The sequence below is a fragment of the Musca vetustissima genome, unplaced genomic scaffold, assembly GCF_032173495.1.
Source record: "Musca vetustissima isolate MV318-11 ecotype Yass unplaced genomic scaffold, APGP_CSIRO_Mvet_v1 utg54483, whole genome shotgun sequence".
NCBI classification, from domain to species: Eukaryota; Metazoa; Arthropoda; class Insecta; order Diptera; family Muscidae; genus Musca; species Musca vetustissima.
This window is the reverse complement of record NW_026888138.1, coordinates 2,832-74,920: the sequence shown is the minus strand read 5'-3', so window position 1 is coordinate 74,920 and position 72,089 is coordinate 2,832. Positions and strand designations below refer to the sequence as shown.

The window sequence follows — 72,089 nt, the reverse complement described above, 5'->3', positions numbered from 1 at the left end:
ATGTGATCCATTTCTCATCTCCAGTAAGAATTGGATCTATCTCATCCAATCCATCCTAATTTCATCTGTTAATTGGTGTGGCACACAAAAATAAAGCTTCTTTTTGAATCCAGCTTCATGTAACTGTTTACTGGGCGATGTTACGACTGCTAACATGCCGGTCAACTTAGACCATTTCTCCGATTTTATCGACATTTTCGACGAAAAAAATACTGGATATCTTTTTCCCCAACCTAATATATAACTCAAAAAATTAATAAATCCACGGTATACATTCTTTCAACAAAATCAAATGTCTCTTCTTATCTAATGCCGTACCATAAAACATAATTTGGTTGCATTATATATCTGCCATATAATCTCATTTCAAAAAATAAAATATTTGCTAGTCCCAGAAACAATAAAAGAGGGAAACGAATGCCTTAGCCAACCCACTCATAACCACCCCCCCAATTATGATGAATTTTCCACAAATAAATTGATCCCAGCCTCCGCTTTATTGTTTCTCATATTTGTCAATAAATTTCGCACTTTCAACAAATCCCTTATAATTATTGATAATTTGCAATAATTTTTATTGCGGAGTGGTCATAACCAATGTTTATGACAACAAATATAAATATGAATAAAATCTAACAAGGGGTGACAAATTTCTCTCCCTCTTGCCAAAAACAAAAAAAATAATAAAACTCCAAATATCCTCTTCAAAAATATGTTTATTTGCAAGGCAATATATATTTTTTAAATATAAACCAAGACAGTATTTGTTTCCATATTTTTTTTACAACCTATAAATAAAATAGAATAAATTATCACAATTTTTGTTGGCCATTTTGTTTATTGCCAAAAAAGCAAAGGCGGGCGCATATACATCCTTTAGCGATTTCTAACGTTTCGGGTTTGGGATGACAAAGGCCAATGGCCATAATCATAAACAAAAGGGCCACAGCTATCATCGTCAAAATGAAATTTATATTTTTCTCCAGTTTTGTTGTTGTGAAAACAAAGGAAATCCGCCACCCAACATCAACGTTATATCATGGTAAATGTAATAAAAAATACAAATATCACCCCTTCTCGTGCACAGTAGCGTTAATAACCAGTAATTTTTATGTGAATTCTATAAGTGGGGATGAACAAAGGATTTTTATGTTTTTTGTTTTATTTTTTACAGAATCCTCTTTTTTTGATATTTTTTTTGGCGTGTTTCTCAAGTATATGCTTGACTGATTACTTTGAATAAAGTTAATATCTGTGAAATAGTTACAAGAAAAAGGGTTTTTACTTTGTTTTGTTTCTTTTCGGTGCCCTCAACCGTAATAACCGGCATCATCAAATGGGAATTTAAAATCTGCTTTTCGGAGGGGTAATTTTGTATTTTCTGTTGTTGTTGTCTATTTTTTTATGTTATCATTGTGTAATCTTGTTTTCCAACTGATGTATAAAATGATACAGTGTACAAGTTGTGTGTTTAATTCGTTTTGAACATATTCAATTGAGATATGAACATATTTGAACATATTCAATCAAATGAGAATGAGGCACAGCTCATTATATTTTTGTGTGAATTCAAAAATGTTATAGAATTTTATATAGCTTCTATATATATTTTTGTGTGAATTCACAATAGTTCCGATTGAGACAAAATTGTTCTCAGCGTACCAGATTGAGCCTAGAATGGCCTGCATTAAGTTTTGTCGAAATCGGTTCGGATAGCTCCCATATATATTTTCAGCAGATTTGATATAAATGGTGAAACAAGCAACCAAAATTTGTCCGATTTAGACGACATACAGAATCGACCATAAAATGAAATGTACACATTTTTGTTGATTTCTCTAGGACTTTTGTCCTATTGATATTTTGCACAGTATATCAAATCGAATGAAGTGTCCTTGCTTTTGTTGAAGACGGGATATATTTAGATTTCAATGAAATCGTAACACGGAGGCATCCATGATTATTTTTTGTCATCAGTATACATTCAGTGTTGCCGTATTGACCTTCAATATTGGATGTTGTTGTAGGATTCCGCACAGACTTATAGTCACTGAAAAACAGTCTCGTGTCGATGTAAGCTCGGAACAAGGCAGCAGTCGACCATGTCAGTGTTTCAGTACGACTCTAATCCAATGAATGTTGTTGGTTGATGATGAACTTCGCAGCAAATTGTCGCTTGTTTTATCTGCAAAACGATTATGAGTAGTCAACCACAAGTTGTCTGCCTGAAGTTTTCGCACTATGAATTAGCGTTTCACCGTTCAATTATTGGGTCATCCGCCGTTCAGCCCTCAGGCTTATGGCTTTGATACGCAAAAATGTGCCTAATCGAAATATACGTTTTACAACCCATGTTTCTTTGGAGTCAATTTATAAAGGTCCACGCATAACAACTCTCGAAGGGAGTAACCGATTTTATTTTTTTGGAATATCGGTCCACATCTTCTGGTAGCTCACCCAAAAAATTGTCAAAATTGTGCAAAAAATATAATTTATAAAATCATGCGAACGGACTATTCGATTTGAATCAAACTTTGCGCAACCTATTATCTCTACCAAACCTAGATAAAGTCGGAAGATGGACACAGTGGTCCTGTCCTTTTTTTTCATTTTTTCATCACAAATGGTAAAGCTGGTTGATTGATTTGAACCAAACTTTGCACAACAAGTCCAAAGATGGGACCCATTGGCCCACTTGTACCTTCTCCACAAATATTCAAAATTTTAAAAATTTATAAATCCAAACTTTGCACAACATATTATTTATACCAAGCCTCGATTAAGTCCGAAGGTAGGAACCGGCGGCCCTCTCCTTCAGGCATCTCTCCCGCGAAGGGTTAATATTTTATAAAATTGTAAATTTTATTTGAAGCAAATTGAATAGCCGATTTGATCAACATTAAATCAAAAGGCTCTTTATTAAATATATACCTTCTATAAATCCGCAAACCATAGGCTGAGGGTATATATCTGACCGACAATGAGACTAGAAAATTGGGCGTGAAATTTAACCATAGCAGAAATTAAGCGGGACGCTTATATGGGGTATTTTTAATAAAACTTGGATATTATCTGGAAGACGATTTTATCAGCAGCAAAAAGAAATTCCGAATTCTGATTAATTATTCAACATATTCTGCAAATATGTTCCGCACTCTCGAATAATCCGTAATGCCAGTTTACAGTCACTTTGGTGGTGAAATGTAGCTCAAACCTTCAAATTACTGAAAAAGGGGCAAATCTGTTATATTTGGGTTATGTCAAAACATAGACCACTTATTCCGATGAATATGACGAGGTGTCGCAAATGGATTAACAAATTTAATATACACTTCACCTTATAGTGAAGGTTATAATAATATACTGAGATCACATATTTTATATAAAATAATTGCTGGTACAGTTGACACTGCCCAACATTGGGGCCTAAATTTTTTTCATTTTTTCTCATGGTGATGTAAATTAAGGATCCACTATAAAAACACTGCCCAGGATACTATCCTAAAATATTCTTGCTGTGTCGATTTCCAATCATGATTTTTGATATCCCGTAGTTACCTAATCTCAATGAAGGCTAAGTTTCTTCGGTGTTTTTAGAAATTTTATTCGATTATATTTCTCCATCGAATTTTCATATTTAATTATCGATCTAATTTGTCTCTCTCTTTCTTAATAACATATTTTCCTTATATCCCCAATATCATTCATCTGATTTTTGTTGAAACATGTGTTTTTAATTAATTTATTTAAATATACATTGTTGTTTTTTCCTCTTGAACTATTTCCATTTAGGACAAGGGTAAATTTGTTTTTGATGTTCTACATTTTTTGCAGCTGTCGATCGTTGGTGTAAACTTGAAAACATCACAAAAAAAAAAACTGTGGTTAATTCCAGCATCTATCAATTCACATTATTGTGTTTTTTTTTATTCGCTGTGCTTCATTCATCCATTTTGGTTTTTGTTTTGTAAACTTATTGCTTTTTAATGACGACATGTATATCCACTTTGTACGAGACCATTTAATTATAAAAATGTATACCAATACCATCATACCACAAATACCACACCAAACAAACAACGACACAAACACACCCACACTCAGCGAGAGCAAGCAAATCATTGACCACTTTTAATTAAAGGACATTTACAGGGCAGGCAATGCAAATTGAACAACAACAAAACAAACAAAAAAGAAACAGAATCCCAGCCAACACAATGGTAAAAAAACAACATTCTGCGTCGTCTTTTCGCTTTTTTTCAAATTCTAATCAAATAAATTTAAATAAAATTAAATTGTCACTTTATATTTGCAATAAATTAACAAGTTAACCCCGACATAATAGTGATTACAACCTCCTAAGTGTCGCAATAAAACAAAAGAATAATATCTTTGGCCGCAAAATAGAAAATAATGAGACAACTAGGACACTCAGACACACATACCCAAATGCACACATACATATATATTCACCCCGAACCTTACACATTTGCACTAGAAAAAACCTTAGTTTTAATACCTCATCGCTAAAAATAAAATCTGAAAAAATCCCTCACCCACTCACAGCACAAAAGCAGCTGATAGAGATGTATAGCATAGTAAGAAGAAGAAGAAATAAGTGAAGAAACATTAACTTTAAGAAGACTCGCTGACTGCTTGACCGGCTAAATGGTTGCAGCCAGAGGAAAAAAAAATCCAACAAAACTGTATATGGCTTCAAGCACGTACTTTAATTAGCTTAATTAATTAAAACAGAGGGCAGCAGAATGGATGGAAAAAAATAAATAAAACAATACAATTTAATAGCACAGGGATTATGTTTGGGTAAAATGAAGGACCAGTGAAATGTCCACTTTACCATAACCCCTATGGCCATGACAATAAAGGATGATGCCGTTGCTGCTGATAATGTCGAAAGAGGAAACCACAAAAACGACAAAAAGAATTCACTTAAAAATAAATTTGTGAAAAATAATTGCAACAAGAAAAATTAAACACAACAAGATATGATCGCAATTCTCAAAATTTCAATATTGTCAAATCGTGAAATCCTATAATGTTGAAATAATTTATCTATGGCTTAGACTAAATAATGTGGATCTTTTGGCCTAAGAATGAAAAAGCTGTTTACAACGATTTAATATTGCTAGAACACTTATATTTGGAATGAGGGTCACTGATAGGATAGATGTACCAAAGGTTTTTTGGAAATTCGAACTAAAAGTATCCGAAAAGTACTAAGGGACGGATAGAGTTAAAAACTTTAAATCAAGAATGCGAATCAAGGTTGAGAAGTAGGATTCATCTAAGTAGGCGTTTTCCGAAGTGTGTTGTCATGTATACGAAAATTGTTCTGTCCGTGTTAAATTGTAAACAAAAAACAGTTCGAATTTATGATCAATATTGTATGAAATTTGGCACAGATCACTTATTTCGCCCAAGGACGATCCCTATTGAAAATGGGAAAAGCGGTTCAGATTTAGATATAGATCCCATATATATTTTAGTCCGATTAATGGTAAATGGTGCACCAAAGACCCTATATATATTTCGATTTGCTCGAAACTTGGCACAGCGTAATGCATTAGGTATAGAATGATGTGTGTTAAGTTTCTTGAAAATCGGTTCAGATTTAGATATAGATCCCATATATATATTTTAGTCCGATTTAATGTAAATGGTACACCAACGTCCCTATATATCTTTAGCGTACTAAATTGATTATGTGTGCCAAGTTTCGTAAAAATCGGTTCAGATTTAAATATAGTCCCCATATATACTTTTATCCGACTTAATGTAAAATGTCCCTATATATTTTTCGATTAGCACGAAACGACGTACTGAATTAAGTCCACAATGATGTATGTGAAATTTCGAGAAAATCGTTTCAGATTTAGATGTAGCTCCCATATATATTTTCGTCCGATTTTATGTAAATGATGTACTAAAGCCCCTATATATTTTTCGAATTGCACAAAATTTGGCATGACGTACTGAATTGAGCCTAGAATGATGTGTGTTACGTTTCGAGAAAATCGTTTTAGATATAGCTCCCATATATATTTTCGTCCGATTTTATGTAAACTGTGCACCAAAGACCCAATGTTTGTCAGATTGGCACACTATTTTGTACAATGTCCTGAAGTAAATATAAACTGATCTCTGGCAAGTTTCATTGAAATCGGTTCAGATTTAGAAACGATCTTAAACCATGAATTGTTATTTTATAAAAAGGACCAGTAAGGAAAGTAGTAAAGTCGGGCGGGGCCGACTATTGATACCATTCACCACTTTGGGTATATTCAACAGATGAATGCTAACAGACGTCGAATTCTGCAACCTATACTAAATTTTTCATTTTTTTAGATATAGGGTTGCTTACAACGGGACAAAATGACCTAAAATCGGGTGAAAATATATGTAGAAGCTCTATCCAAATCTGAACCGATTTCAATGAGAATGACAGAGATTAACTTATATTAACCACAGTTTATTGTACAAAATCGTGTGGCAATCGGACAAACTTTGGGTCTTTAGTGCACAATTTACATAAAATCGGAAGAAAAAATATATAGGTGCTACGTATAAATCTGAACCGATTTTCAGGAAACTTTACACACGTCACTCCAGACTCATTTCAGTTCACTATGCCAAATTTTGTGCCAATCGAAATATGTATAGGGACTTTGGTACACCATTTACACTAAATCGGACGAAAATTTATATAGGAGCTATATGTAAATCCAAACCGATTTTCACGAAACTTAACGTGCACTATTCTAGACTTAATTAAGTACGATATGCCAAATTTCGTGCAAATCGAAAGATATATAGGGACTTTGGTACATCATTTACCTTAAATCGGACGAAAATTTATATAGGAGCTATATGTAAATCCAAACCGATTTTCACGAAACTTAACACACATCATTCTAGACCTAATCAATTTCGCTATGTCAAATTTGGGCAAATCGAACGATATATAGGGACTTTAGTACACCATTTACCTTAAATCGGACGAAGCTATATATGGGAGCTACATCTAAATCTGAATCGATTTTCAGGAAACTTAACACACATCATTCTAGACCTAATTCAGTACGCTATACCAAATTTCGTGTAAATCTAAAGATATATAGGGTCTTTGGTATACTATTTACTTTAACCTGTGCCAAATATCATCCAAATCGGATCATAAATGCGACCTGTACTATGTTAACAAAAATACACGGACGGACGGACATGCATAAATCTATGCATATTCTCAAAAGCAACCATGGGTCTATCTCGATTATTTTTGCCGTTTACAAACATATGCACAAAGACATAATACCATGTACCACAGTGTGGTGAAGGGTATAAAATTGTCTTCTATTACCCAAACCCAAACTAACCCAAACATGAACATGTTTCCCGATGAGTACAACCGTGTAACATAAAGCGTCACGCCAAACGTTACATGCCAGCAAGTCCTATAAAGGCAACTGTCAACATTGTGGAAACCCTTCTCAGATATTTCTGTTCACTAAAATTAAATATCATTCCTTAAGTAAAACAAAAATCATTTAGTCATTTGTTTTTTTTTTTTCGTTGTGCATATTCAATTTTATTGTGTATCCCCTCACCATAAAAGTCTGGTAAATTGACGACCAAATGGTATGAAAAAATATTAATAAACTTGTAATATTTTTTTCTTCTTTTTTTAAATAAACATTTGACAATGATGACGAGACATTGAAAATTAAACGAGCAAGAATGGCTGGTACATTTAGCAAACAGCGGGAAACATTATCAAACCATTTGTTCAAAATCAGAGCGAAGAAAAAAAACACGAAAAAATAACACAAAATGTGCCATAAAAATGTAACAACAAAAAATAATGTTCGAATAAGTTCATACCTCAAAATTGTGAAAAAACACACGTATAAAAGGGAAGGTAGTTACAAAAAATAATATTAAATTTACCCTCAGCTGGAGGTTTTCTCGTTGTTGCCTGGTGTGTTTTCCCCGAAAATGGCTATCTCACCCTCCGACAATATTTCAAGGACATCATTACCCATACATTTTTGCTTTCAACGATTTGTTAGAATAACAATATGGTGGGTATGTCGTCTGTGCGATATCAACGAGAACCTCCTCACAATGGAAAAAGAGAACACATTACAAACTGATAAGAATTATTAATGAGCGAATAATAGCAAATAATCTTCAACTTCAATGCATTTGCTTCTTTTCTTTACAAAAACCCCCATAAGAAAAGGAAAAGAGGGACACCAGTCAAAGAGAAAAAGAAATGTGCTACCCAAAATGACTTGCGATTTGGCAATCAGGCCCGTTTTGACTTGTCTCCCATTGTCAACTAACTGCTGCTGAGACTGTCTGTCGTTGACGTCCTTAGCGAATATTTTGCATGTCACGTGACCTCGCAATTTTTTATGCTATCTAACAGACAGTAGCTAAATATAAAAGATTCCCTTTGCCCAGCAGAAGTAATTTTTTCTATATTATTTTTCTTTTACTCATCCACTCACTTGAACATTTCCTATGCAAACTTTCTGTCTTGTGAAGATTTGTGGACGGAAAAAAATGGAGAATAGGAAGAAAAAAGTAATATCTTGTCGCATTTGTTTTTCTTTAAGCTTTTCTTTATTGTTAGTTTGCTAATGTCAGCGAACAATGTACGATGACAAAAAGGTTTTCGTTTTTTGGAGGAGGGTGGAGGAACTTATGGGATTTTTATTGTTAAATGTGTATGTCGCCTTAAACATATTCATTCGAATTTTTAGTAAACAAATTTATCATTAGTTTCGAAGGACTTGGAAATTATTGCGGTATCAGAAAGTGTACACAGTCAGACATTTTGGAATAAACAAATAAGAAATCTATGTAGATTTAGCATCTATATTGCAACAACATCTACGATCTTTGGCATTGAAAATGCGATGTGTAGATCCTCATTTTGGGTATAATCCCCTAATTACAGTATCACCATTATTCGGTATTTTGTGGGCTGAAGCACGCTTTTCTAACCTAATTAGCTGCAATTTAACACATTGGATTTTTATATGTCGGGAAACCAAAATTACCATAATTTTATATTTACTATTCGAAGTGGGTAAAAAACCCCCCTAATAAACTGATTAGTATTGGCTCAATATTCTGGGTAGCTCTTATAGAACGGTATCTCAAATATTTGTTAAATCTTCCTACCAGAAATCATAAATATCGATCCAAGTTTTGTTCCCTTAATTTTCGAAATTTTGAGGATTTTCTCCAGGCTCCAATGCCCACTATTTCATGAAATTTTGAAACCCGGGACTTTGTTAGATAAAGAACTTCTTCTCAGAAGATTTCCAATATAAGACCATGTTTCCCCATATGAAGTATAAAATTTCTTTGGACCATTTCCGTTTGAGGTTTTAGTTATAGGTTCCAACCTGAGCGCCGGAAGACGGTATTTAATATTTCTCCTGGCATCAACTAACCATGGCATAGTCCCGATATAACATTTTATTAATTTTTATACCCTACACAACTATGTTGTCAGGGTATTATATCTTTGTGCAGCCCCAAAAGTTTCTAACGCCGCCAAATATTGGTCCTAGACCCACCTCTAAGTATACCGATCGTCTTATCTCGACTAGCTGAGTCGATCTAGACATGTGTGTCCGTCCGTCCGTTTGTCCATTATAATTTGTATTATTTTGATGAAGATCGGTCAATATTTAGCGGGTCAAATGGACCCTGACTTTTGTGTGAAAAATGACAAAATTTGTATTCTATAGCGTATATATTTACACATGAAGGACATAGACCCGAGACGTTGATAATATATCCAAGAGGAGTGGTTGACCTTTAAATTAAAACCAATTATTTATACCCTTCACCACACTGTGGTACAGGGTATTATGTCTTTGTGCATATGTTTGTAACAGGCAAAAATAATCGAGATAGGCCCATGGTTCCTTTTGAGAATATGCATAGAATCACTTTCTGAATCGATTTATGCATGTCCGTCCGTCCGTCCGTCCGTCTGTCCGTCTGTCCATGTTAAATTGTAAACAAAGTACAGGTCGCATTTATGATCCGATTTGGATGAAATTTGGCACAGCTCATTTGTTTGGCCCAAGGACGAACCCTATTGAAATTGGGAAAAATCGGTTCAGATTTAGATATAGCTCCCATATATATTTTTGCCCGATTTACGGACTTTAGACCATGAAAATCTTTCGATTTGCACGAAATTTGGCATAGCGTACTGAATTGAGCCACGAAAGATGTGTGCCAAGTTTCGTGAAAATCGGTTCAGATTTATATATAGCTCCCATATATAGTTTCGCCCGATTTACGGACTTTAGACCCTGAAAATCTTTCGATTTGCACGAAATTTGGCATAGCGCACTGAATTAAGTCTAGAATGATGTGTGCAAAGTTTCGTGAAAATCGGTTCAGATTTAGATATAGCTCCCGTATATATCTTCCTCCGATTTAAGGTAAATGGTGTACCAAAGTCCTTATATATCTTTCGATTTGCATGAAATTTGGCATAACGTACTGAATTGAGGCTAGAATGATGTCTGCCCAGTTTCGCGAAAATCGGTCCAGATTTAGATATAGCTCCCATATATAGTTTCGTCCGATTTCATGTTAATGGTGCCCCAAAGTCCCTATATATCTTTCGATTTGCAGGAAATTTGGCATAACGTACTGAATTGAGCCTAGAATGATGTCTGCCCAGTTTCGAGAAAATCGGCCCAGATTCAGATATAGTTTCGTCCGATTTCATGTAAATGGTGCAACAAAGTCCCTATATATCCTTCGATATATTTGGATAGAGCTTCCATATATATTTTCGCCCGATTTTAAGTAAATTGGACATCAAACTCTTCATGCTAGTCAGGTTGACATCAAATTTTGCACAACGTACAAAATTGAGCATAGAATTACGTAGTTGCGTTTTCTAGAAGTACAGACATAGCCCAACAGATAACCTATTTATATTTGATTGAAGTCGATTTATATAACTTATGGATATATAGGTAGATTCACATTTAGATAAATATCACATATTTTATTTCATCCAATTTCATGTTAATAGTCCTGTTTAATATATCCATAGTGGTGAAGGGTATCATATAGTCGGCCCCGTCCGACTTTACTACTTTCCTTACTGGTTTTATATGTGTTTGGATGTGGGAGTTACACCTAAATATTTACAGGTATCTTCGTATTCGTATATTATTTAGTAACCCATTATCACTCTAGAGAGCGGAACTATAGCGCTGATCGCTTTGAAATGTTCCATGTTCCAGTTATGGTCAAGGACAACGCTTATAATTTTCGGTGATGATCAGATAATAATTTTGGAATGAAGTGGACCGAAAAGTTAATTTTTTTGTGTTATTTTCGAGTCGATCTATAGACCACAAATAATAGCCGAACATCACAACACAACCCACGATGAAGGGAATCTGGAAAATAGGTGTACTGAATACTCGTGATATTCGGAAAATATGTCAGTGTGAGGAAGATGACGAAATATTGCAGAGGCTCGGAATAAACATCCGCAGAAAATTTGAGTTTCGTGGTAGTTGTGTAGGGTATCGTATGGTCGGCTCCGTCCGACTATACAGCTCCGCTCACTGGTTTATTATTTTATTAATTAAACTAGCATATTCCCGCTACTTTGTTAGAGAATTTAGGAAAGAATTAAATGTTTAAACAGAAAACAGAGCTAACAGAAATATCTGAGAAAGGTATCCACAATGTTGACATTTGCCTTTCTAGGACTTTCTGTCATGTAATGTTTGGCGTGGCGTTTTATGTTGCATGGTTTTACTAATCGATAAATATGTACATATGGTACCACATTTAGTACTTTTCGTGCCGTTCTTGTACGAATTTCCAAAACCGCAGCCTTATCTGACACCTTACGACGAATAGTGAACCTCACCCAAATTTCATGATTCTAGCTTTAGCCGTTTCGTCTGGGCGTTGATGAATCGCTAAATAAGTCAATAAGTTAGTCAACCACTTTACTCTTTTATTAGCATAGATTGTCCATCATTTTATATTATTAATTATATATTATTTATGAAATATTATTTATTATTTGCAGTTTTGTACTTATAGTTTATTATATAATATTTTTATTTTCTATTTGTCATTTTCTATTATTTATTCTTATTATTTTTTATTTATTTATTATTTTTTTGTGAACCCCTGTAATTTCCTTTCATTTCTTTAGATTGCCGCTGTCCTCTTTTTCCGTCGTAATTTTTATTCTAGTCTCTGCCATCAATGTCGTTTATTGTTGTTGTGTCGCTGACTCCGTTGCGGGTGCCTTCAAAAATGTCTTGATAATATTTTCTCCCGCTCAACTCCAGAAAACAGGACAGCAATCCTTCCCAACACAACACCAATACTTCCTTCTGTCTCTCCTACTAAACATTAGCCTTTCCTACTCAAAGTATTCTCCGAAAGGATGAATGTTGTTCGTGGTTTTTGCGTTAAGAGCGCGTGATTTTATTTTTGTTTTGCCGCTGACACAATTTATATCCTGTGTGCATATATTTTTCTTATGCTTATCACAAATGTAAAAATGTCGTCATTTGTGGTTTGTGTGCTGTGCGGCGCGCACATTTTTCAAGGAAACCACCAGTCGTGTTAGAAGACAGGCAGGCCATCAGGGCATAGTTGTGCCACACACTGTGCACAGTACGTTTAGAGACATTTTTCTTTCATTCTTGTGATGTCTGTATTCTCAGTTTTTCTTTCTTTCAAAATATCTCCCGCTGTATGGTTAGACAGCGGTGTTTTGTAAGGTAGTCAAAGATTGGAGTTGGGTAGGAGTAGTAGTCGTAGTTTTTGTATAAAGGGAAATAAATTAAAATATTTGTAAACAGATGTAAAAATTGCATAGAGGTGAACATTTCAATTTAGATTTTTAAATTTCGGACAAGTAGATCATTTGGAGTTCTATAAGAATACATTCTTCTATATGAAGAAATTTTAGTTTTTAGAAAAAGTTATATTCTTCTAAAATTCTATAAAAAGGTACTTTGTGAGTAGACCATTTAATCTACTAAATGAAGGACATTTGGTCTTCCAAAAGAAAACCCTCTGAAATTTTATAAATAGACTCTCTGGTCTTCTATAAAATGATTCTGTGGCTATTGGTTTTCTATAAGCAGGTCCTTTGGTAATAAGAAGACCCTTTGGTCTTCTATAACAATACCCTTTGTTCTTCTATAAGAAAAAACATTTGTCTTTTAAGAATATTCTTTGATCTTCTATATGAATACTCTTTTGTCTCCTATAAAAAGACACTTTTCTAAAAAGACTCTATGGTCTTCTATAAGAAACGCCATTCATTTCCTATAAGAAGACCATAAGTTCTTCTTTAACAAAACTCTTTGTCTTTCTATAAGAAACCCCTTTGGTCTTCTTATGGAAACCTGTTGGTATTCACATTTTGGTCTTCTATAATAAGACCATCTTATCTTCAATAAAAATACTCTTCTGCTTTTAATAAAAAGATCATTTTAATGCTTTTAATAAGAAGAGACCATTTGGTATTTTATAAAAATATCCATTCTATAAGAAGATCCATCTGTCTTCCACTGGAAAACCTTTTGTCTCCCATAAGAAGACCTTTTAGCCTTCTATAAGAAAATGCTATGTTCTTCTATGGGAAGGCCCTTTGAAAAGCATTTTTGGTCTTTTAAAAGAAACCCCTTTGGAAGATTTTTAGAGTCTCCTGTGGGAAGAATGTTTGGAACTTATTTTGGGTTTTCTATAGGAGGACCCTTTTGGTTTTCCGTAAGAAGTCCTTTTGGTCTTCTAAAGGAAACCCCTCTTCAAGACCTTCGGAGTCTTCTGAATCTACTGGTAGACCCTCTGCAAGACATTTTTGGTCTTCTATAGGAAACCCCTCTTCAAGACCTTCGGAGTCTTCTGTTGGAAGATTTTTTAGAACTTCTATTGAAGATCTTTTGGGTTTTCTCTAGGAAAGCCATTTTTGTTACTCCGTAAGATGTTCTTCTGGGTCCTATACATGAAGGTCGTTTGTGTATTCTAAAGGAAGATCTTTTGGCCCTTATACCAATATAATGACCCTTTTAGTCTTCTATAGAAAATCTTTTTGGAGTCTCTGTTGGAAGACTTTTCTAAACTTCGATTGGAGGATCTGTTCTTTTAGATATTCTGTAAGAAATCATTTTTATATGAAGGGCTTTTGTGTATTCCAAAGGAAGATTTTTGGACCTTCTATTGGTAGACCTTTCCGGTCTTCTACAAGAAGATATTTTGTGTCTTCTATTTCGGTCTTCTTAAGGAAGAAATATAATTTTTCTGTAGGAGGACCCTTTCGATATTCTATTGGAAAATCTGTTGAGTCTTTTATAGGGCAACCACTTGGGTCTTTTATAGGATCTTCTGTAGGAATACCTTTTGGGTCTTCAATATGAATGTCTATTAGGTCTTCTACAATCATACTAGTTCCTTCTTCTATTGTTTTGACATCTATAAGGAAGACATTTAGGTATTATATCGGATGTTCTTTGAGAAGGACTGAAAGACTTTAGGAGTTTATCTTAATCTTCTATACAAATTTCCTTTTTAAAAAACCTTCCAATCTTTTATTAGAATACCATTCCAAACTATTTATTAATTTCAATACAAGTACTTTCATATGAAGGGAAGATCTTTGGGTCTTCTATTGGAAAACCTTTCCGGTCTTCTAACAGAAGTTCAAGTTAAATTCATCTGCGGATATACCTATTCGGTCTTCCTAAGGAAGATCTATAAGTTTTCGGTTGGTAGTCCTTTTGGGTCTTCTATAGGAGGACCCTTTCGATATTCTATAGAAAAATCTGTTAGGTATTTTATAGGGCAAACTCTTGGGTATTTTATAGGAAAACCTCCTAGTTTTTTTATAGGAAGAACTTTTAGATCTTCTATAGGAATACCCTTTGGATCTTCAATTTGAATGCCTATTAGGTCTTCCACAAGCATACCAGCTTCTTCTTCAACTGGAAGGCATTTTTGGTCTTTCATTATGAGTTTTTGTTTTGAGATATGTAAGAAGGACATTAGGTATTATATCGGACGTTCGTTGAGTCTTGTACAGAAAGACTTTTTGAAATTCTCTTATTCTTCTATACAAATGTTCTTTTAAAAGACCTCTGAAACTTTTACTAGAATACCAATTAAATCCATTTATTAATTGCAATACAATAATCCTTTTCTTGTTGTCCAAATTTGTAAACCCTATTTTAATGCAACCTCTTCATGATCTCCACAGCATGACCTGACCTCTTTATAGAATTCATTAGATATCTCCCGAGTCTCTTAGTTTCACTTTAGATAATCCCTAGTTTTACTACTCCCATGCCATGCCATTTTTTCGGCGTTTCATTTCATTTCTTTGTTGTTTGCTTATTCCCGTCATCTTAAGCGCCAGAACCCTTTTTGTGTTTTGCCCTGTGATAAATGTCGACAATTAAGTTGTGTCGTTTGTCGTCCTTGTCTTTTTGGATTGGTTAATTGTCGGAGGAGAGCGAGTGAGAGTCGAAGGACGTTTCGTTGTGGCTAGTGGCATATTTCCGTTTCTTGAGTTTTGTTTCGTTACTCTCATTTCACTTCCATGGACTATTGGGTGGGAGGAAGGGCGGTTTGGTGTATAATATAACGTTTGTGGTTTATTCTTAATTAGCAAAAATATCTTTTCAACAAAACTGCCAAACTAAGTACTGGCTGGGGTTAAGTTTTTTTGGTGGGTGATGAAAGCAGTCGGAAAGCTAAGAAATTGGTAAGGGACTTTGCAACTTCAACGGCAACTATTATTACTGTTGATAGCAAAAGTCATTTCCTTTGGGGCGTTACAGTACGGGAAATGAAACTAAGAACATGGCGATAGAAAGGCCTTAGATATTCTGGATTTAATTTTATAAAGTGGATAGATTTTATATTAAATTCATTTCTATTTTCATCAAATAATAAATACTTTTTTGAGTATTAATAAATTATGAAATTAAATGAAACAAAAAATCCCTATACTTCGACAAAGTCCTGTTGATAGCTGATGCATGAAAAACTGTGTGTATGTGTCCATGTCAATCATAATAATTTTTGCTTAATGTTACGCTCGAATTCTCTTAACAATTTCAATGTATTATGAACAAGAAGTACGGAAAAAAGAAAAACAAATTAAATACAAAAATTGTAAATCCCAACATCAGACTATGCCATCAAACTCAACACGCACACACATACATACTCACACAAGGCCAACTGTGTGCATTATGTGTGGTGTTTCAACTCGTTTTTTGTTGTACTTGGTTTTTTGTTTTATGTCAGAAATTTAAATAATTTAATTCACTTTTCACTTGTCAGTCAAGTCGACTGTAACAGTTTAATTCACAACAGCAGCAGCAATATTGAAATTTTCATGTGATGGAAATAATATTGTAGGCGATATAAACACTCGCACACTGACACACACACACACCTCCACACAACCATTCAGTCAAGGCAAAAATAACAAACAAAAGGAACAAACAACACATCATCGGGACAAAAAAAGAGAGTATCAACAATAAAAACAATTTGACAAGTATTCCGACAGCAAAAGTATATTGTGGTCAATAGTATAAAAACAAAAAAAAAAACACACACACTGAGAACAGAATCACACATACACACAAAAAACGACAACAGAAACCAATAAAAAATTGCCTGCAACATTATTAAACAACTTAATTATTTGTTGCCGAAGGCATTCATGTATACACTTTCAGATGTTACATATTGTTGTAAATTTTTCCCCATACAACAAAAAAACATGATTGTACAGAGTATATGTTTTAATATGTGCTACATATACTATATATATGTGTGCATATCTTTTTATAAAATGTCATTAAATTGTTAATTTCCTTATATTAAAAAACCATTTGTAATAATGTGTGTGTTCGCTTTCTTTTATTTTGCAGTTTCGATGTCCGGGGGAGACCGTTCGAAAAGGCTTTGTATTGGTCTGATACAAACTCATTTGGTCCACGTGCCTATTTTGTCACCACCACACAACCTGCCAAACTACAAGTTGACAATATACAGCTGGATGATGAGGGTGTGTACCGGTGTCGAGTGGATTTTCAAAATTCGCCCACACGCAATCATAGAATAAATTTAACGGTTATTGGTAAGTATTGTCCTTTAAAAATAACTTTTAGATTTTTATTAGAATTGTATATATTTTTGTAGTTATTGTGATTGTAAAAATTATATGGGGTTAATTAGTAGGATGTGAGTAGAATATTTTTAGGTTTAGTTTTTACAAAATGGAAAAAAAACCTAACACATTCTGTTTGAGTAAAGAAAATTTTATAGGCAACAAAAGGAGGCGGATGAAATGATAATGCTTGTAATGACGAGAATTAGATGATGCTGACAACGAGCAGTTAATAGCATACAATTAAGTAATGATTGCACATACAAATATATTATAGTAAATTGGCAGTATTTTGGGGGATTTTATCGTATTTATCCGCCGAATTAGCTGTAATTTAGTATTTTGAGTTCTTAATATGTACCAAATCTCTCCACAAAAAATTATGAATATATGAAATTATGAAAATATAGCCCCCCATATAAGGTTACCCCCAATTTTCGATATTTTGGGGTTCTTGAACGCGTTTTTCAACCAAATTTGCTGCAATTTAGTATTTTCTAGTCGTATATGGTAACTAATCTCCTTACCAAAAATTATTAATATTCGACCCCTTTTTGGGGTAGTCCCCTTTTTATACCCTTCACCACTCTGTGGTACAGGGTATTATGTCTTTGTGCATATGTTTGTAACAGGCAAAAGGAAACGAGATAGACACATGGTTCCTTTTGAGAATATGCATAGAATCACTTTCTGAGTCGATTTATGCATGTCCGTCCGTCCGTCTGTAGATGTTAAATTGTAAACAAAGTACAGGTCGCATTTATGATCCGAATGGGATGAAATTTGGCATAGGTCACTTATTCGGCCCAAGGACGAACCCCATTGAAATTGGGAAAAATCGGTTCAGATTTAGATATAGCTCCCATATATATTTAACCGATTTAATGTAAACGGTCACTATATATCTTTCGATTTGCACGAAATTTGGTACAGCCTAATCATTTAGGTCTGGAATGATGTCTGCCAAGTTTCGTGAAAATCGGTCCAGATTTAGATATAGCTCCCATATATAGTTTCGTCCGATTTCATGTAAATGGTGATCCAAAGTCCCTATATATCTTTTGAATTGCACGAAATTTGGCATAACGTACTGACTTGAGCCTAGAATGATGTCTGCCAAGTTTCGAGAAAATCGGTCCAGATTTAGATATAGCTCCCATATATAGTTTCGTCCGATTTCATGTAAATGGTGCCCCAAAGTCCCTATATATCTTTCGATTTGCACGAAATTTGGCATAACGTACTGAATTGAGCCTAGAATGATGTCTGCCAAGCTTCGAGAAAATCGGTCCAGATTTCTATATAGCTCGCTCATATATAGCTCACATATTTTAAGTAATTGACGCACCAAGGAACCAATAGGAACAAACCGTTCTGAAATTAGTATAACCTAACCTGTGACAAGTTTGCTTGAAATCGCTTAATATTTGGATGGAGCTTCCATATATATTTTCGCATCAAACTTCTCATGTTAGTCAGATTCACATCAAATTTTGCACAACGTACAAAATTGAGCATATAATTACGCTTCTAGAAGTATATACATAGCCCAACGTATGACCTATTTATATTTGTTTGAAGTCGATTTACATAATTTATGGATATATCTAGGTAGATTCACATTTAAATAAATATCACATATATATTTTTTCATCCAATTTCATGTTAATAGTCCTATGGTGAAGAGTATCATATGGTCGGTCTCGTCCCGTCCGACTTTAATACTTTCCTTACTGATTTATATTAAAATAGTTATTTGGTTTTTTCCGCGTTTGAGTTTGGGTCTAAGTCTCTGTTGTAATCATTTCACCTGCGGAGGATAGCAAGATAAACCAGTAAGGAAAGTAGTAAAGTCGGACGGGGCCGACTATATGATACACTTCAATACTTTGGGCGTATTCAATAGATGAATCCTAACAGACGTCCCATTCTTAGAGGACCAGTAAAATGAAATTGGATCCATAAACATGTCATTCTGCAACCTATACTAAATAGAAGCTATATCTAAATCTGAACCGATTTCAACGAAACTTAACACACATCATTCTAGACCTCATTATTAACGCTGTGACAAATTTCGTGCAAATCCAAAGATATATAGGGACTTTGGTGCACCATTTACATTACATCCGACGAAAATATATATGGGAGCTATATCTAAATCTGAACCGATTTTCAGGAAACTTAACACACATCATTCTAGACCTAATTCATAACACTGTGCCAAATTTCTTGCAATTGAAAGATATATAGGGACTTTGGTGGACCATTTACATCAAATCGGACGCAAATATATATGGGTGCTATATCTAAATCTGAACCGATTTTCAGGAAACTAAACACACATCATTCTAGACCTAAGTCATTACGCTGTGCCAAATTTCGTGCAAATCGAAATATATATAGGGACTTTGGTGCACCCTTTAGATTAAATCGGACGAAGATATATATGGGAGCTATATCTAAATCTGAACCGATTTTTCCCAATTTCAATAGGGTTGGGCCAAATAAGTGACCTATGCCAAATTTCATCCAAATCGGATCATAAATGCGACCTGTACTTTGTTCACAAAAATACATGGATGGACAGACGGACGGACAGACGGTCATGCGTAAATCGACTCAGAACGTGATTCTATGCATATTCTCAAAAGGAACCATGTGTCTATCTCGTTTCCTTTTGCCTGTTACAAACATATGCACAAAGACATAATACCCTGTACCACAGTGTGGTGAAGGGTATAAAAATTAGAACACACTGTTCGATAATGAACTATAGCCGCATATAGACCTAGCCCCTGTGTGGAGGTTCCAGAAAGAGTGAACCGATATTCCCCATCTTCGAATTTGACCTAGGTTTGGAAAAAATAATAAGATGGGCAAAGTTTGGATGAAATTTTAATTTTCTGAAACGGATTTGGTCCAAAGAAACATGGGGTCTAGAACCAATATTTCGATCAGCCAAATTTTCACCGTTTTACAGTGTATACACACTCATTCGTTATAGGGCTGAGGGTATAATTATTCATTAAAAATTTCTGAAATTAGTATTATGGTTTACATTATAGATTACATAATCCGTTTTTAGAAATGTCGATATAGGTCTACTTTTTGGTATGTTCCCTATATTTTCATTTTTATTACCTGTCAGTATATTTATGGTGGAGGGTATTCAAAGTTCGACCCGGCCGAACTTAACGCTTTTTCACTTGTTATTAGTGGCTTGAGTTTTGTTTTGATGCTTTCGTTTGCATCCAATGAAAATGCGGTCCAAATTTGGCTCACAAAGGGTCCACCGAATATGGTTTTATGGTCCCGAAAATACAAAAATGTATTTTCATTTATTGCCTTCAATATATCGAAATTTGGAGTGTTATCTTCAAAATAGGAGTCTGAGCGCCCATTTTGTTTCATTGTGTATTTTGATTTTTCACAGCTTTATGAGGTCCTTGGTGGAATTGGCTATTAATATTCCTGAAAACTCTATAAACTGAGAAGTATATTCGAACGGAGTCGACTATGAGGTATACACCCTCTACTAACCAATATCAGAATGTGTAAACCCCTGAGAACCTTTAGTACACGCCCTTATATACAATAGTAACAATTTTTGATGTCTTCCAGGCATCCAGAAGAACGAAGCGGTATGGACATGAATTTTATTCAATAATGTTGACTGCAGAAGTTATGGCTAGGTTCGGTGGAATATTACGTTTGTATACTCCACCAAATGTCCGACAGTTGGACATCCACTTAAGCCTGATCTTAGAAGAAACAGCTTGATGTTAATCTCCGTATTTTTCTAGGTTCTTAGTGAAGTTCTTTAATCGTTTCCTCTACAGCTACTGCTTCTATTTAATCCTCCCTTATATTTCGCCCATAGACTCACTTATAAACCTATCTCCGGTGTAGGGTGTTCCATATCGATCTACTTGACCATGGATTTATGTCTTAAAGCTGCCCGCTCACCCCTTCATATTTTGATTGGATAACAATTGGATGTATATACAATATAGTCGGCAATGTGATAGGTTTGTCTTTCGCATTGCCCCACTAGACAGCATGTTATCATTACTTTTTGTAGTACTCTTACATTTAATAACGCGCTTTTTGATTCGAGGTATCATCTTTGGATTAAAATCACACTAACAGCCTACCTCTCTTTTATAGAAAGATCATCATTCGGTATTTTATGTTAATTTTCCTGACTACTCCCCCGATGTTTTACTTTATTTGATTGGGTATATCTTTGTTTTGGATGATTGTCTCATAGCACTGCTCTATCTTTGTAATTCCGCCCTATCAGGATCTACATTAAGTCCTCTCCGCTTAGCCCAATTAGAGGCTTAAATATCGCTTTTACAGCCTATTAATAAAGGCTTTGGATTCAATTCTGACTTTATCGGAAGCTCCTTTCATATCAATGTATTCAAGAAGAGTATGCATTTTCCTGTCGATGGTGTTCTCAAAATGGTGTATACTTTGTTTTAAGTGGTTCAGAAGTGAATCAAGCATCCAGTTGACCAAAATACGCCAAGGATTTATAGATTAGAACTAGCAAAATCTTTGTGCAAAATTCTGTAAGGGGATAAAAGCCCTTAGCGAGTATTCTACAAACCCAGAAGGTTAAATTCGCCACAGGTCAAGTTTTTGAATTATGGCGTGATGACTTTTCTGCTGATAAGTCTAACATTTCTGAAGATATTTTTGTCTGCGGTCATTGTAGGTTATTTTTAGATGAGATATCTTCAGAAAAAATTGATTGAAGGATATTTGTAAAACATGTCCTCCTTCTGTTTGGAGTTCTTTTACGTCAGCTTCCTTCCTCCTTTAATTCTTAAATCTGGGTAAATCCGTGTCCGTTGTCATCGTCCTTTTCCAATTTTACCCTTGCTCAGAAAACATTATTAAAAACTGTCGTAATTTTTTTCTTTTTTTAAGCTGACTCGAGCCGTTTTTAGAACAATAGAACTGATAAAATGGAAAATTTAAATGTTTTCAATTGTTCTTATCTGGGAAATTAGTACTCTCTATTTTCAAATAGGTTTTTTACGTAACTTGTAATTTCCAAGTTCGATGCGACCCAAGTTAACATCATATTAATATTTTACTCCCTATATATTTGTAACAATAAATAATTTATATTTTCTTTTCTTTCAGTTCCTCCACATCAAATTCTCGTATATGATGCATCGGGTCGTGATGTGGCCGGTGCTGTTGGTCCACTCTTTGAAGGCGATAACATTGTGTTGACATGTGAAGTGCGTGGCGGTAAGTTAACATGACATGTTAAAGCGTTAACAAAATATTTGTAAGAAAACCAGAAGTTTGTAACTGCGTGTGGCAAAACAACAAACGAAAAATTGTTGTGTCACGATAGCCAAAAAGAGTTTTTCGCAGTACACCAAAAGAAAAACAAAAAATTATACACCTTATGTCGCCCCCGAATACTGTAGAGAAAACCGCAAAAGAATATACTCCACGCCGTGTTCAAGAAATGCAGTGTCGTTTCACTGATTTGACCTGTAGACATATGCGGTGTCGTAAATCTTTTAAAAACTCCCCAAAGAGATATGATGGGTGTACATGTTTATGTGTGGTCAGTGGCAACAAAATATCACAAAACTATACAGTCATATACATACACATACATGGCGGGTAACAAAATCAAGATGTGTGTGTGTGTGAGGGTCTGCAACAAGCACAAAGAAAAAAGGTTACATATTGAAAAAATACTGCAACTTGGCAAACAACTTGGCTGGCAAAATATTGCACAAAAGGCAGGCAGAGAGCCAGAAGAAGACCTTCGCATAAACTGCCAACACTACTAGCAAGCAATCGAAATATCTGTGTGCGTTTCGTTCTCCCTTGAGTGTGATGCGGGTGTATGTGTGTGTTTGTTTTTTTGTTGTTGTTGTCGTTTTCCTTGCCAACATGCTATGGCTATGGCTGAAGATGATTTTATTTGTTTGCCGCCTGTGCATTGGGTGCCATAAATCATAATTTTTCTGACAACATTTCAGGGACTTTGTTACACTGCCAGCGGTGTCTGTGCATAATAAGCTTTAAAATTTTATTGCAACACATGGAATTAATATGAATGATATTTTGTATGTGGGTGTGTGTGTGCGTGCGGGCTTTCATCGTCTTCTGTTTGATGTTGTTTGGCTGTTGACTAAATTTTAGTCAAGTTTAAGTTGTTTTTTTCGGTGAATAATAAACAGAAATATGATATAAGTCCAAGGTCTTGTTGTCTAGAGTGGGTGTGTGTGAGCGCTTAGGTGGTGTATGCTTATTTATTGGTGTACATATTAAGTATACGCATAATGAAACACTTGCGTAAATATGCATGTCTATAGATTTTTAAAACGGGTTTCATGATGAAACACAGTGATATGTGGTAAAGAAAGAAAATTAAATATTTGGATAAATCTATCAAAATTCAGAAGTTCGGAAGGGTTATATTAAAAATTTAAGGATAAAGACGTGTCCATGTTTTTCTGCAGACCCAAAACTTATTTTTTGCAATATTTTTAAAAAAGAAATTTGTGAAACCCCCATGAAAATGTGTTCACTCAAATATAGAGTCTTCCAATTGCAATCATCACAGTTCATAAATGTCCTCATTTTTTTTTTTTAAGTAGCTACCTTGGTATTTTCATAATTGACATATTCTGATAGTAATTTGAATTTATCATTTTCCAATTGTACACCTGGAAAACATTCAAATTCCCCCTTCTTTAGATATTGATCAATGTGTCCGAACAATATGTGCTACCATGGTTACACTTAGAATGATAGTCGAACCTGGATGGTTGACTGATTGGCTGGTATTGCTGTTCATAACCACAATTTAATTGAAAATCACTTTATTAAATTGCAATTAAGCAATGAAGTGTCGGTCATGCAAAAACAAAAAAGAGAAAAAATTAAATGGGAAATAATAGAAAAACCAGAGAAATACAAAAATGAAACAGAGCATAAAAAGAGCTAGACGGAGAGTGAGGAAAAAAACATAAAATGAAATGCAATATTTCATAGGTTTTTTGTATCCTTCCTTCTTCATTCCATGAATATTGAGTATTGTTTCATTGTTTTTTATGCTTCTTCTTTTTTGTTAGTTACTTTTGTTCGAAATCAATTGAATAAGCCGTAGCTTTTATTTTTCAATGTTTTGCCATTGTTGAGACACTCTCACTCACACACACATACATACACTTCTATAAAATGTGGTAGTACTAGCATTAGATATATCAGTTAGTTCACTAGTACACTTACACACCATTTGCCATTGTTCTATTTTCTGAATCGTGGTTATACTTCAATACCACGTTTACGCTTTTAATCCGTAACGTATTTCGGTTAGTGATTGGGATTTAAACATCAATTTAACTTCGGATACAATGCCAGCAAATGAATTACTGGCTAAAAGTGCAAGGTAAAAAAAGACCAACACACACACACATAAACACACAAAAAGAGCACACCGGAATGCAGCCAGGAAATGAAACAGTTAAAGTCAAATCTATGTTGAATTAGGAGGGATAAATGTCTGCTGGCGTGTTGTAGCGGCGTAGCACAGTAGGGAATATTTCCATTTTAGAATATAATTTATTTGTTTAATGTTAATTAATTAAATGAAATAAAATGTAAATGAAAAATCAAATAATGCAGAAAAAATTTAATAGAGATATGAAACCAAATAAAAATATCTTTTAGTTCGACTTGATCGACCATTTTATACCCTGCATTATGAGAGGGTACTTCAAACTACTCAAAATCTGTTTATATGGATGGCAATAGAAAATTCCTGCCAAAAAAAAAAAAGAAATACCAAACTGCAAACACTAAACTTAGAAAAAACAAGTAAGGAAAGTATCAAAGGTCAATCTGGGCCAACTTCTCGACTATAAATATATACTTCACCACTTTGGGTATATTCTACATATGTATCCTAACAGACGACACGTTTTTGTTATATATCTATATCTGAACCGATTTCGGGGAAACTTGCCAGAGACTAATTTATATTACATCAGTACGTTGTGTCAATCTGCCTAGCTATGGATCTTTTCACGAAGCTTAGCAACAATATTTTAGACTTAATTCAGTACCCTATACCAAAATTCATGCAAAGGTGTATAAACTCTTGAGGCTGCACAAAGCTATAATACCCTGACAACATAGTTGTGTAGGGTACAAAAAAAAACAACAAATTTGCCAAAACACAAACACAACACTAAGGAAAAAACAGTAAGGGAAGCAGTAAAGTCGGAATGGGCCGACTATATGATACACTTCATCGGGTACATTTGTATCCCAACAATTTCATGTCAAAGGAACATAAATATGCCTTTCTCCAACATATGCTAAATGTAATTTCATTCGTCCAGATTCAGAGTGCATACAATAGGACAAATGAATGAAATCGATTTATAAAAAACTTGATACACGCTATTCTGTATGCGGCACTTTCAAAAATATCATCTCAATCAGATACCCGTTCGAAACAAACCACAAACATTTTGTGTCTATCGGACAACATTAAGAGTTGGTGGACCATTTAACTAAAATCAGACGAAAATATATGTTAGATGTACCTAAATCTGAACCGATTTTCTCGAAAATTAACACATATTATTCGAAACTCAATTCAGTACACCAGTACTTTAGTACACCATTTCCATAACATCAGCCGATAATATATATGTTAGCTTTATCTAAACCTCAGCCGATTTTTACGAAGCTAACAGAAATCATTCTAGACTTAATACAGTACGATATGCCAAATTTCGTGCAAATCGAAAGATATAAAAGGACTTTGCTGCACCATTTACATAAAATTGGATGAAAATATATATGGGGTCTATATCTAAATCTGAACCGATTTTTACGATACTCAGCACACATCACACATCTGTATCTATATCAAATTTCGTGCAAATCGAGAGATATATAGGGAATTTGGTGCACCATTTACCTTAAATCGAACGAAAATATATATGAGAGCTATATCTAAATCTCAACCGATTTTTCCCAATTTCGATAAGGTTCGTCTTTGGACCAAACAAGAGGGCTGTGCCAAATTTCATCCAATTCGGATCATAAATGCGACCTGTACTTTGTTTATAATTTAACATGGATAGACTGAACGACGGGAATAAATCGACTCAAAAAGTGATTCTATGCGTATATGTATATCGATTCTCGATCGGAAATTATGTCATGGTAAAATGTGTTCACGGGAAAATACCAAACTACAAAAACTCAGGCAAAGAAAATAGGACTAGGACCAAATTCTTTATATGGGAGCTACCAAAACTTGGGTTTATATATATCATTTTTGGTAGGTACATTTTCCCCACAATTATAGGAAAAAAATAATTAAGGGTCAATTTGTTTGAAAAACTTAAGCACGTATCCCCAAAATATAGTATAACGAGGATATTGGTATATAGAGGCTATAACGAAACTTTGGTCAAATTTAATATATTGTGGTAGGGATATTTTCTATGTTCGATATATGGGGGCTAGCCTAAAAAGTGAACAATTTATGATCCAATGATTACTATCTTACGACATATACAAAATGGTGATTCCGCCACAGCTACATATCATGCTTTACGAAGAGATTATGGTTTACATACTCGGCAATTTATACAAGGAATTGGCAAAATTGTAAAGAAATTTTAAGGGACTGGAGCAGTTAGAAATATTTTAAGTCCTGTGCATTATTGTTTCGCTAAAAACATCGCGGCGTTCTGAGAATCCTCATGTAGTTTTAGGGAGACCATTGTATCCAGAAAAAATGCCGTTTCGGTCCGAAGATATGAATGAGCCTTACTTCTTTAAAAAATGTCTATGGAACGATTGTCACCGTAAATTCGGAGTATTTGCCTCCTATTGAGGAAAATTAATTAAAAACACGAAGTGCATAACCCTGTATATTTTAAATTAAAATAACTAATATATAACTTTGCGTCTAAAATGGTGAACATTAAATGCCTCTATTTCATTGATTTCAAAAACTATTTAGTTCGGTCTTATTTTGTAAATTAGCCAATAATTCCAATTAAATATTTACCTATAACGATTTTCAAAAATTCCGTGTACAATTTATTTTGTTTATATACAATTTACAAATTGTATATTCGATTTGCTGGCAGTTTTGTGCATTACACCACCTGCATAAGCCGGCTAATTTTTTTTTAAAGCCACACAGGAATTACCAACAACTAAGCCAATAGTTATTTTACAATTGTTTATTTATTCGATTTTAATGAACGAATGAATAAATGAGTGAATGTTCAACTAGATTTCCATTGAAATTGGGATTTATTCCAACTGACAAATAATTAACCAAAGTGTTAAATAAAACTGTCAATTTGACTTTTATATGTGCTCGGCAATAGGGGGTAAATAATTGTTTTAGCCGCAAACATAAATGTAGGTTTTTTTGTTGTTGTTTTGGTTGTTATTAATAAATAAATGTTGAGCGGTTTTCGCAATTGAAAAACAAAGTAGCCCGAACAATTTTTCCCACAAAACCCCAATAACATTATATACCATATGGGCGATATTATTTCCACAAATTTATATACAAAACCAGTAAGGAAAGTAGTAAAGTCGGACTGGGCCGACTATATGATTCCCTTCACCACTTTGGGTATATACTACATATATATCCTAACAGACGTCGCGTCTTTGTTATATATCTATATATGAACCGATTTCAGGGAAACATTCTAGACCTTATTCAGTACGCTATGTCAAAATTCGTGCTAATGAAAAGATTTCCAGGGAATTTGGTGCACCATTTACGTAAAATCGGGCGAAACCATATATGGGAGCTATATATAAATCTGAACCGATTTTCCTGAAACCTAGCACACATCATTCTAGACTTAATTCAGTACGCTATGCCAAATTTCGTGCAAATTGAAAGATATATAGGGACTTTGGTACACCATTTACCTTAAATCAGACGAATATATATATGGGAGCTATATCTAAATCTGAATTGATGTTCACGAAACTTAGCACACATCTATCTAGACTTAAATCATTATGCTATGCCAAATTTCGTGCAAATTGAAAGATGTATAGGGATTTTGGTACACCATTTACCTTAAATCGGGCGAAGATATATATGGGAGCTATATCTAAATCTGAACCTTTTTTCTCGAAACGTAGCACACATTATTATAAACGCAATTCAGTACGCTATGCACAATTTCATGCGAATCAAAAGATTTCCAGGGACTTTAGTGGACTATTTACCTAAAATAGGGCGAAACTAGATATGGGAGCTATATCTAAATCTGAACCGATTTTCACGAATCTTTGCACACATCATTCTAGACGTAATCCAGTGCGCTGTGCCAAATTTCGTGCAAATCGAAAGATATAAAGGGACTTTGGTACACAATTTACCTTAAATCGGTATGGGAGCTACATCTAAATCTAAACCGATTTTTCCCAATTTCAATGGCGTTCGTCCTTGGGCCAAACAAATGAGCTTACAAATTTAGCATGGACAGACAGACGGACGGACGGACATGCATTAATCGACTCAGAATGTGATTCTATGCATATTACCAAAGGAGCCATGGGTCTATCTCGATTATTTCTGCCTGTTACAAACTTATGCACAAAGACATAATACCCTGTACCACTGTGTGGTGAAGGGTATAAATATATTCATGTATTATTTACGTTTCTACAAAAAGCAAAAACACTTCAATATCTACTACGAATGTTTTGCAAATTTTAATATATATACACATACCTATCTAAAGATACTTAAGCACTTATAGACACATTATGCACTTAAGTGTCTTCATTGGCTGATTGCCTGTATACGTTCAATATTTTATGGCATTTTCGGCTTCTTCTTTTACTTTTCGCAATAAGTCGTTTGCCTCTAACAGTCCAAAAGACTACAACAACTATTGGGGATTTTGGTTTTTCGGACAAAAACCGAAAATTTAAGTAGAAGCCGCATAAGAGGTATTCTAGCAATGATACCACAATACTATGAATAACAAAAGAATATGGTTGCTGAGGCGAATGAGAAAAGCTATTTGACCAAGGTCTCTGGGGTATATTTATTAGAACAATAAGAGACACACACACACATCCTCCCACACACACACAACAACAAGCAGAGGCTTGTTCCCACACTTTACACATTGCAAACCGAACCAAACGGCCAACCAAGTGATGAAAGAAATTATTTTTATGAAATGACTAGAAATCAAGACTTAATGTCCCAACCATAAAATTTAATATATAACACAGCATAAGATGCTAACCGAGAAGAAGAAGAAAAGTAGAAAACAACGACATCGTCGACTATGACATTCAAAGAAAAGACATTTTTCAGTTTAACGCATTTTTGTGCAAAATAGTCCCAGGGTTATTATAAATTTTAATTAAGGCGTAAAAACTTTGTTGACATTTTGGAAAGAAACTGAAATGGAATGCAACAGACGGGCCTGAGAGAGAGCAAAATTAAGAAATATGTGTTTTAAAGAGTAATATATTTTGCAAATATAAATTGATAATAATTGATAATAATTTTTTTAAACTATTTTCTTAAAATATTTAAATCTAAAGATATCTAATTCGATTTTCTTAAACAAACATCACTGCTATATTTTTTTCGTAAATTGCCTTTACTTTGGAAATCATAAAGATTAACAGCTTATCTATCAAACCAATCTTAATTGTCTCTTTGGGAATATATAAACTTGTTAATGTTTAATTTTTTGTTACGGTTATTGTTTCCGAACAAAAAACAAAGCAAAAGAGGAACTGAACATTTGTTGAGAAGCCACCGCCCCCAATTGCCATGGTACAGAAAATTATCGATGTGTGAAGACCCTCTCCCACCACCCTAAATATTAATCACATGCTAATGGTAATAACACTTAAAATCCCATAAACAGGATATTTGACAAAAGAAACGCTATAAAATTAGCAGTTTGATAACAGCTGATGACATATCAGCTATACCTTGGAAAAGAAAAATAACAAAATGTAGAATGAGGCATTAAATTATGTCATTTTAAAATAATCTTAAATTGGAATATTGTAAGAGAACAAAATGTAAGCAGAGGTAGGACCAAATTAGGTTTGCTTTAATATGTTTATACTTAGAGAGGGCCCTCTAACTAGAATATGTTAAAATGAAAGATTATTTACTAAATGTATCATATCGACGTCTCCGAACCATAGTATGATAAGTTGACTTAGTATGTTTTAAAGTTCTTTACGTTTTTAGATACTACGGTCCTTAATTTACATTCACTGAAATTTTGGTAATCATCGGCCAATCCAAACCAAAGTTATAAGCAAAAATGTACTTAGCATGGCACGTACGATTAAAGAAACTTCCATACTTTGAAAGCTTCTACTGAAAAACTCACTTTTCAGACTTAGCATACTATGGTTCGGAGGCGTCGATATATAGATTCACCATTAGATACCTTGTAAATATAAATTACTGCTAGTAACCTTTTAAAAGCTTTACTGGTGACAATATACAAATCAGTAGGTTTTATAAAAAAAATATTTTCTACCTTCAGAACTTTTAAAGGTCTTCCATGGACCAAGACAATTCTAAAGACTAAGTTCAATGAGAAGACCTAAATAAATGTTATAACATCATACTTGACCAAGAATATATCATGTCCGAAGATGGAACCCATTGGTCCACTCCTTCTGGCACCTTCTCCAAAAATGCTCAATTCATTCCATCATCATTACATTTGCGACCTCTTCGATAGAACAAAAAAAAACATATTCCTTATATAAAGCAAATTTTAAAGCCAGTGTATAATCCCGAAGACCCCCGCAAACCACAAGCTGAGGGTAAATATATGTCGGGTAAATTTCATAACGTTTTTAATTGGGTCTAAAATTACGTGTTTATACACTTCACCACACTGTGTAACAGGCAAACGGAATCGAGATAGACCCATGGTTCCTTTTGAGAATATGCATCGACACTTTCTGAGTCGATTTATGCATGTCCGTCGGTCCGTCCGTCCGCCTGTTGATGTTAAATTGAAAACATAGTACAGGTCGTATTAATAATCCGATTTTGATGAAAGTAGGTACATCTCATTTATTTATGCATTGAATTTGGTGAAAATTGCTTCAGATTTAGATATAGCTCCCATATATACATATTTCCGATTTAATGTAAATGGTGCACCAAAGTTCATATAGATCTATAGATCTTTCAGGAAATTTTACATATCGCACTGAATTAAGTATGGAAAGATGTGTGCTAAGTTTTGTGAAAATCGGTCCCGATTTAGACATAGCTCCAATATATAATTCCGCCAGATTTAAGGTAAATGGTGCACCAAAGTCCCTATATATTTTCAATATGAACGAAAAATTCTTTAGGCTATTGAATTAAGTAAAGAATGATGTGTGTCAAGTTTCGTGAAAATCCGATTTAGGTATAGCTCCCATATATGTTTTCGTCTAACTTAATGTAAATTGTGCACCAAGGTCCCTATAAATCTATAGATTTGCACGATATTTGACATAGCGTATTGAATTAGGTCTAGAATGATGTGTTGTGCTAAGTTTCGTAAAAATCCAGTCAGATTTAGTTATAGCTCCCATAAATATTTTCTTCCGATTTTATGTAAATGGTGCACCAAAGTCCCTATATATATTTCGATTTGAACAGAATTTGGTATAGCATATTGAATTAAGTCTACAATGATGTGTGCTAAGTTCCGTAAATATCGGTTCAAATCTAGATATAGCTCCCATATATATTTTCGTCCGATTATATGTAAATGGTGCACCAAAGTCCCTATATATCTTTCAATTTGCACGAAATTTGGCATAGCATACTGAACTGATTCTAGAATGATGTGAGCTAAGTTTCTTGAAAATCGGTTCAGATTTGATTTTATATAATTGTGCATTAAAGACCCAACGGTTGTACGATTGAGACACAATTTTGTACAATGTACTGAAGTTAATATAAATTAATCTTTGGCAAGTTTCGTTGAAATCGGTTCAGATTTCGTTAGGTTCAGATGTTAGGTAAATGGTGCACCGAATGACACGTATTTTTGAACAATGTATCGAATTGGGAATTGAGACTAGACTGACGTAATTGTGTTTTGATGAAATTGATGTAGATGCAGACACATATTTTATATGTATTTCAAACGGGTGTCTGATTGAGATTACATTTTGAAGAATTCGGCCTACGGAATAGAGTGTTTGCTCTAAATCGATTTACATAAATTTATCCCATTGTACGCAAACGACTCCAAACTTGCCCAAATGAAACGAAATTTAGTATAGGTTCCAGAAAGGCATAATGATCACATATTCAAGTTCGTTCAATTCCATGTCAATGTTCTTTCGAAAAGGTGGTAGGAGACATATTTAGAATATACCCAAATGGTGAAGGGTATCATATAGTCGGCCACCATTTTTTTCCTTTTAAATAGTTGGAAAGAATTTCGGATTTAACACCACTTTTTTAGAAAATTGTCGATATATATTTGTGACTTTGTGCACCGAATTTTGCAGATCCTTGCCACATTTTCAAATTTAAAAGCCTGTGAATTCGACTGTTTGACTGTTAATACAGCTGTAGGAAAGGGCCCACCATACTCATACAGTTCAGTTCGGCCAATTGAGTCAAAATATGCTCACATTTCGACATATGTCCCATATAACGATCCAATCTCCATTATGTATTTCTAACGTCCTAACCGCATTTGAATATTATTATCATTTGATCCGGATGAACTTACTATAGTTTTTGTTTCTTCAATTTCTTCTTCAACTTCTGATACAAGAATTTTTTTTATTTTTTTCAAGAAACAAATATAGATTTTAAACTCATTAGAAGTTCTTGTCGATGTTCAAAAAATATCGATATGTCTTATACATAGTTTCATTATATGGTACATATGGTGTTTAAAATATTTATTGAAACCTAAATCCGTAATACATTGCGGATTCAATTTAGTATCCAACTCTTGAATCCTTATTTTTGTTAATTTTCCGAAGTAAAAATGCTCCAAATATTTGGCTATGTTTCGATATATTTTTTCTTATAATTTTTAGAATTTAATAATTTAATATCAAGGGCTTTAAAATTAGTGTACTTTTCATTAAATTATATTTTTCTATTTTAATTTAATTCTTAAATATTTCTTAAAAATCGAAAATAATTACACTTATTGAGAGCTTTTAATAAACTTCTTTAAGAACAGCAATTAAAAAAAAAAAATCCTTGTTGTGTAAATGTATATTTACTTTACAACAACTATTGAAATTCCTTTACAAAGCTATGCTATTGTTGTACTTTTCGGCCCATGGTTACATGTTCTTTATTAAGTTCAGCCTATAATACAAAAAAACCAAAAAAATATGCATGGCGAAAAAGTTTCTTTAATGTTCTAAGGTTTCCTTTTTTGTGCACACAGTTTCAGTTTGATTATGTTCTATTGTCCCATTAATATTTGCTATTTTAACAATTCCTGTGATTCTTTTGTGACATTGTTCACTTTTGTTTCGCACAAAAAAAAAAAGCGGAAATTATTTGCATATTTTGCTGAAATGCAAATAACACCATTAACATAGTGCCGAGTACCGAGTACTCTGGCCAGTGTTTTGCATTAGATACATGCCGGGATAAATACATACATACTATATAGATAAGTATGTACGTTTTGAATCAGGCAATAAAGGGGAGAAAAATTATACAGTTAAAGGAAATTATGTAGCACTTTATAAAAGAGGAATTTAAATAATTATATAAATTATTTTAAAATAATATTAAAATTTTTTTAATAATATTTAATATTATTGTTTAGTTATATTATATATTTTAAATATTATTGTTTAAACTAAAATTCCATTACTAAAATTTCAATCCGGACTGTCTACTTTTGTATAAACATAAAACAGTTTTTGGTAAAATACATAACTTTAAAATTTTTGTGCATTTTATTTATGCAAATATTTTGTGTGTGTGTGTGTTGTAGCCAATGATATCCATAATAATCTACTTTTTTGGCCACAAACACAACATGAAGTTTATTTTTTTTTTTTTTTTTTTTTGTTCAATACACAAAAATAAAAGAAGAAAAGCATGTTGATTATCTACACTCGTAGCTTTAAAAACGGATTTTTTTTTAATTATTATTATTTTTGTAGTGTTCGTTTTTGTTTGCCATAATCTACAAAGCAACATTTTCTAACCAATTAAAATTTGCTTTATCATAAATTTATTTTTGATTTATTGTATTACGTTTTCTATCTGTCTATTTTGTTTTTAGTTTTTATATATAAAAAAATTATTTGTTTATAGATTTTAAATTGATTTCATGCCAATTGAAGCTTGCTATATTTTTGCCTAAATTAACATTTGTGTATTTGTTTTGTTTTTATACCCTACACAACTATGATTTTAAATTTTGATTTCATTTAAGTATTACCATTTTGTTTTTAGTTTTTATATATAAAAAAATTATTTGTTTATAGATTTTAAATTGATTTCATGCCAATTGAAGCTTGCTAGCTTTTGCAACAACAAAAACAATATTTTTGCCTAAATTAACATTTGTGTATTTGTTTTGTTTTTTTTTTGTCTTTTTATTTATTTAAGAATTGATTTTTTTTAAATGTTTTTTATGTGTCAATATATTTTGTGTTGTCGTTAATTGGAAATGTTCTCGTCATGTTTGATTTGTACTAGTTTTTTTAGGAAATGACCTTGAGTAAATTTAAACAAGGTCAAATGTTTTTACAAATTTTGTATCCCTCACCAACTCACGTGTCCTTTTTCAGTTTTGTTAAATAAATAAAACTAGTTTTTATTTGGATTCTTGGAAATCGTTCGATAATAAAATTTCAATATAGAACACTTGTGATATACATTTGAAACTCAGTACAATGTCAATATAAAATTTGATTTTTTATTAAATTTGAGACCTTATTGCAATGAAATTTGATTAAATGTGTTATTTTATAAACATATTTTGGACAAATTAAATATCTCTGATATATTTCATACCGCGATGTGACTTTTTTTCCTTTATTTATTTTTACAAAAATATAATAATTGGTGCTTTGAGGCTAATAATTCATTAAGAAAATTCCAACCTCAGGCGGGAACGACTATATAAAATATATGTTATTACGTATATAAACGAGATGTTATTAAGTACAATATCCCGTCGATAGACCAGATATTGTATCTTTGAAGGACAATCCTCACGAAATCGGTCGGAGCTAAATATGTGAACCCAACCCATACACATATCACTCTGGAATCTATGCACATTTTCTTGTCAATCGGGAGTCTGTATGAAATGGACCAAAAGTTTTTTTTTTTAGTTTGTATTAGTTAAGGATTGTATTAGTTAAGGATGTTTTAGACACGTACATATGTCGTAAATAATAGGTAAGCAGTCGTAAAATCTAGTTGTGTGTGCATGTATGCACATAAGGGATAACAACTCACCACGCTGCTGAAGACGCATAGCTAATAAAGGATATCTCCATAAACATGCGCTCAGTGGGTGAGTAAATAGAGATCACTTCAATGTGGTTTTCTGTGTGTGTGAGCTGATAATGAAGAATTAATAGCAGCCCACACACAAGGATATTGGTGCGCTCATTTAGCAATGTAAACAAATGAGCATATGTTATCTCTTATGTGTATTAGGCTAAGTTATATTAGGTTAGGTAGTTCCTAAGGAATAATTTTAAATAATAAAATCAGAATTGAAATGACATTCGACCTTACAAGTTCTATGTATGTTTCCTTTCTCCCTCTCCTCTACACCGGTACTTATTTGAAGTAAACTTGACATACACCATATCGATATATGTCCATAATTTTATACCTGCCGGACAAAAGTTTATTATTTGGTGCATAAAAACGGACAAAATAAACAGTGGTTATATTTAACTCTGAACTGAATTGAACAAAACATAGTACACTTCAGGGTATGCTCAAGCAAAATTCATCGCAATCGGACTAGCTTTGGGAATTTGGTGCATCATTTACAATAAATATACCCTAAATACATTGGAGAACCCAAAACATCACATTAGAGCCAATACGATGGAAAAACGTGTCAAAAATCCCTGGAATGCCTAATCCTCATGTAATGTGGGACTTATTAGTACTTACCCTGAAACTTGGGACAATGTCAGAGCTCTATCCTAAATAATGCGATCTCTATCGTGATTTCAACAAGAGGACATGCGTAATTCGACATAGAATTTTATTCTGATCAAGAACATATATACTTTGTGGGCTATAAAAAGGATGGATTCGGTATTTCGTGTACAATTTGTATGAAAACGATTGTAAATATATATGAAGTCTATATCTTAATCTGAACCGACTTCGACATATGACACTCGATGTTTGGTCTTAATCCGACAAACCTCGTACAAAAATATATGTACTATACAGCCATTCTGGGCGGAATTTGGTACGCTATACAAAATGTCCCACAAAATATTTTTAAAAGCCAACGATCATGTAAAACCTTGAAAACCAATCTAAAAAAAGCCTCAAAAACATCTTAAAAACCCATGTCTGTCGTTATGGAAAGCCTTGAAAAAATATTCTGAAAAATCAAGGGCTATGTTCATGGAAAGCTTAACCAAATGCTTTAAAACCCACGCCCATCAAAAACCCACGTCTTTGACCACGGAAAGCCTTGAAAAATATATTATTTTAAACCTCGAAAAGATATCTCAAAAAAAAAAAATACTTAAAACCCCACACCTCTTATCGTGAAAAACATTGAATAATATTCATAAAAACCTACACTTATTATCATGACAATCCCAAAAAAAATACTCTTCAAAAAACCACGGCTATACCCAATATAAATATTCTTTAAAAACTTCAGAAACTTCCACACACCTCTGATCGTGTTTAGCGTTAAAAATATATTTATCAAAAATCCACGTCTATACCCAATATAAATATCCTTTAAAAACTTCAGACCTAAAAAAATATTTTAAGCTCAGGTTTATTGTCATTGAAAGCTACAAAAATATTTTAAACCCTCGTCATGAAAGCCTTGAAAAATATTCTGAAAAATTAAACCTTATTATTATGATCACGAAAAGTTTATCAAAACTACGAAAAAAAATACGAAATACGAAAAAAAATATTTTTTTAAAAATCCACGCCTATGGTTATGAAAAACCTTGAAAAAATATAATTGACACTCAAAAATCTGATCGTGAAAAGCTTTAAAAAATATTATTAAAACCAACTCTTAAGATCTTGACAATCCTTGAAAAAAATATTCTTCAAAAATCTATATCTGTGACTTTGATAATCCTTTAAAATATACTCAAAAACATCAAAATATTTTTAAAATATCACGACTGTGACCATAAATTTGTATGGGGAACCTGGACCTTAAATTACGAAAATTTGCATTTATTTATAAACTGTTATTAATCTACCATGTAGATCGGCTCTCAGAAGTCTCTAAGATACTTGCATAAATATTATTAGTAGTTTACAGTGTTTAATATCGCTCTCTTTTCTTCAATAAATATATCTTTTAAAGTACTCTTGAATACATTTGTCTTCAATGAATTAATGAATAAGTACTGAAAATCTAATTAAATTATCACTTATATATCAATACCTTGAAATTCTATACATATCAGCTGCCTATGGTAGCTCTTTTGTACTAAAATCTCATTATTTACTATTGATTATTCGTTTTACTCATCCCCCCACTTCCTTCTTTTGCTCTTCTACCCACTTACAGGTCGTCCTGAGCCCATAGTTACGTGGATGAATGGTACACAACAATTGGAATCCGGCAATGGTGTATCTATGGGACGTCACGTTACCGTCAATCGTTTAGAAGTGCCACGCATAACACGTTCAGCATTGAACAACACCTACCGTTGCCAGGCATCGAATACGAAATTAGTACCACCAGTGGAGCGTAGTATACGTATTGATATGTTGCGTAAGTAGACCACTTTTGTACTGTTTTTAGCTTTACGAAATTTCTGTCAACCAGAGAGGCAAAAAAAAAAAAAAAAATCCGGCGAATGGATCTCTAAGAGAATTTTATACAACTGAATAAGAAGATTGGTTGGCCGGTGAATGTCTGAACATCACATACAATGGGATGTGATGTGGTGATGTGCCATCACAAAATTTGATTACAATATGACATTGCGGATATTGTCAATATGATGATGGACTAGGATATGCAGAAATGGTCAGTTTTTAGTTTTTTCTTTAATTTAAAGTCATTTTGAGTTAAGTTTGAAAACTTTGCCTTTATAGAAATACTCACTCATATACCATATTCATTGCGTGACAAGTGCCCCGCTATGCGTGTTTTCATTTATAGGCAATTTCAGCGTTAATATTCAGTTAAATAATCCATTCCTCATGCTCACCACATGTGTGTGTCCTCTTTTGTCCTATATCGCCACTAGATGTGACCAACGATAACAATTATGATTTAATTTAAAAAAGCATGCCAACATTTGCAAAAGAAAAATTAATGTCTTTTTAATAGTGGAAGTGATGCAAATGTGGTATAGGTTGGTAATGTGGTATAGTCACTTTTTTTGTAAACTGAAAATTTTAGAATAACTAAAACATGTTCTATAGTTTGCTGTTCTCAAAAAAATAAGATAACAATGACCTGTTTAATTTATTTAAATCACGTTGAGAATCAGTACCAAAAATAAAATTTTTCATGAAATTGACTTTTTTTCGGTTGAAGTTTAAAAATAATTTTTTGTTTTACGGATGTACTTTAATCGTTATTACTAAAGCATTAAAATAATCAGTATGAACTAAAAATCAAATAATATGCGCGATTGCACCACATAATCACCAATTTGGAAAAAAAAACTAGACATTTCTTCAGTAAACACAAGTGTAGGTAATGTGGTATACCTTGATTCTGCATGAAAAAGGCCAGCACTAGAAAAAATCTCATTACTAAAACATTTGTACTCTAAGAGTAATGAATCACAAGGATGAAAAACAAAGGCTATGAGTTTTAACAACATCTCCATACAAAAATTAAATATTGACATGTGTAGACATTATTATATAATAAAAATTTAAGTTCCACTCAACGTATCCGTTAAAAATCTTAACAGACATAAATCTCGAGCTAATTCGCATTCATTAAAAACAATAAATTATATAAGATATCAATTGGAAGTGAAAATTATACTATACCACATTAACATCATGTGGTATACCACATTACCTGCACTTTTTTTAAAATCGCTTTTTATGGAATTTCTAATATTTTCTCAAATATCTCTTAAATTGTTAGAATAATATTATTTTCAAATTGATACATGGGAAGACAACACATGTAGCATGTTAAGTGAAAAATTTCAATTTAATCGGATAAAAAATAAAAATTTGGCAATCTAAAAACAAATGGGTATACCACATTTGCATCACCTCCTATATTTCCCCCGGATTGAAAACTATTTCTCTTTTTTCAGTTAAACCAACATCGGTTAGCTTAACGAATAAGCTGAAAGTATTTTCCACCGGAGTCCAATATAATTTGACGTGTATTGTGGAGGGTTCTGTGCCGGATACGGAAATAAAATGGACACAAAATAATCGACCATTTAAAAGAGGATCGGTAAGTGAAAGCCTGTGAAGGCAAAAAATATATAAACCAATATGAGGTTTATGTCATAAAAATAAATTAAAATAAAAATTAAAAAAAAAATAAAATTCAAAGTCGTAAAGGAGGCGTGAAGAATATGCTCAAGTAGTTCCCTATAGGTATCTGTAGGTCCTTTCGAGAATAATTCATCTGCAAGCCTTCAAAAACATTGTTTTAAAATCCTGAATTATTTCTCTATAAGCCAAGCTTTAAAAATCCACGCCTAAGGCCATCATAAGTCTTCTAGAAATATTCTTTAAAAATCCACGTCTAGGGCCATGATAAGTCTTCTATAAATATTCTTTAAAAATCCACGCCTAAGGTCATGAGAAGTCTTCTAGAAATATTCTTTAAAAATCCACGCATAAGGCCATGATAAATCTTCTAGAAATATTCTTTAAAAAACCACGCCTAAGGCCATCATAAACCTTCTAGAAATATTGGTTAAAAAGCCAGGCCTAAGGCCATGATAAACCTTCTACAAATGTTTTTTTATTTAAATCCACGCCTAAGGCCATGATAAGTCTTCTAGAAATATTCTTTAAAAATCCACGCCTAAGGTCATGATAAACCTTCTAGAAATATTCTTTAAAAATCCATACCTAAGGCCATGATAAGTCTTCTAGAAATATTCTTTAAAAATCCACGCCTAAGGTCATGATAAACCTTCTAGAAATATTCTTTAAAAATCCACGCCTAAGGCCTTGATAAATTTTTTAGAAATATTCTTTAAAAATCCACGTCTAAGGCCATAATAAACCCTCTAGAAATATTCTTTAAAAATCTACGACTAAGGCCATGATAAACCTTCTAGAAATATTATTTAAAAATCCACGCCTAGGGCCATGGTAAACCTTCTAGAAATTGTCTTTAAAAATCCACGCCTAAGGCCATTATAAACCTTCTAGAAATGTTCTTTAGAAATCCACGCCTAGGCCATGAAACCCCTTTTGGAAACATTCTTTAAAAATCTACGCCTAAGGCCATGATAAACCTTGAAAAAATATCTAAGTATAAAATGTTTAAATTTAATTTTTAAATTTTTCCTCATTTCCTTTCTGTTATCTTCTTTTGTTTTCAGTTATCAACTAACCAAATAAATGGCAAAGTGATATCAACGCTTACCTTTAATCCGCAACCAGAAGATGATGGTACTTTACTCAAGTGTGAAGGCTCAAATCCACGTTTACAAAACTCTGCCTTGGAGGATACGTTAATGCTTAATGTTATGTGTAAGTACAAATGTAATAAATAAATACAAATACACACAAGCACTCACAACGAAAGAAAAAAAGAAAATCGGGAAACGGAAGAAAAAAATGCCGAAAAGTTTTGCACAAAAGTTTTATCGGCGAAATTTTTCACTTTAAACTCATACTAAGACCCTTGTAAATGTTAACAATTTTCGGCGTTACTTGTCAGTGTGTTTTTTTCATATATTTTCTTTCTATTTATATATGTTATGTATTCTTTGGAGAGAAAGATATAAAGTAACAAAGGATGGAAAAAATGTATGAAATGCGGCATGGTTTTTTAGATTTCTCCCGTTCTTTTTCTACATCTTTGCATGGCGATAAAGTTGTCATCGTTAGATATGAAATCATAAATTTATTGTTTATAAAGACTTTGAACATAAATTTGTTTCTCGGCGGAGAAAAAAATGAAACTCTTAAGAAAAATAAGATACAACATCATCATCATGGTCCTCATCACCGATAACGTCATCATCATGAATGCCTTCGTCAGCAACAAACATGCCATGAGACGTGAAAGTTGGTAGCTATCACCAGTACCGCTGATGATGCCGAGATAAATCTATTATGAAATATTTAAATTTTATTGTTTGTCGCCTTGTCATTGGTATTTAAGTTGTGTTTCGTTTTGTTTTTTTTTTACTTCAATATTAAAATGAAGACGTCTGAATGTAAGTGCAATAAATGAAAATGAACTCCAGTCTGAAAAATGTTATAAGAAAAATGTTATATAAAATATTCCATAATATAAATAGATATAACAATAAAAAAATGAATATGTTGCAATTTTATATTTGAAAGCAAGAAAATCAATAAATTCACGCGCGAAATTATTAAACTTTAGAATATGTAAATACATAAAGCAGGGAATATATAATGTTAGAGTGGGTCTTTGTGCGTATGAGTGATGTACTAGCAAGTCGAATATTATTTATACGCACCCAAGTTGAGGTTTCTTCCCACGAAATATAAATAATTATATCACATTCACGAACGCAAAATCTATAGAATCTATAGTATATAAATTATTTCAACGGCGAACATTTTAAGAGAGTCAGTTCGAAGTGGAATTTTATAATCTCAACAATTTAAAAAATATTTTGGAACATATATGAAAGCTAATAGAGCATTTTATTTGGCCTGATATTAAGATTTATCAGGCCAAATAATGTTTATGATAAACATTCAATACACATATTAGTAAAAAACGTCAGATTTGTAGCTTTGGTCATTCTTCGAAAAATATTCTACGTTTACGTCATGCCAATCCCCAAACATAGTTAGAAAGTATAAGTACATGGCCCTTAAATTTTTTTCCTTACAAATCCCTTAACAATTTACGTGTTCGCTATAGACGTGATAGTCCTTAAAAAGGTGTTCTCAAAAAATCTTTAAAAAATGTTCAAAATGAACAATGTGTTTTTTTTTAAATTCAAGCTTATGGCTATTACAGTCATCGAACAAATATTCTTTAAAAATTCACGACATTCCTCAAAAAATACTCTTTAAAAATACACACTTAAAGCCATAATATCGCCGAATAAATATTCTTTACAAATCCTCGATTATTGCCATGATATTCTTAAATAAATATTCTTTAAAATTCCACACTTCCCTTGAAAAAATATTCTTTAAAATTCCACGCTTCCATGATAGTCCTCCAACAAATATTCATTAAAGTCTACGCTTTGGCCATGACAGTCCTCCAAAAATATTCTTTAAAAATTCTCGCCTATGGCCATGACAGCCCTTGAAAAAATGTTGTTTAAAAATCCACGCTTATGGCCATTAAAGTCTTTCAAAAATATTATTTTAAAATCCAAGCTGTCATGGCAGTTCTTAAAAAAATATTCCTTAAAAGTCCACGCTTATGGCCATAAGAGTCTTTTAAAAAATATTCTTTAAAAATTCACTGTTATGGCTTTAAGAGACTCTGAAAAATATTCTTTAAAAATCCACACTTATGGCCATGACAGTCCTTCAAAAACATATTCATTAAAGTCCACGCGTGTGGCCATGATAGTCCTCCAAAAATATTCTTTAAAAATCCACGCTTATCGTCATGACAGTCCTTCAAAAAAATTTTTTTAAATCCATGTATGCCGCCGTGACTGTATATATTATTTCAGAAATTCATTACATATATATAAATTCATTACAATCCAAACTGTTGTACTTGTTAGTCCTTCAAAAACTATTCACAAATTCCAACTAAGGCTTCTAATAGACCTTCAATCAATATTCTTTGAACATTTACCTTTTGACCGTTTCAAGGAAAACGTCTATAGACTGCATTCAGGTCCACTATAGACCTTCATAGCCTCACTAAGTATATGGATGCAGCTCAGCTTGTCTGTAAATACTCCTTTCAACTTATCTATAAAAAATCGTGCTTCACCTTGTCTTTCACTTCCCTTCTGCTCACCTATGTATACTCCCTTCAGCTGGCCTTAAAACATCCCCAACTCGCCTGTATACAACTCTCTGTGGCTTGTTTATAACCATCCCATTCAGTCCAAAGACTCCCTTCAACTCGTCTATGACGAGCCCCTTCCGCAAATCTATATAGGACTCCTTGAATTTTGTCCATAATGATTCCCCTCAGCTTGTCCATAAAGGACTCCCTGCAGCATGTTTATGAAGTTACGATTCAGAATGTATATTGAGACTTCATCCAACTACCTTCAGCTGGCCTTCAAAACATCCCCAACTCGCCTATATAAAGACTTTCTCTAGCTTGTTTATAACCACCCCATTCAGTCCATCGATAAAGGACTCCTTGCAGCTAGTCTCTAATGATTCCCTTTAGTTCATCTACAAAGAATCATTTCTAGTTATCTATAACAATTCCCTTCAACTCCTACATAACGACTTGCTTCCGCTCGTCTATATAGGCACCCTTCAGATCGCTTATTAAAACTTTCCCAGTAGATCTACATAGGTCTCTCTGCAGCTCGTCTAATATAATCCCCTTAAGTTCGTCCAAAAAAGGACTCCCTTCAGAGCGTCCAATACCTTCAGCTCGACTACAGAGACACTTTAAAGACTCCCTTAAGTTGTCTTTAAGTTGAACTTTGTTTATCGAATTAAATAAAATCAAGGACTCCCGCAGAAACCACTTTCTTTTACTTACAACTTAAAAAAATCTTTCACGAACGCAATTTGTTACGTTTTTACCCAAGCACGTGCATTATCACAAAAATTACAATACACCATTTATAATATGCACAATCATATTCCACATATTCAAAGTTTACGGGTTTTTTTTTATCGCAATTCAATCAGGAACAAAATTTCATTTTAAAAATTTCAACACTTTTCCCGAAAAAAAGGAAAACATATTTGCTTTGCAATTTTGTGCTAGGGTCCCTAACATATATCGTATAGCAAGTTGCCTTCAAAGGTTGTGTTTATATTGTTCAACGCACTGGTGAGTTTTTTTGTTTGTTAAAATAAATTATTAACAAAAAATTGCACGTTGTTAGGTTATGCTTGTGTTTGTGTGAATGATAGAGCATGTCCACAGGGTCAACATTGAGAGATAGCAAAAGAATAGGAAATATTGTTTTCAACGTGGATGTATGTAGGTTTCTATGATGACAAATGTTTGTTCAAATGCCCGAAAAATACAAAGACACACACACTCGTAACAAAATTTGTTATGGAATTTTTCTGTGTCACATAAAAAGGAACCAAAAATGGAAAAATTTGCAAACCTCTTTTTTGTGTGTTGCTATCATGTCACCGGAAAAATAAAAACAAATAATTTAAACTAATGCTGAAAGTAACAACAATGAGACAGCATCAATTGTAATATATATACCGACATTTATGGTCGGTAGGGGGGTGTTTTGATTTTCTGCAAAGTATGCGAAATATATACAGGAATGTGTGTAGTTCGCCAAACAACGACAACAAAATTGTATTTCATAAAGTAAAACTCATGGCCTGGCATTGGGGAAATACCTAAAAAATAATAAAATGCAAATTAAGCAAAACTTTACTTTATTCCTTTGTTTTTTTCTGTTCCAAAAATGAAAAGAATAATGTAAAGCTTTGTTGTCCCAGAGAGATATGTGGATTTTTTGAAACGAAAAACAGGGCGGCTTGGGAACAAAGTTGTAAGGCAAAGCCCTCACAAAAACCGTCACAACAATGTGTAAACACAAAAAATATAGACTCAGTAAATTTATGCATATGAACAAAGTTGTTGCGTTGTTTTTGCTTCAACTTTTTTTTTTAAATTATATACTTTAATATGTGGGTAAGCAGGTTACAATCGAATAGGTTAAGGATATGCTGTGACATTGAAATGTGATATTAGGCAAACATTTATTACTCGTTATCTCTATGGGTAAGTGTGCGTGAGTTTCAATCATTTTTTTGAATTGTTTATGGATGGTGAGGACTTTTGTTTTTAATAAGTAAATAGGGATACCTTCTCTGGAACAAGTTCAAGTCCGTCTGTATAGATTATCTTCTAGCTTGTCTATAAAGACATCCTTCATCTCGTATATAAAAACTCCCTTCAGCTCATCTACAAAGACTCCCTTCAGCACTCCTACAAGCATTTCCTTCAGCTCGCCTATAAAAACTGCATTCAATTTTAAAGATTGACTTAAGCTCGTTTATATAGGCTCAATTCACCTCCTCTAAAAATACCCCTTTGATTCGTCTATGAAAATTACCTTCAGCTCGTCTATAAAGACTCCTTTCAGCTCGTATATAAAGACTCCTTTCAGCTCGTCTATAAAGTCTCCTTTCAGCTAGCCTAGAAAACTTCCTTCATATTGCCTATAGAGACTACCTTCAACTGCTCTATTAAGAATATCTTCATGTTGTCTATAAAGACTCCTCCTTTGAGCCCACCTCTAAAGTCTCAATTTTTTCGTCTTAATTAATCACTCCCTGTCCTCTAAAAATACTATCTTTATTTGGACACTAACCCCTTTTACCTCTTACAAATAAAATCATTTAAAAATATATATACGAAATTTTCCTATATCTGTGTTAGTACTTAACACAAATATCAACACATACACTGACATTTCCCAACACTTAAACATTTCAAAGATACTTCTAACTTTTCATAAAGATAAACTTTTTGACATCAACTCCAATAATGATTTTTCTTCTGTCCATTGCTTAGGGGTAATTTGAGAGGAAAACTTTAAATAAAATTTCATAACATTTAGCTAATTAATTTTCTTTAACTGTACACGAACACATGGACTTACTTGTATAAATACCCTACACGTCCTTCTTTAACATAACAATAATATGAAATGTAACAGATTTTCTTTAAGAAGTTATAACGCAGAAAAATAAAAGAAAATATGAAATAAATATTAAACTAAAAAACGAGGGTTGGTCTCCTTTGGTTTATGCTGGGGAAAAGTTTTTCCTTTGGTGGTCTCTTTTCAAAGGGCTCTTGAGTTGCAGTTTTATCACAAGGGGGCGTGTGTCCCCAAACAAACGCGTATAAAAGTGTAGTCTAGAATTTCATTTTCCTCATCATCATAATGATAGTTATCACTGGAAATTGCAACCTCCATCGACCCACCCACCTAGATAGCGTATCATAGTGTAGCTGTGTATGCATTTTGTGGCTACAGTTTAGAAGGGCAAGTAGTTCAACAGAAAGTTTTGCTGTTTTCTGAAGTTAATTACCAAACATAAACAGTTTCATCCGTCCCCTTTGTACTGCGTTGTTGAAAATATTATTCATGAGTTTTAAATTAATTTTTTGTAAAACAAAAACACAAAAATATATAAAACTTTTTCGTCACTTGAAAAGGAAATTTGATTACAATTTTTTGGAAAAAATTCTGCGAAAAAATTTTGCCATTCAGATGTTATGCCAGGTCCGAAGGAGTTGTTAAATCAGGCATATTAAAATAAAATATGATACATTTTGATAAACTTTCAACTATATCATAACTACCTACCATCAGTCCTTGCCCAAGAGCTCGTCCATATACGACTTCGCTTTCAGCCTTTATATAGAAATCCTGTCCTTGAACTATAATGACCCCTACATCGTAACATAGCCTTCCAACAACGGCTCATGTATGCTGATTTAAAGGCAATTAGAAACTCAGATCGTGTACCGAGACTCCCTTCAGATCGTTTACAGAGACTCCTTTCAGCTTGTGTATAAATAATGACTTCAATCCATCTGGAGAGATCCGCTTCTGTTCGTCTACAGATAGATACTCCTTTCAGCTACAGAGATTCTCTTCAGAGATTCCCTATAACGACTTCGTCCTCCTAGTCTACAAATGCACGCTTCAGCCCGTCTACAGAGACTACCTCCTGCTAGTCTATAAAGACTTCCGGGTGATCGTACACACAGACTTCCTCCTGTTCGTCTATGAAGACGCCCTTTTCAAGCTTGCTATAATGACTACCTTTAGCTCGCCACTCAGCCCTTGTCCATGAGCTCATCCATATAAAGATTACTTCGATCTCAGCCTCTATAAAGACATCCTGTCATTGAACGTATGAGAAGCTTTAAAGACAATACGCTTCAGTCGTTTACTTCGAGACTCCCTTCAATTCGGTTTTAAAAACACCTTTCAGTTATGTACAGAGACTCCCTTCAGCTCGTCTATAAAAAATCCCTTCAGATCGTCTGTAAAGATTCTCTTCAGCTCTATATAATGGATCCCTTCAGCTTATCTATATGGCATCCATCATCCCTTCACTAAAGACCCTCTTGATCTTCATGTCTACAAAGTCTTTTTTTCTTCTGCATTATGGGTCTTCTGGTCCTCTCTCTCGCTCTCTCTCTCTCTCTTTCAAGCCAACATTGTTATGTGCGGTATAAACCTTGTGTAACGAATTAATGCAATTGGATTCTAAATTACCAACACATACGTTGACTTTACTTTGCAATTACTTAACAACTCAACTCTAATAAATGTTTTCTTAGCACCCATGCCATTTTTATGGCAATCGAACCACCTACCCCAAACACACACATTGCAATGGGCGGTAGATACATTCACTTGTACCAAGAGTTTTATGAGGATTTTCCTCATACATACCAAGGATGTTGAATATATAAAGTCCTTTGTCGTGTATCAAAAGTAGATTTAAGCCGACATTGTTGCATTTTCATGTTCAGAGGATTGGTAGTAAATTCAGTCACTCACGAACAGACACACGCACACACATACACAAACCGTTACAATCATACCACACTCACACACACGAAGTCTTATAAAACATCCTTTATACCCCCTTTTTAAAAATGCAAGGACAAGCATCTTGTTGGCGCTACACGCATAGAGAAGAGATAGAATACGGGACGGGTTGGCAGCCAGTGTGCCAGCGACAACTAGCTAAAGCAGCTCTATAAAATTTACGATTATTACAATGTTAACTTGTATGAAAGGGCGTTAATATGCTGTATGTATGTGGTTTGGCTAATGAAACTTGAAAAACAGTGTTTGTTGTTACGATGGTGGGTTGCTTTTTTTCTATTTCTTCTTCTTCTTGTGCTTCTCTACTAATAGTCATTTTCTTCATTGTTGTTATTGCTGTTGGCTTTTTTACTTGTATTTCATTAGCAGTGGGCTGTTGTTTTTTTAGTAGTAGGCTTATAACATAATGAAATTAAGAGGTTTCTGGTGTAAGTACTTTTAGTATGGGTTACACACATACTCGTAAATTGTTCCCAACAGCCAACCACTTGAAGGCCACTCCCGGAAGAATGCAGTTAGAAGGTATTAAATTTCCGCTAGAATGCATTTTAATATAATGAGTTTTTAAAAAAATATGACTATATAACCTTAGCCGCTAATCTAGATCAAGAAAATGTGATTGTTTGTTTTGTGGGGGGTTTTCTCTGTATTATGGCGTTAACAAATTGTATAGCCTGGAGGAATTTAAATAGCCTGGAGGAATTTAAATAAATGGAAATTAGGGTAATAAAAAAATAAGAGGGTGGAATTTATGATTAGAAGGATTAAGGGTGAGGACATCAAGGTCCACTTTTCCTTAATAAAATATTTATATTTTGTATCTAAAAACTAGTAGAGTAAAAAGCCGGATGAAACCGACTATATAATACCATACAGCACTTTGGTTACATAAATGATGTTCCTGTATGTTTAGTCCTTCTTAAGAATATTTGTCGTGTCACTTCTGCTTATCCATAAAGAATACCTCCAACCCTTTTCTACAGACGAATCCCAGTTCTTCTATTTACATTCTTCTTCTGGTATATAAATATTCCCTTAAAATATTCTATAAAGACGATTTCCAAATCCTCTAAAAAGACTATAGAGGTTTCGCTCAGTTCGTCTTCAAGGACTCCCTCTGCTCTTCTATCAAGACTTCCTTCAGGACGTTTATAAATACTCCAGTTCGCTCGTCTATAGAGACTACCTTAAGCTCGTATATAAAGACCCCTTCAGCTTGTGTACTAAACTTCATTCGGTTCTCTAAAGACTCCCTTCAATTTTTTGTAAACGCTCCCTGCTCCTCGTTTATTAGGATTTCCTTCAGCTTGTCCATAAACACTTCCTTCGGCTCATCCATAAAAACTCCCTTCTATAAAGACTACCTTCAGGTCGTATAAAAAGACTCCTTCAGGATTTGTCGTTATTTAAGGGGACCCCCCATTCTCGGGGTCAAATTTTTTGATTTAATTCGAATCTACACTAATTCAAGAATGTCCCTACAAAATTTCAAGTGAAAATCTCAAGAACTCTTGAAGATATAACCTATTTTTTGTGTCAGCATCAAATGACGGCTAAAGGGCTTCTCAAACTTTAAACGCGTTTTTCTCTAAACATTTTTTTTGCGAATGGCGGGCACGATAACTCAAAAACTAATAACCCAATCAAATTTTTACACGTTTCTCTGTGAGTGTATAGCTGTCGTATGAACTAGGATAAAGCCAATCGGCGAAGATCTTCCTTTTTATTTAACTTGGTTTTTGGTCAAAAATCGGCGATTTTCCAAAAATATTTTTTTCAAAGGTCCGCCATTTTGTTAATTTTAGAGCGAAGTCATACGAGAGCCAGACATGTACTCTTTCTAACACCGTTGGAAGTTTCGGATTCCAATGTTCCAGTGAGGAGTTATCATGCCCGCCATCAAAACTAAGGACTTTTCTTTAAGGGGACCCCCCCATTCTCGGGGTCAAAATTTTTCTTGATATAATTCGAATCTACACTAATTAAAGAATGTCCCTACAAAATTTCAAGTGAAAATCTCAAGAACTTTTGAAGATATAGCCGATTTATTGTGTCAGCATCAAGTGACGGCTGAAGGGCTTCTCAAACTTTAAACGAGTTTTTCTCTAAACATTTTTTTTGCGAATGGCGGGCACGATAACTCAAAAACTAATAATCCAATCGGTTCCAAATTTTGCAACGTTCCTCTGGGAGTGTGTAGCTCTCGTATGAACTAGGATAAAGCCAATCGGTGAAGATCTTCCTTATTTTTTAACTTCGTTTTTGGTAAAAAATCGGCGATTTTCCAAAAATATTTTTTCTAAGGTCCACCATTTTGTTAATTTTAGAGCGAAGTCTATAATCCTAGTTCATACGAGAGCCAGACATGTACTCTTTCTAACACCGTTGGAATTTTCGGATTCCGATGTTCCAGTGAGGAGTTATCATGCCCGCCATCAAAAATAAGGACTTTTCTTTAATTGCAAAAAACAACAACAAAACAATAACAAAAATTTTTTGAAAATTATTTTTCTTCTCTTTTAAATCTTCAATTATATATGTGCAAAGTTACAAACCTTAACAAGCATTGGTATTGATTTACCAGCCTATTGAAAATCTTGAAAAATTAAAATCGAGAATGGGGGGGGGGTTCCCTTAAACCAATTTTAGTTAAACCAAATGTCTATAAAGTCTTCCTTCAGCTCGTCCATATAGACGCCCTCCAACTCGTCAAAAGAGTTCTTCATTATACATGACTCCCTTCAGCTCGTTATAAAGACTCCCTTCAGCTCGTTGTAAAGACTCCCTTCAGCTCGTCTATAAGGACTCCCTTCAAATCGTCTATAAAGCTAGTCGTCTATAAAGACTCCCTTCAGCTCGTCTATAAAGACTCCCTTCAGATCGTCTATAAAGACTCCCTTCAGATCTGAAGTCTATAAAAACTCGTCTATAGAGAGTCACTGCTTTATCTCGTCTATAGAGACTTCCATTCAATTCTTCCATTCAAGACTTCCTCTTCAATTTTAAATACTTCGTCCTGAAATATCCCTCATGTCGCCTCTAATCAATCCATGTCGATTTCAGCAAAGCATAATACACGTTATTCTAAACACAGTATGGTATTCTATGCAAAGTTTCGTCTCAATTGAACAGACCTTTGGAAATTGGTGCATCATTTCCATAAAATCGAACGAAAGTATATATGGGTTGCTTGGGCCAATTTGTATCTCATTCCTATTATAAATACAACCACTCCGTTGTTTACAAATATAGGTGGGCATAACGTTAGACAGACGGACTTGTATAAATCCTCTAAGAAAATTATTCTATGTATATTCTCAAAAGTACCTATGGATATACCTCGTTTCCTTTTCCTTGTTACAAACAAACCACAACAACGTTCAATTTTGACGTGAAACGACACTTCATTGTTGTTTCAGACATACAATTTGACATTTCCGAATCCTTCATCACCATTTAACATGAACTGACAATTTCGCATATATAATTTCCCCAACAATTACAACATAATATTAAATATTTATATCTTCTTTATTGTAACAATTTCCTTTTGTTATTTTCTTTCTTCTTCTCTTTTTAAATATATGTGTATGTATGATGACATTTCAACGCATCTGCTCCGCGCTGATTATCCTCGCAAAAATTGTAACTGTCATCATCTGAATTTGACAACAAATATGTTCGGGTGTCGGCGTGAAAATCTACTCTTAAATCTACTACTAAAAATCAAACAAACCACAACAACAACAACGACGATGACGACAACGAAACCATTGGCAAATCCTGACAAATATATAATATAATCAGATCCACCACAAGTGACATTGTCATTGGGTTCAACGCTTAAGCCGGATGACATTAAGGAAGGCGATGATGTTTACTTTGAATGTCATATCAAGGCAAATCCAAAGGAACATCGAATTACTTGGTCGCACAATGTAAGTAGATATATAGATTTTGTTGTAACAAACACACAGTGAGTGTAATAAGTATTTTGCCTCAATAAAAAATTGACAAAATTCTAATATATACGTTTAAAGCCTGCATACTAAAGATGTAAAATGAATTATGTATGATGGGATATGTTTGTGGACATATTTAGATCTTATTTCTGCAAGAATCACGGCGAAAGATCTATTGGTCTCGAAGATATCGGCCAAAATCTATACCAACCCAAAAATGATTATCACAAAAAAGTAATTTGCTTTTTATTATCATTTTTGGAAAAATCATTATATAACACACGTTTTGTCTTTTTATAGTTACCATTGCGGGTAACCACATACAAAAGCGATTTGGCGACGATTCCAATAAACCACTGAATTTGTTCGCGAATATTTTCTCACATTTACGTTCAATACATTCTCCAGCAATTTTTCATTTAATATATGGTAATTTCTCGACCTAATCTCAAAATGAGACTATTAGATATATCGCGAGGACAGGACCCTAAAAACTGTTAAAACCAAAATCCGACAAACAAAATATAAAAAGGAAATATCGCGAAACCCAATTTTTCAGACTTTGAAAACTTTATGGTCCATTAATATTGATCTAGGAACCAATATATGCGATGAAAATAGCAATAAGAAGGTCAGATTCTAAGATATGAACGGTTTTGTGGCAATAGAAATACATCAAATTTCGAAAACAAATAGATTGACCAGTTTATTCACTGATGCATTTTATTCGCAACTGATTGTGTTAAACGGATGTAAAATATTGAATGCGTCTTCGTCACCAGCTACCACAGTTTTTCAAAACGCAATAGTATTTGACGAAGAATGATGTTTTCTCCCAACTTCATGTACTGTTGGTAGTTTCTGTTGTTTTAGAACTGTTCATTTCTTTGAATCTGACCACCTTATTGCTATTTTCATCGCATATATTGGTTCCTAGATCAATATTAATGAACCATAAAGTTTTCAAAGTCACAAAAAGGGGGTTTCGCGATATTTTTTTAATAATTTGTTTGTCGGATTTTGGTTTTAATAGTTTTTAAGGTCCTGTCCTCGCGATTTATTTTGCAAAACCTCCTTTTTATTATTCTAAAGTTATTTGGGATGTTTTGAAGCCGCGACGACTATATCTAATACTCTCATTTTGAGATTAGGACGAGAAATTACCATATATTAAATGAAAAATTGCTGGAGAATGTATTGAACGTAAATGTAGAAAATATTCGCGAAAAAATTCAGTGGTTTATTGGAATCGTCGCCAAATCGTAGTTAGTATGTGGTTACCCGCACTGGTAACTATAAAAAGAAAACGCGTGTGTTATATAATGATTTTTTCAAAAATAATAATAGAAAGCAAAATACTTTGTTGTGATAATCATTTTTGGGTTGGTATAGATTTTGGCCGATATCTTCGAGACCAATATGTTTTTCGCAGTGATTCTTGCAGAAATAAGATCTAAATATGTGCACAAACATATTCCATCATACATAATTCATTTTACATCTTTAGTATGCTGGATTTGGGCGTATATATTAGAATTTTGTCAAATTTCATTTCATAAATGAAAAAAAAATTAATTATTTTATATGGGTGAGAGGAAGAATATCATGTGAACAATTTGATTCAATTACATTAATTATAAAATTGTAAAATTGTTATTTTCCAATGTCAATGAAATAATTCTATGTTTCATAGAATATAAAATTACATTCTCGTTCATGTAATTATTTACATTTATTTACAAAATATTCTCCTCCATTCCCATATAAAATTTATACAAACCTATTTCCATTGATTTAATAAAATTTCCTTTTATTTAAATTACAACATAACATCAATAAATATTTCACAAATTTTAACATTTATTTATATTTTGCGTTTGTGTTTTTCCCTCCGTCATCTATTTTTTCTCTTCCACTCTACAGGGTGTTCCTGTTACCCAAAATGTCTCCTGGGGTATTATAATTTCAACACGTTCACTGGTACTGCAACGTGTGGCTCGCGTCCATGCTGGACTCTATGCATGCTCGGCGGCCAACGACCGTGGCGAGACCACCAGTGCCATGGTGAATCTAAGGATACGCTGTAAGTAAATAAAAAAAATGAATAAATAATAAAATATTATTATGGTTTAATATGTTTTGAGGTTTGTTATATGCAATTGAAATGAAATTTAAAATATGTTATTTGGGGTATGTAAACCTGATGAAGTTTTAAATATGAATAAATTAAACCATTAAGGAAAGTAGTAAGGTCGGGCGGGGCTGACTATATTATACCCTTCACCACTTTGGGTATATTCAACAGATGAATCCTAACAGACGTCGAATTTTTGAAGGACCATTCATTTGGTCAGATATAGGGTTGCTTCTTACAATGGGACAAAATTATGTAAATCAGTTTAAAACAAAAAAAAATATATATATATATGTAAAACGATTTCATCACAGGTTAATTTATACTAATTTCAATATGTTGTGTGCATTTGGCCTAATTTTGAGTTCTTGGTGCATCATGTACTTAAAATCGGGAGAATATATATAGGAGCTCTATGCAAATCAGAACTGATTTCAAAAATTTCCGCACGCAAGGTTACCTTTGGGTCTTTGGTGAACCATTTACTTAAAATCGGACGAAAATATATATGGGAGCTATATCTAAATCTGAACCGATTTTTACAATACTTAGCACACGGTACGCTATACTAAATTCAGTACATTGTGCAAAAGTTTGTAGGAAAATATATATGGGAGCTATATCTAAATCTGAACCGATTTTCAGAAAACTTAACACACATCATTCTACACTCAATTCAGTACACTGTACAAAATTTCGTGCAAATCGAAAGATATATAGGGACTTTGGTACACCATTTACATTAAATCGAACGAAAATATATATGGGAGCTATATCTAAATCTGGACCGATTTCCAGGAAACTTCACACACATCATTCTAGACCTAATTCATTACGCTATGCCAAATTTCGTTCAAATCGAAATATATATAGAGACTTTGGTACACCATTTACCTTAGATCGGGCAAAAATATATATAAGAGCTATATATAAATCTGGACCGATTTTCTGGAAACTTAACACACATCATTCTACATTCAGTGCACTATACAAAATTTCGTGCAAATAGAAAGATATATAGAGACTTTGGTACACCATTTACATTAAATCGGACGAAAATATATATATGGGAGCTATATTAAATCTGGACCGATTTCCAGGAAACTTGACACACATTATTCTATACTTAATTCATTACGCTATACAAAATTTCGTGCAAATCGAAAGATATATAGGGACTTTGGTACACCATTTACATTAAATCGGACGAAAATATATATATGTAGCTCCCATATATTAAATCTGGACCGATTTCCAGGAAACTTAACACACATTATTCTATACTTAATTCATTACGCTATACAAAATTTCGTGCAAATCGAAAGATATATAGGGACTTTGGTACACCATTTACATTAAATCGGACAAAAATATATATAGGAGCAATATATAAATCTGGACCGATTTTCTAGAAACCTAACACACATCATTCTAGCCCTAATTCAGTACGCTGTGCCAAATTTCGTGCAAATCGAAAGATATATATAGGGACTAAATTTGAACCGATTTTTCCCAATTTCAATAGGGTTCGTCCTTGGGCCAAATAAGTGTCCTATACCAAATTTCATCCAATTTGGAACTTAATGCGACCTGTACTTTGTTTACAATTTAACATGGACAGACACCAGATGGACGGACATGCATAAATCGACTTAAAAAGTGATTCTGTGCATATTCTCAAAAGGAACCATGTGTATATCTCGTTTCCTTTTGCCTGTTACCAACATATGCACAAAAACATAATACCCTGTACCACAGTGTGGTGAAGGGTATGAATATGTATATGAATCAGTAATAAAATATTTTTTATTTGGGAGTTGTTATATGCAATTATTGTAATAAAATTTAAAACATATCCACATGGGGATTTTGATGAAGTTTTTAAAATGAATAATTTAAAATTAATGTTACAAAATTATCCTAATATTTTCTGCACTGGTACTTACCGAGTCCAACTTTTTGTACCCTCCATCTGAGATTCGTTCAAAACATCTAAAATCGATCGGGACCGGCAAAACGAAATACCAAATTACACACACACATAAGACCTCTTTAGGTAGGGACAATATAGAAATAGGGTCTTTTATCGAAAATGTTATTTGAAGACATTGTTTACTCACCAAAATTAGGATACCGAACATTGACCAATGTTGAGTTTTTTTTTCTTTTTCTTTTTTTTTTTTTTTTGTTGGAAAGCCTACAAAAGTCTTGAAAAACAGTTTTTCAAAAATTCAAGCCTTCGATAATTCTTGAAAAACAATTTTTCAAAAATTCGTGCCATGGATAATTCTTGAAAAACAATTTTTCAAAAATTCGCGCCTTCGATAATTCTTGAAAAACAATTTTTCAAAAATTCGCGCCTTGGATAATTCTTGAAAAACAATTTTTCAAAAATCCATGCATTTAATAGTCTTTAAAAATATTTTTAAAAAATTTCACCTTTCATAATCCTTGAAAAATAGTTTCCAAATTAAAATGTATTGTAGTTTCTATATCTGAAATATTTGTAAAATGTTTGATGCTATCCAACATTGGTATGTATTCGATTAGTTATGATTACAAAAAAGAAATATTTAATGGATTTTTCAAATTTTAACATTGCACTGTTTATTTTTTTTTTCATTCGAATTATTATTTCACAATTTCGTTGTTGTTGCTATTTCCATTCATAAAAATATACACATTTGAATGGATTTAAAATTGCATTTAGTGAGCTGTGTAGATTTTCATTAAATTATCGCATACCAATAACCTTCAACCAACTAGTATATTTTATATGTTGTTGTGTGTGTGTTTATGTGCATGCCACATATATAATTACCTTATTTAATAAATCAATTGGAAATGAAATTTATGAATGAATATATCAATATTCACATTTGTTGTTTTCACAACGAAAAATACATTTGAATTGATTTTCATAACGAAATTATTGTATAGATGTTTGGAAAATTTGTACAAAGGCTAGGCTATCGCAAGTTGTGGAGGGAGCTGAACTTCTATAACAGAAATCGTTGTTTTTAATTATCGAAAAAATATCATATATATATATATATATATATATATTATAAAATGTTGTAATAACATTTCAGATTTGTGGATTCGCATCGTAAGCACAATCCCTTGTGTGATAAGGGTTCGACATAATTATAATCCATCATTTTGTTTTAGAATGTCAATTCAAACACACATACAACATTTTTTGTGTAATTTGAGTAGCATGAATAGTTCTCAAGTTGTTCATGCCTTCTTTATTCCATCAAACTAAAAATCCCTTACAAAAATTATTATTGATTCAAAGATATTACCCTCACTTAACCTACATACATATGTCAGTAGCTTCATATTTACCAAAGCCATCATATTACACACATATACATATGTTTGTATGTAATACGGAATATTATTAATTATATATTTTTTGCTTCACCTTTCTCTCGCATACATAGTTCAGCTCAAACAAAGAGAAAAAACTCAAGCATTTTTATTGTGCTCTTGACCTTTCCCTTATAAAATAAAACTAATTGAAAGTAAATATTTCACAAAATGTTTGTAGTGCAGCAACAATATATGTTTGTGATAGTATGCATGTACCTTAACTACCATAAAAGAGCAACATATAGTTATTTTTTTACAAACTCTCTGTCCAATAAACACCGCGGGTCATACACCACACATCGACGGAGGGCAATCGCATAATACATCAAATATAACCAGGAGAATTGTTGCGATGATGAAACAAAATTGATAGCTGTCAGTTCAGAAGAGGCAAAATGATCGGGACGTCCATTAGTTGAGTGTGTGGGGTTAGCCAAGGAATAAGAGTAATTGATACCACACCTCCCACCATAATACACGATTATATTTATACTTATTATGGGAATATGTTGTTTATAGTTGATTTCTTCATTGTTGTTGCTGTTGGAAATCTATCAATAGATGATATCTTATTCAATTAGGAGGGTTTCGTTTTTCCTTTCTTCCTCTGTATTTCCTTTGTTACATTTGTATGAGTGTTCTATATTAAATTTCATATCTAATTAACAATCAATAAGGTTTGGGAGGTGTATGACCATAATAAGAAGGATTTGAGGGATTATCAGGGGCGGGCATAACGAAGGACCTAAAAAGGTGTCTTGAACGGATTATAAGTGGTTCTTAGTTTTTTTTTTAATATTTCATGGTTTATGATAGTTTAAAATCCCGATGGGACTTTTTTTAAGGATAATGTAGTCTTAGGTGTAGATTAAAAAAAAAATTGTTTAGGTTTGCCAGGGTCTTAGGCGTGTATTAAAAAAATCAGGGTCTTAGGCGTAGAATAAAAAATTGTAGGTTTGCCAGGGTCTTAGGCATGTATTAAAAAAGAAATCATAGGTTTGCTAGGGTCCTAGGAGTAGATATAAAAATATATTTTTCTAGGTTTGCCAGGGCCTTAGGCGTAGATTAAAAAAAAATATTTTTTTAGGTTTGCCAGGGTCTTAGCCGTTTTTTTAAAGCATAGTTTTGCCAGGGTCTTAGGTATTAATAGGTTTGCCAGGGTCTTAGGCGTAGGTTTAAAAAAAAAATATTTTTTTAGGTTTTCCAGGGTCTTAGTTGTAGATTTTTAAAAAATATTTGTTTTTTTATACCCTTCACCACACTGTGGTACAGGGTATTATGTCTTTGTGCATATGTTTGTAACAGGCAAAAATAATCGAGATAGACCCAGGGTCGTAGGCGTAAATTTAAAAAATATATTTTTTTAGGTTTGACAGGGTCTTAGCCTTTTTTTAAAGCATAGGTGTGCCAGTGTCTTAGGTATAGATTTAAAAACGTCATAGGTTTGCCAGGGTCTTAGGCGTAGGTATTTAAAAAATATTTTTTTAGGTTTTCCAGGGCCTTAGTTGTAGATTTAAAAAAAAAAAATATATATATATATATATATTTGTTTTTATACCCTTCACCACACTGTGGTACAGGGTATTATGTCTTTGTGCATATGTTTGTAACAGGCAAAAATAATCGAGATAGACCAATGGTTCCTTTTGAGAATATGCATAGGGTCACTTTCTGAGTCGATTTATGCATGTCCGTCCGTCCGCCTGTCCGTCTGTCTGTCCATGTTAAATTGTAAACAAAGTACAGGTCGCATTTATGATCCGAATCGGATGGAATTTGGCACAGCTCATTTGTTTGGCCCAAGGACGAAATTGAAATTGGCACATTTAGCTCCCATATATATTTTCGTCCGTAAAGTAAATGGTGTACCGAATTACGTCACGAAATTTGGCACAGCGTAATGAATTACGTCTAGAATGATGTGTCTTAAGTTTCGTGAAGATCGGTTCAGATTTAGATATAGCTCGCATATATATTTTTGTCCTATTTATGGTAAATGGTGTACCAAAGTCCCTATATATCTTTCGATTTGCACGAAATTTGGTATAACGTACTGAATTGAGCCTGGAGTGATGTCAGCCAAGTTTCGAGAAAATCGGTCCAGATTTAGATATAGCTTCCATATATAGTTTCGTCCGATTCAAGGTAAATGGTGCACTAAAGACCTTATATATCTGTCGATTTGCACTAAATTTGGTATAACGTGCTGAACTGAGCTTAGAATGACGTCTGCCAAGTTTCGAGAAAATCGGTTCTGATTTTGATATAGCTCCCATATATAGTTTCGTCCGATTTCATGTAAGTGGTGCAATACCCTAGCGTACTGAATCTAGTCTGTACTGATGTGTGCCAAGTTTCGTGAAAATCGGTTCAGATTTAGATATAGCTCCCTTATATAATAGATTGATTTTAAGTAATTGACGCACCAAGGAACCAATATATGGCTGATAGGAACAAAACGTACTGAAATTAGTATAACCTAACCTGTGACAAGTTTCGTTGAAATCGGTTCATATTTGGATATAAATTCCCGATTTTAAGTAAATTGGACATCAAACTCCTCATGTTAGTCAGATTGACATCAAATTTTGCACAACGTACAAAATTGAGCATAGAATTACGTAGTTGCGTTTTCTAGAAGTACAGACATATCCCAACGGATGACCTATTGATATTTGTTTCAAGTCGATTGATCTAAGTCGATTCACATTTAGATAAATATCACATATTTTATTTCATTCAATTTCATGTCAATAGTCCTGTTTAATATACCCATAGTGGTGAAGGTTATCATCTAGTCGGCCCCGTCCGACTTTACTACTTTCCTTACTGGTTTTAAGATTTTCCGCAAGGAAAGCTGTTGATTTTCAAGAATTGTCAGAGCCAATGTAGGGGAATTTTCATTAATATTCTTTAAAGATAATCACAGTTAATAGCTTGGATTCAATTAAGAAACATATTCAAAGATATTTAACCAAGAGGATTTCTTAAGAATGGGTTTTTTAAACGCCGCAGAGTAAATATATTTTTAGAATTTTTTCAAGGACTTTTGTTGGTTTTTAGAACAATAATTGGGGAATTTGAAAATATTTTTAAGGACTAAAAGACCTTAAAAGGATAATCCTGCGTTTTTAAGTAGTATGTTACAAGGTTATAAAAACGAAGAGTTTCAGATTATTAGTAAATTCAAAAAAGTCACAGCTTTTGATTTTGGGAATGTGGCTACAGTTTCCAATCACCTCCTTTTAAACATTTTTTTGTGACTGATGCTGCATGCTAACTTTTCAATCCGGCCATGGTATTTCCATTGTTTTGGTCATTGTCATTATTTGATTTAATCTACATAATTGGTATTAAATCGATTTTGTTTTCAATGTGAGAACATGAATAAAACCACATGAGTTTTCCCCATCAAACTAACGATCTAGAAAAAGTTGTAAATAAATTCGATTATTGTTGTTGTTAAAATCCTACCTTATTTACAATTATTTCTAAATTTACATGTAATTAATACAATTCGTGAGTGGCTTAATAACTATTTTCCATTGTTTTTCATGTAATAACCATTGTTATAAAAATATTAAAACTTTACAAAAAAATAAAAAAATACCCCGCTGTACGTATGTGTAACCAAGTTAAAAGAATATTATTATTATAATTTTTATATCCTTTTGGTATTTATGCCAATTATCACTAATAAACCATAAATAATTATAGCACCATGAATATCAATTCAATTATCCTTATGAATTTTTAATTTCATCACAATCATTAAAATGCAAATGTTGTGTATATATAACCAACAATACACAATTACATAGTGTGTATGTCTACATGTGAGTGGCTGTCTGTGTGTGGAACCAATAAATTTACGTGAATACATTTATTATCAGCCAGGATAAGCAAATTAAATAATTGTTTAATTATATTGAGTTTAACTAAATATTAATAATTTCAATGTTTATTGAATGCACAAAAGGTGCATATAAATCAAATTGATGAAGCTGGAATATTTAATGTGGAATTTTAGATTAGAAGTTCGATTGTCATTGGAACGTTCCCATAGGAATTTTTAGTTACCTTGACACATTATTTTAATGGGAGGTAATTTTGAATATAGCTTAGCTGGTAATATATTATATTCACAGTTTCATATAAGGTTTGGTTTTCTATTTGTGTGTCCTTATTTTTAATATTTTTAACGAAATTAAAATATCGGAAATAAAATAATTTCCAACAACTTTAAAATAATAGCTACAAAAATAAAATCAATTGTTTATATATATGCAAATTTGTTGTTTCGTTTCAACATATCTGCAAGTGATACACGCCACATACACTTTGCAAATACCCAGTAAACAATTTTTTCCGACTGCTCTGATTTTAGATTTTTTTCCGAAATTTCTGACGTTTTTTTCAGAAATTTCTGATAGAAATTGGTCCGATTTTCTAAACGTTTTTTTTTAGAATTTCTGCACATTTTCCTGTGTTTTTAAGCGAAAAAAACTCGAAAAATGTACAAACGGAGAGAGTAGATTGTGTATTGCTCTGGCATATTCTCTCCCACATGTAAACGGATGGTGGTGGTTTGACACATTCTCTCCCATAGTAGTTGTTGTTGTGATCATTCATTTCAAGATCTCAACAACAACAAAGCGCAAAGCAAAAATGCTATTTGTTATTGTTATTGTGAACTGTTAGATTTTCCGTTGTAAAAATGTGCGTTTTGTTGTTGTTGTGAATCAGCCTCTTTCTCTTTCGTTCCCAAAAAAATATGATGGAAAAAAATTGCAAAAACAACTACATACCGGTTTTCTGTGTGCACTGCTTTTTATTTTTAGTTCTTGTTTAGCAGTTGAAAGAGAAACGTGCTTCGGTATAGTTGAATTAAAGTGTTTACAAGAAGTGTTCAAAAAGTGAATTAAAAATTTCCAGAAGGTGTTTAAAATTAAAAAACAAACAAAATTGTTTATTACAGGTAAGAAAAAATTATAAAAATGTCACGCCGATCTATCAAAAGAAATGCAAAAAAACAGGCTCAAGAATTACTTTGCAAATTATTGAGTGAACCTCATAACGAACCATTAGGTGCCAAAGCAAGTATTCCTGGTAGCGACTCCCAAAAAGAAAATAGTATAGGGGATCATATCGCGGATGTCCAAATGTCATCTCCGGAAGAAATTAACGAAATTAAAAGTAATGATCCAAATCCTTCATTTGGAAATGCATGTTGCAAAGAAATTAGTGATGATCTCAATTTTTCAGTTAAAAATGACTGTAGAAAACGCCATGAAAGCAGTACAAATGAAAGGATCAGTATTTTCCGTTGAACAACTATGCTCCCCTGAAGAAGTATTAGACTTCGAAAGAAGACTGAAGGATAATTGCGAACTGAAAAACAAACTGGTAAGTTTCTAACCCACATTTCTTTAATAGGTATGTACTCAAATCAATATTTATCTACAGATTCAACGTATAAAAGCACAACCCCATGACGATATAAGGAAATTTGTTCAAGAAAATCTAAAACTAGTTTTCCAGACGGACGAAATTATCACACGATTTTCATGGAATAGTGCCAACAGAAATATACCTGTAAAAGATATGCATTACATCAAGCTTATAAGAGGTTTGTATTCGCTATTTAAGATTATGGATAAGTTAGATTACATGTACATATGTATGTACTTTAATTGTTAATTGTTCTGTTTAATTGTTCTGTTATCTGTTCAACTAATAAATATAAATAATATAAATAATAATAAATTGTTTGTTTTTTAAATAAATATGTGTTTTTTTTCATTTTTAAGTGGTGTGACGATTTTTTCGATATTTCTTCCGAATTCTGAACGATTTCTTTCAGAAAATCGGAACTTTCTCCCGAATTCTGAGCGTTTTTTTTCAGAAAATCTGATTTTTATTCCGAATTTTCTTTCGAATTCTGCCCGATTTCTTTCAGAAATTCGGAGTTGTCCTCCGAATCTTTTCCGAAAATCTAATTTTTTCTCCTATTTTTTCACCGAATTCGGACCGAATTCGTTCAGAAAATCTAATATTTTTTCAGATTTTTTTCAGAAAATCTTTCCGAATTCGGTGACCACGTCCATACAACTTTCGTACCGAAATCGGAAGGAATTCGGAATCAGAATCGGACATTTTTTCAGAGATTCTGACAGAAATCGGACCGAATTCGGCAAAAATTGTTTACTGGGTATTAGAATATGAATATTTGCATATATGGGTGTGAGTGTGTGTGTGCGTTTATTTTTCTGTTTACAAACTAAACAATTGAAAAATGAAAACTTCTTCCTTCCGCTGTTCCGCAAAGTTTTCGTGGGAAATGAAGATTAGAAAGTGTGCGTATGTATTGGCTGCTGCTTACTTGTGCTGGCATCGTCTTCGTATATATCACTTGTTGTTATTGTATGATGATATGCCAGTGACACAACACATCATCAAGTGTACGTATATGTGTGTGTGTGTGCATTCATGTCAGCCATAAAGTTTTCCCATGATTTTAGTTGAGTGTTGAAATATTCAAAACAACGCATGAAAAGTAATATGTTCGGTGAAGACAATTACAGTGACTGGTGGCGTTTAAGGATTTCAAATAGGAATTTCTTAAGAATTATTTTCATATTCATATTACCAAGTATTCTCTTGCCGTATTACTGATTTTCTGTGGAAAAAATCCATGTTAATCGTTAAAGGGAAAATCAACTTAATCTGCTGCAATTTTTTCGTCTGAAGAGTGTTGACATATTTTCGGAGAAAAAACTTACGCGCATGCATACGATACTATAAAAATAAAATATGCGCTGAAATGTCATGGGCGTAATAAAAAATATTACGTTTAAGTTTGGCCTTGTACCACGAGGGACCTATATTGAAGGCTGTGGAAATTATCAAAATTCAGAAACCCTACACCTACCGCACACCACTTTGGCAAGAGGTGGAATTCCATCTAAGAAATTTGAAATGCATAATATGGGACCGCCAAAATACGAACATTATATATATATATATTAATGGTTTTCTAGTATATTATCTGTTATCCTCTGAAAATACTAAAGACCAAATTAAAGTCAATTTTATGAGGAAATCATTTATTACCCTTTGTAATTGTAATACTTATTTCCAAAATAAATTTCCAAATTTCAAATATAGGTTCACCCAAATCCAAATTTACAAGTTAGTACACATTAATATAAATTTCCATAACTACCTACTTTAACAATCGTAAGTACGATTTTTCAACACTTCCCACTTACCCCAATCTTAATTCCAAATTTCAGTGTTCCATCTCTATTGGTTGTCTATTGGTTCACCTAAATTGTACCATTTAGTACCTTTCGTACTCATAAGTGCATATATCGAAAACTACCTACTACTACTCCTACACTTCGGCGGTAATATTAACTTAAAATTTCAAGATTCGTTCCTCCAATTTAAATTGTAACAAATTTAGTACCGTTTGGTACTTTTCGTATGCACACATCCGAAATCCTAATATCAACCCTATTTATTATCCTTGATGAGCATTCCAAATTTCAAGTTTTTAGCTCTACCTATTCACATGCTACGAAATTGTAACAAATTTAGTACATTTTAGTACTTTTTGGATACTTATAGTTCGACTTTCTAAAACCCTTCGAATTTTTCGTGCCACCCTAGTACGAATTTCCAAAAACCTTATCTGACACCTTCGAACTAAGAGTGATCCTCACCCCAAATTTCAAGCTTCAGCCGGTTTCATCTCTGCGTTGATGAGTCGTTAAGTCAGTCAGTTAATCAGTGAATCAGTCAGGCAGTAAGTAAGTCTATCGTTATATAAGAGGTGTGCACAGAACGGCAGCAATCCTCACAGCCGGTGCTCAAAGAAGCACTCCTCAGTCTGCTGTGATTAATTGAATATAGGAGATATGGACGTGGTGTGGGCCATTATGGAAATGCTAATGTTATCAACATGACGGGAAATTAGTATAAACTCAGATTTATGACTCTCTACAAAACAATTTTTTGACAGCAGCGAAGTCAGTCAAGGAGTTGTATATAAGTGACAAGGTACTGATGACTATATTTGTCGATACTCAAACGGCTCTAAAAGCAATCAGACCAAACACTCAGGACTGCGACCCAGTCAAGCAATATAGGAATTGATGTTACTGTTAGGCATTATCTTAGCTACTATTTTGGCAAGATCCGTAAGATTTATATCAAGAAAACGAAAAAATAGTCAGGCTGAATCCCAGTTTGTTGTTTTTATAAAAAACAACTATTTATTAGTGGGGAATGTATGGAAAGTTTTTGCCGAGGGGTAAGGCAGGGAAGACTATAGTTTCGGATCACGCCACTGATCCTCATCAGTTCCCTTAGTTTTTTGTTGGGATATTCTCCCCAGAAGCTATTGCTTCTATACAAAAAACCTTTCATACCCAAATGTCTCTTGTAACAAAGCGAAGTACTTAGCTGACCAACGACATAAACTGCATGAGAATTTCGCTGGAGCCTCACTTCGAGGTTAACAAGGCATTTACAAACAATACCACACCTTTCCCACTGTTGTGTGTTGTCACATCGCGACAAGTGCACACAACGACTTTGTTGGTGTTGCTAGTATACAGCAACAAACCAAACAGTTTAACCGTGCCTGCGTCTACAACTTCAGTAGTGTTGGCGGTTTATTTCGGATACCATTTTTATTTTGTTTTTGCAAAATAGTCAGGCTGAATCCCAGTTTGTTGTTTTTATAAAAAACAACTATTTATTATCCCCACTAATAAATAGTTGTTTAAAAAAAAAAACAACAACAAACTGGGATTCAGACTGACTATTTTGCAAAAACAAAATAAAAATGGTATCCCAAATAAACCGCCAACACTACTGAAAACTAAAAAAATATAGAATGAGACATTAATTCCAATGATAAGTTAAATATCGCTGCATGGATCATTACAGGTTAATGCAGAATCAGGTCTCTTTTTCAAAGTAAGCGCTTAATTAGATGTCTCATACTACGCAACAGAAGCATGTTTACATTCTTTACAACGTCTTCAGGATGATCGCAATGGACTATATGTCTCCGAGTGGAGCGACATTCTCTTGGCAGTTACCCATTGAAAATTGTGGGCTCTGAATGTCCCCGACGAATATGTCAACGTTTTGAGGTCAGGTTACTGTAATAAAAATATATTTTTCAATATATGACATACAAAAATACACACAGAATATTTTTGATACCATATGCATATTTGCCGTTGAAAAAAGTAACATAGGATAGGCTTAAGTTTCCTAAAAAAATTATTAACTAAATCATTTTTTGTTTTTTTTTTTTGTTTTTTTTTTCTTTGTTCTGAATATGAAGATTTCAATATTTCACTCATTTTCAAAACGATCATTACACAATTTCTTCAAATATTTATTTTGATAACTTTCAAAACTTTATGAATTTTTTTCTTTGGGCGCCACACCTCTTTATACAAATTTCTTTCTGTCGAAGATCCCATATGATTTTCATCACCAGCTTTTAACAACAACAATGCCATCAAAAATAAAATTTTGAACGATGGAAAAGGAAGAAGCATATAAACCGGAAGCACTTGTGTACATCCGATATGACAGTAAAAGTGTTTCGGTGTATGTGTGTCTGTGTTGCAAGTGCCAAAACATTCACAGTTTGCTTATATTTGTATTTTCAGATTTTTTTGTTTCGTAACTCATATTCGTCGGTATTTATATAGTCTGAAGAGTATTATACTTGGCTGTGAAGTAAAACGAAATGTATGTGTGTATGTGAAAAAAAAACATATTTGCATTGTTATATATATTTTGTATTATGAAAATTGTAAGAATACCGAAGATGTGTGTGCTGGTGTATCTATGTGATGTGGTTGTGTTATGGTATTTGTAAATATAAATATTAGGGTGATTTAAATTAAATTAAAAATTGGAAGAAAGTTTTTATTGTTGCATACACCAAAAATTTTCTTTATCTTCTTCAAAATAAGCATATGTAAATTTTTTGTGTATATTTCATCCATAATTGTTCAGGCCTTTGGAGACATTTTATGAAATTATAGGGGCATGCAGATGCGCGGTAAAATATTTATATAAAATTTCACATTTTTTGGTGAAATTATATAGGCATGCAGATGCACGGTAACATATTTATAAAAAAAAGTATACATTTTTTGCGGCAAGTCATTGTTCGCTGGAGAGAGGGGCAAGGGGAATAGAAATTAAAAAATTGCTCGCACCGACAATTTTCTGGCACCTCGTTTTGTGTATTTTGTTTGTGGTGTCAGCAATTTGAAATACCAATCCAAAACATTGTCACAAAATGTAAAAAAAAATATTTTTGAAACCGAATTGCCTTGTATAGACGCATGAAGCAATTTCAAAAGAGAACGATAAAAATCCCGCAAGTAAAATCGCCTAATCTAAATTAGGACTAATGAAAAAATTACATCGGCCTACTGAACTCTTATATAAGAAATATTAGACCTCCGGAGGCCTAAGAAAAGACCTCGGAGGTATAATCCATATTTTCTATAAAATATTATAGGTCTCTGGAAGTTTATGAACAAATGTCTATAAGATATTATAGGCCTCTAGATGCTTATGGAAAAATTACAAGTCTGTGAAAGCTTATGGAATTTTTTCTTGAAAAATTTGAAAGCAAAAATAATTGAGATAGACCCATAGTTCCTTTTGAGAATATGCATAGAATCACTTTCTGAGTCGATTTATGCATGTCCATCCGTCCGTCCGTCTGTCCATGTTAAATTGTAAACAAAGTACAGGTAGCATTTTTGATCCGAATTGGATGAAATTTGGCACCACTCAAGAACGAACCCTATTGAAATTGGGAAAAATCGGTTCAGATTTAGATATAGCTCCGATATATATTTTCGTCCGATTTAAGGTAAATGGTGTACCAATGTTCCTATATATCTTTCGATTTGCACGAAATTTGGCATAGCGTACTAAATTTAGTCTAGAATGATGTGTGCAAAGTTTCGTGAAAATCGATTCAGATTTAGATATAGCTCCCATATATAGCTTCGCCCGATTTTAGGTAAATAGTCCACTAAAGTCCCTGGAAATATTTTCATTTGCACGAATTTTGACATAGCGTACTAAAGTAAGTCCAAAATGATGTGGGCAAAGTTTGGTGAAAATGGGTTCAAATTTAGATATAGCTCCCCTATATATTTTCATTCGATTTTAGGTAATTGGCACAAAAGTCTCTGAAAATCATTCGATTTGCAGCAAAATTTGTCATAGCGTACTAAATTAAGGCTAGAATGACGTGTGCTAAGTTTCGTGAAAATCGGTTCAGATCTAGATATAGCTCCCATATATATTTTCGTCCGATGTTATGCACCAAAGTCCCTATATATATTTCGATTTGCACGAATTTTGGTATAGGGTACTGAATTAAGTCTTGAATGATGTTGCTAAGCTTCGTGAAAAGATCCATAGCGAGACCGATAGACACAACGTACTGAAGTAATATACATTATTCTTTGGGAAGATTCACTGAAATCGGTTCAGTTATAGATATATAACAAAAACGCGTCGTCTGTTAGGATACATATGTACAATATACCCAAAGTTGTGAAGGGTATCATATTGTCGGCCCAGTCCGACTTTACTACTTTCCTTACTGGTTAGGAATAGAATATCGCGTATAAGAACAAAACATCGTTACACCCTATTACCAATATATTTTACAACATATATAAAGTAATGCCAACAATGTTGATCGATATGATTCAGGATACTTTTAAGTGAAATGTTTATATATACTTTGTGAACGGAAATTCATACACTTAAGTTCGTATATATATATATATGTTTGCGAAAAATATAAATGGTTCTTATTACAAAAAAAGAAATAAACTCATCCATTGAATAACAAAAGATAATACAATTTTTTCCAGTAAATAACAATACAAATATTTTCTTACGGCTTCATCTCTTTTTGTGTGGTTAATGAATTTTTTACGGGGCCCAAAAGGAAATACACCAAATTTAAGTATCTCCCTTTGAATACTGTGAATATTTCGCCAATCAATAAAACTGTATTACTCAATATTTAAGTGGCATACTTAACCTAAATTCTTTTTTCTTTTTTCCCTTCAGATGCACCTGTTTGCAGCACAAATACCTTGGTTGTCATTGGTGCCTCCCTGGAAGAGGCAGTACTCATACCCTGTCGTGTTAATTCCGATCCACCTGAAATTGAATTTGAATGGACATTTTCAAGTAGTGGAGAACATTTTGCCGTACCCTCAGCGCATTATGCCACCATACAAGAAACAACCACGACAACGGGTGATATACATCGGACAATTGTTGAATCAAATGATACACATTTCGAAACTTATGGTAAGATTTAAAAAATGAAATAAAAAAAAGAAAACAACTTTTTTATTGCAGTCGGAAAATCTACTTAAAAAATTGTTTGACTAGAAAAATAAACAAAACAAAAATTCTTAGTACATACTTGAAACATTTTGTCTTATATTTGTTCTTTTCTTATTTTTGTGTGTCTTCTTCTTGTCTTTTTTTCTCTCCCTTGTCTTTATTGTCTCGTTATATTCTTAGTAGAGACTGTAAGTGAATTGATTTATACACCAAAAGGCGAACGAGACTATGGCACTTTGGCTTGCTGGGGTAGAAATTCAATTGGCAAACAATCAGAACCATGTTTATTTCAAGTTGTACCAGCTGGTAAGTTTATGTTGGAAAACAAAATAAAATATATTTAACAAATGTTTATATAGAATTTTATGGAAAGAAATTTTCTTAAATTTTTGTGGATAAATTTAATGTAACACTTTGTATGAATAGTAAATTATATGATATTAAATTTAGTCGTTAAACATATATATTTCATTATGGCATTTAATGTGACATGATCACATTAGTCTGAAGCCATTTGCTGAAAGCCATTAGTATGTCTATTTAATTATTAATTATGCATTATTATTTGTCTGATTGCTTAATTAATTAAACAGGTGGATATTTATTTTGATTGCTTAGTTAATGAATTGAATATTAACATTAGTCTGGCCAAAACGATTTTATTTAGACAGCTAAAGCAGCAATTATTATTAAATGACTAATTTTTACTATAAAATTATGTAGGTACAATTAAACTCTAAATATTGATGTATTGCAAAAATTCAGAGATTCTAGATTCATTGAGATTCCTGAAAGTTCAAAATCTTTAATATATGAAGGGTCGACATTTTTATAGCTTTCACCATTAATGTGTACATTCAAAACGCGATGGTAAATTGTGGCCTTCTGAACACGAAATGCCAAATTACAGACAATCAGTTTGAAAAATTAGAAAAGGAACGTAGACATACCGAAATGGACCCGGGACCTTAGTATGGGGAGTATATAGTAATATGGACTTATATTGAAGTATTCGTTGAATAAGTTGATTACCCACTAATTCGTAAAATGCAGTCATTTCGATTTGAAAATGTGCGTATGTGGTACAGGAAATAATATCCTGTACCACATACAAAACATTCAATTATAGTAAATTCAGTACACTGTACGAAATTGTGTGCCGGTCGGCCAAACGTTAGGTCTTTAGTGCATAATTTACATTAAATTGGGCGAAAATATATATGGGAGCTAAATCTAAATCGAAAGAGATTTTCACAAAACATAGCGCACATCATTCTGGATCTAATTCATTATCCTATGCCAAATTTCATGCAAATCGAAAGATATATAGGGACTTTGGAGACCCATTTACCTTAAATTGGACGAAAATATATATGGGTGCTATAAATAAATTTGACCCGATTTTCTCGCAAAATTTCGCGCATATCGAAAATATACAGGGGCTTTGGTGCACCATTTACATAAAATCGGAGATATGGGAGCTATATCTAAATCGGAACCGATTTTCTCGAAACTTGGCTCACATCATTCTGGACCTAATTTAGTACTCTATGCCAAATTTCGTGCAAATCTAAAGATATATGGGACTTTGCTGCCCCATTTACCTTAAATCGGGCGAAAATTATATGGGAGCTATGTATAAGTCTGAACCGATTTTCTCGAAACTTGGCACACGTCATTCTAGACTCAATTCACCCCTCCCCCCCCCCCTTCTCGATTTAAAATTTTACAGACTTTCAATGGGCTAGTATATGAATACCAATGCTTGTTATGGTCTACA

General features: G+C 33.2%; 1 protein-coding gene across 1 annotated transcript; it reads left to right on the top strand.

The window, feature by feature from the left end:
• Positions 1 to 16,983: 16,983 nt before the first annotated feature.
• On the top strand, positions 16,984 to 70,615 carry LOC133335976 (synaptogenesis protein syg-2-like; the record flags this gene model as incomplete). Its single annotated transcript, XM_061544270.1, has 9 exons — positions 16,984 to 17,203; positions 22,394 to 22,504; positions 38,044 to 38,250; positions 39,770 to 39,915; positions 41,024 to 41,174; positions 52,211 to 52,341; positions 54,289 to 54,448; positions 70,025 to 70,270; positions 70,490 to 70,615. Coding segments are annotated over 9 exons (1,498 nt in total), but the record flags the coding sequence as incomplete, so codon positions are not given.
• Between the last annotated feature and the right edge of the window lie 1,474 nt (positions 70,616 to 72,089).